Source organism: Sceloporus occidentalis, unplaced genomic scaffold, assembly GCF_023333645.1.
Source record: "Sceloporus occidentalis isolate IW3139 unplaced genomic scaffold, rSceOcc1.0.p SCAF_11, whole genome shotgun sequence".
Taxonomy (NCBI): Eukaryota; Metazoa; Chordata; class Lepidosauria; order Squamata; family Phrynosomatidae; genus Sceloporus; species Sceloporus occidentalis.
In genome coordinates this window covers 4938468-5009796 of record NW_028316991.1, presented here as the reverse complement: position 1 = coordinate 5009796, position 71329 = coordinate 4938468, and the positions used below count along the sequence as shown (strand labels likewise).

At 44.5% G+C, this 71329-nt stretch overlaps 3 protein-coding genes across 3 annotated transcripts; 2 read left to right on the top strand and 1 right to left on the bottom strand.

Annotated features, from left to right (window-relative positions):
• Window positions 1-7747: 7747 nt before the first annotated feature.
• LOC149305469 (XK-related protein 9-like) lies at window positions 7748-12404 on the bottom strand. Its single transcript, XM_089477528.1, has 3 exons — window positions 12133-12404; window positions 10417-10622; window positions 7748-8373 (listed from the first exon to the last, which is right to left on the bottom strand). Exons 1-3 carry the CDS (start codon window positions 12402-12404, stop codon window positions 7748-7750), a joined length of 1104 nt encoding a protein of 367 aa, XP_089333654.1.
• A 9290-nt stretch (window positions 12405-21694) lies between these two features.
• Window positions 21695-28339, top strand: LOC149305468 (endoribonuclease LACTB2-like). Its single transcript, XM_089477485.1, has 7 exons — window positions 21695-21819; window positions 22763-22926; window positions 24312-24438; window positions 27017-27195; window positions 27517-27665; window positions 27930-28011; window positions 28299-28339. The coding sequence occupies exons 1-7, from the start codon at window positions 21695-21697 to the stop codon at window positions 28337-28339; spliced, it is 867 nt and encodes a 288-aa protein (XP_089333611.1).
• Window positions 28340-32974: 4635 nt separating this feature from the next.
• Window positions 32975-46968, top strand: LOC149305467 (translocating chain-associated membrane protein 1-like 1). The gene is made up of 11 exons (XM_089477347.1): window positions 32975-33097; window positions 35588-35651; window positions 37894-38012; window positions 38931-39047; window positions 43064-43122; window positions 43824-43908; window positions 44473-44543; window positions 44963-45067; window positions 45413-45556; window positions 46299-46459; window positions 46895-46968. The coding sequence occupies exons 1-11, from the start codon at window positions 32975-32977 to the stop codon at window positions 46966-46968; spliced, it is 1122 nt and encodes a 373-aa protein (XP_089333473.1).
• Window positions 46969-71329: the final 24361 nt, after the last annotated feature.

Genomic DNA, 71329 nt, shown 5'->3' with positions numbered 1-71329 from the left:
AGATCATAGAGAGCAGGATAATATACATAGATTTTTGTATGTATCTTTTCTCTTTACTATTTCTAAATTATTAGACTTTAAAAAGCACTTTCCTTTCATAACAACTAAAAATGTCCACTTGAAATAATGTTTTTTATTTTGCAGAAGCAGCTGTACCTTTTACTTTTTCATAAAAAATTGAGGCTACTGTCTCCAGTGTAAGAAAATAAGTGAAACTCATGTCAGATTGAAAACCCAAGAATTCCCCTCGAGTCTGTCCATTTTTTCTGATATAAAGACTCAGACCTTAATCAGTCCTTGGTCTCGTCTTAGATTCAGGGTAGCTTTATATCTATCCCATGCATAATTGCATTCATTCACTGACCCTCTAGTTTTAGATCATGACTTCTTCTAACATTGCTCCTCTCTCTTCTTTCCTCCAAGCTATACATATTGATCTTTGGAGGTCTCCAGAAATGTAAACAATGCTCTAGGCGAGGCTTGACCAGAGATGTTTAAAAAAAAATACCTTTCTCTTTCGGCTACAAATGCCTCTAGCTATGCAACCCAGCACCTTTCTTGCTTTTTCTGACACCTTATTGCATTACATTTAAGTCCTCAGAAATACCGTATTTGCTTGCTTATAAGACAAGGTTTTTTAAAAAAAAATCATCTGAAAAGACAACCTCGTCTTATAATTGAGGTAGTCTTTTATTCAGATCTTGAATCGCCACAAAGATCCACGCCAACTAAGCCTAGGTGTCTCTCACCCTCACTCACTCCCTACTTTCTCCACAGACCGCTTCCATGTCCCTGTCTCCTTTTCCGCTTTCTATTGCCTCTGTCTATATTTCTTCTTTCTTCGTCTGCTTCTCCATGGTATTTAACCTAGGCTAATCATTGGTGATATGTACCAAATAAATACAAATATTTCAAACTTGGCCTCTTACTTGAAATATTTGCAGCATTTATTTGGTACATATCAACAGTGAGTTTTACTTTACATAGACAGTGGTAGATACATGGAGCAGTCTCTCCTATGCAGGATTGGATTTAAACTTCGTTGTAACGTCTTGATTATACATTCTTAAAAAAATCCTTCCATTTGACTGACAAACTATCTCCACCAATCAGTCACTTTCAAATTAGATTTTGGCCATCTTCCTCACCAGCCATTCTTCAATTGCAAGAGACAGAACTACATTTGATAAACTAATTTCACATAAACAGACCACCAAGGATATACTTTTGGACATATAATCAATGGTAAAATGATTATATGCCCTTATGTAAAAGCCTTGAAGAACAATCTATAGTATATGTATGTACAATTGCCTTCAGAACACTTGTAATGTGATTTGATCTAAATGTGTTTATGACGGTTCTTCACTGATGTCTTGTACCTGGAAAATAATCCTTGGTAAAAATAAACATAGGCGTGAAAAGGAGTTATCTGTACACTGACTCTTTTTGAAATATTTCTCTAAATTGTTATGAACAAATGGGAATTTTGGTGCCAGTTGTAAATAAATTGATAAAAATGTTACATCGCGTTAAAGTGTGTGTGTTTTTATGGACAGTCAAATTCCATTTTGTATAAATCAGCTGAATCAACGTCTCTTGCTTTTGGCAATCTGAGTTAACAAACAAACAAATCTTGGTGGCCTGTGGCTACCTCCTTCTGATGTAAGTGGCATGAAAACCTGTGGAAACACTGCACTGTGAACAATAAATGCAAACTGTCAATTAACTATGCAGTATGGAAGTTTACATTTATAGAGTACCAGCAGATTCCATAGGGGGAGGAAAAAGTAAAAAAAGACAATATCCAATTTGAGAATAAGATTAACACATGTTAAGGCATACTGGCACAGAAGGAACAAATGGCCCTCAGCCTTTCTAGGAGGAGAAACTCACTGTGATCTCTTGCATCCCAAGACCCTGGCAAGTCTCACAAATGTTCCCTGTGAACTTCCAAAAGTTGCTCAACCCGAAGCAAGCATGCAGCTTTCGTTGGAAACTTGGTTCCGGAGTTAAATGTATACTAAATTAGTAAATTAGCACCAAAGGTGCAAAGTAGTCCTAACCTTGAAGAAGCACTGTAGCTTACTTGTACCACACTCTGTGTCTAGGATGGCAGGTCTGGGGTGGAGGGGGACAGCAGCCCCTCTGCCTCTTATTAGTGGGATGGTCACAACCGGCCCATTTACACTATAGAGGACTGTGCTGAGTCAGCATAACCTTCATAGCTATTTACCCCATGAACCTTTAAGAGACGGAGCATCGGACATGCCATCAATGAGGATGGCAGTAATGGAGGCAGCGGCTGGGTCAGGGCTAGGGCAGCCCCCATCATGAATACAAGACTGGCCATACATCTACGGACTTGTTCATAGTGAAAGCTGAAACCTTTAATGTAAGCTGATTGAGTTCAAAGCCTCCTGTCTGAGCAGTAATGTGGTAGCCAGGCTGTTTCGCCTTTATGGTAGTGACCTACAGAACCTGACTCAGGACATGGCTTTTGACCAGCCCCAGGACTTACATTGAACAGAGACTCCTATCGTAACATGATCTCATATCCCATAGCTCCATCTCAGAAGGACATGCTGTGTGGGGGAAGAGATACTACAGCAGTTTTGCTGGGTAGGCACAGACCTCCATAACTAAAATCTACCACTTACATGGGAGAGATGTGATCTCCCCAACAGGGCCAATCATCTAACCAGCTGTGTATGGTAATGTGGCACAGTAGCCATGTACCCCCAGACCAGCTACATTTATGACAGAATATGCTGCAGCGTATATAAAGCCTTAGAAAATTATTAAAAACTGTTCAATGTTAAAACAATGCTTAAAAAACAAATCCCTAACAGCTGGAGTATATTTCTTTAAATGGGAAATCTCTAAGTACATGACCAATACATAGAAATCTGAGTTTAGCATTAGTTCCATGCTGTGTAGTAAGCTGCTGCAGATGTTTAGTCAATTGTAAAAATCTTACCAACAAAATAATGTCTTTCATGAGTGATTTGCAGTGATCCTTGAGAATAAAAAGTTATTGTTTCTATATGAATACAGGTATAATCTGGGGGGACACATCAAAAAGTGATTTTGAAGCAATTTCAAGCTTATCTGTAGAAGCAGTGTTTGCAGAATATTGAAGAAGTCATACATTAAACTGCATATGTCTATCTATCTATATATGATGCACACACGGAACCAGGGCTGTCCCATGTAAGGTGTGGAGGCCAGGGCACCTTGACATTTTCAGGATCCCCCGTTGGTGAAAACATCATGTAACTGCGGTGAGAGAAAACACTGGAAACATAAGGGTTTAGAGTTTTCTCATGATGATTTTCCCAACAATCGGGGTGGATGTGAGCCTTGGGTCATGCCTAGGGCAGCACTAAAGGTAATTATGCCCCTGACACTTTAACATCATATACTGACACACATCCAAAATAAAGAAGCAGAGGCTCAGCACTCAAATGATAAGGCTTGAGAAAGACCTGTGTGTCGAAACATTGCCTGTGTGAAATAAACTCACCTTATCATTTGAGTGCTGAGCCTCTGCTTCTTTATTTGGGATTTATTGAAGGACTTGGTGGTACCCTGGCTCGTGCACCATCTCATTACTGAGTGCTGCATTCCAACCTTTCTTTCTGTGTTTACTGACACACATAACACTACTCACAACATAAACCCAACACACACTAACCCCACACAGTGACACACATGCAAACACAATACATCACATAACAATGAACCAGACACACCACACTCAGGCATAAACAAACCGCATGATCAATGAACCTCTTTCGGGTATCTGGCTGTCAGCATGCCGTTTCATATGTAGTGTAAGCTGGCTTGCTGGCAGTGCAGGGTCACATAATGTGGTAAATGTGAATACAAAACCAGCTGCCGCTGCTATTAGCTGTGCTTTTTTGTAAACATGATTAGAACAGCTATGAAATTAAGAATGTATGGTCATTAAATATATGCAGCCAGCTGGTAATTTTAGGGTTGGAGACTTTACAGTGTAACTTGTTAGGTGGGCTTCAATAAAAGTGTGTATTGGTGCACAGTAAGGTAGACAGTGTAGAGAGCAGTTTAGCAAGGTTAAGGTAACAAATTTGATAAGTGGCTTCACATTTAATTCCAGTATTTACATTGCATCTGTCAAGTGCCACCATTATCAGATTCTTGCAATTATGCCACCAGTTTCAGACCCTCTGCGTAAACATTTGTGAGAATTTTGAAATATTGATATACTGGCAATATCCATCGATGATGGTAGTGACTTATGAATAACTCATGGGGTTTGATCTTTGTTACCTATGGTCCTATAGGTGATTATATTTTTTGCAAATTGTTTTAAATATCATAATAAAACTATGGGAGGCATCTTGCAGGGGGTAGGGATAAATTGGTCATGGACTTAAATAGGTCAAGTTCAACTTCTACCTAACCTTCCTATTCTTCCTAATTAAGCTACTAAGAATTCCTTCTTGACTCCAATCGGATTTCTCCTTGGATCAAGAAGCTCTAAAATATTAATATTATTCTATTTATAGCCCTGTATGTCATACATTTCTAAAAAAATATATCCAGACCCCTTTTGAAGGCATCTAGTGTATTTGATAACACCACCTCCCTTGGCAGTGAATTCCATACCTTTATTGTCCTCACTGTAAAGAATCCCTTCCCTCAAGAATTCTTCCAGTCTCAGAGGGTGACGTCTTGTTCTTTGTATATTTCTGTTAATGAATAGGTCACTGAAGAGCTCGTTATATTGGCCCTGCATGTATCTATATAATGTTATCAAATCCCCTCTGAGACGCCGTTTTTCTAGCGTATATAATTTTAACTTTTTTAGTCTCTCTTCATAACTAGTATCTCCCAATCCCCTTATTAATTTTGTAGCCCTCCTTTGCACTTTTTCTAATTCCATAATGTCCTTTTTAAGGACCGGTGCCCAGAATTGTACCGCGTATTCAAGGTGAGGTCTTACCAATGACCAGTAAAGAGGCAAGATAATATCCTCCTCCATTGAATCAATACCTCTTTTTATGCCAAAACCTTATTGGCCCTCGCAGCTGCTTGCTGGAATTGCGCACTGTTATCAAGTCTGTCAACCGTTATTCCTAAGTCCTTCTCATTGGTTGTTTCCCCCAAGGATATTCCATTTAAAGAATAGGTTGCATTTTTATTATTTTTACCATAATGCATAACTTTGCATTTCTCTATATTAAACCTAATCTGCCACTTGCACACCCAGTCCCCAACTCTGTCTAAATCTTCCTGCAAAGAAGAAACATCAACATTAGTCTGAATTACCCGGCCTAATTTTGTGTCATCAGCAAAAACTGTGACATGGCTCTCAGTGCAGCTTGGGAGATCATTTATAAATAAATCAAAAAGAAGAGGACCGAGGACAGACCCCTGAGGCACTCCACTTAATACCTGCGTACAGACTGAGAAACATCCATTCACAACAACTCTCTGCATTCTATCTTTTAGCCAATTTCTGATCCACATACAGACATTTGCCCCTAAGCCTATTTCTGTTAATTTTCTTTATCACCCTAATTTCATTGCGTTACCCTGCAGTAGTTGTGTGGCAGCTCGCATTGTGTGTGAGGTGCACCAACGACAGGATGAGGCTTTGCAGGGTAGGTGAGCTGTGTGTCTGTCTTGGTATGTGTGAGTGCCTGTTTGTTAGAGTATCTGGTTGTGTTAATTTAATTGTCAGGTTGTGTTAGTGTGTTGGGACATTAACCTTCAACTCTGCTCCTTCAGATTTGTATTCTTATAAATGGTCTTCTGTTAAAAATGTATTTATAGTCAATGTAGCCTTTGGAAAAATATTGTTATTTTGAAAACCAGTAAAATTGACTGAAAGACATTGTTCCTTACTGTTACCACTAGATGGAGCCTCTATACCAGTGATGGCAAATCTTTTTGAGCCCAAGTGCCCAAACTGCAAACCAAAACGACTTATTTTTTTCAAAGTGCCAACACTGCAATTAAACCTGAATAACGAGGGGGCGTGGCCAGGGGAGGGCTGGCAGCCTAAGGCCTGGGGAGCAAGTCAAGTGAAGTGGCTCGCACTCATCTTTCACCCCTCACGCTGCTCCCATCACTATGCGGCCATCAGACTGCTGGAAAACTTATCTAAACAGCCGCTAGGTGCTACTTTAATCCTTTTTTTTAATTTATTTAATATGCCGGATCGGCTTGCCATATTAAAAATAAATAAATAAAGTATTAAAGTAGTGCCGGCCGGCAGCATCAGCACCCAGCGGCCATTTAGATAAGTTTTCCAGCAGTCTGATGGCCGCATAGTGATGGGAGCAGCGTGAGGGGTGAAAGGTGAGTGCGAGGGGGCGGAGCTTTCACCCCTCACACTGCTCCCATCACTTGGCGGCCATCGCATACGGCCGCTGGGTGCTGATGCCACCGGCCGGCGCTGCTTTAATACTATTTTTTTTTTCATTTAATAGCCGATCCGGCTTGCCATATAAAATTTTTAAAAAAGTATTAAAGTAGCGCCGGCCGGCGGCATCAGCACCCAGCGGCCGTTTAGATTAGATTTTGGGCGGCCTGGGGGGCAATTGCCCCCCTGCCCAGCCCGCCCCTGGGCGTGGCTTCAGTGTTCTCTGGGGAGGGTTCTCCCCAGAGAACTGTGGGAGATGTAGTCCGCGGGAGCCGACGCCGTGACTACAGTGTATGACTGTAGTCACGGCGTGCCCACAGAGACGGCTCGGTGTGTCAACAGCGGCACGCGTGCCACGCGTTCGCCATCACTGCTCTACACAGATAATTTACATACTGGATTGCAATACAGGTTCATTTATAATTTATGGATCGGATTTACCGGTATATCTGGGTTTTAATTTAAACCGAGGTGAGATGATCTGTTTAATAAAGTGCAAGAGCTTGCAAGTTGGCAAAAATGCAAGTTGGACAAAAGGTCCACTTGCATTAGCAAAAAAAAAATAACAACATAAAAAACCAACTTGCATACACTTGTGTGCAGGAGACAAGAGTGTATGTGAGTTTTAAAAAGCAGGCAGATTCAGAGAGTACACAAACTTACACATTCATACTCACACACATTTACATATACACATTAATTCATGCAAACACACACCTACTTGGTTATACACACATTCATGCTCACACTCACTTACAAAACAGATGCCCTGACCCAGTTGTCTAGCCATCAAAATTTGTCTCTTGTCAAAGTCACTCAGTTCCTTACGTTTGCCCATTTTTCCTGCTCCTAACAGCGAAATGTTTACTTGCTGCCTAATGTATCCCACCCACTGACAGGTGCCATGATAACAAGATTCTCAGTGGTCATAATGTTATGGTTGATCGATGTACATCCATGCTCACACAGAAACATTTACACGCACACATCCATGCTCACACATACACATTGATGCTGCACTCCATGCCATCCAAGGAAATGCTAGGGAAAGCGCACACATAAGTCACCAATATATATTGTTAGGCACAAACATGTTTCATGGCGGACAATGTTTAAATCACTAGACTGGATAGCAATGGGCATTATGAATTCTGTTATTTAAAATAAACCAAAACAGTTTGTGTAAATTAGTGTGTTTCAATTAATAATCCCATTTCTTCTGGAAAGGCCCATAATGATGGCAAAGTAGCACATTTTTCAGGAATAAATACATCATAATTTCATACAGTGCACTAAATGCATCAGAAACATGATTAAATACAAGAAAATGTACTAAAGAATTATAAAAGATCTAATTCTCCTTGCTAGTTCCGCGGTGGGACCATCAATTCTATCCTGATCATTGCTGCAAAGGGTTGGATGAAAACACACATAATATAGGATTAAGGAAATTATTCCTAATCCCAAAGTAAAAACTACTGAAATACTTAATATAGCAAAAAGAAAGGTCTGAGTAAAGTGAGGTTTGATGGAGAAGCATAAAATAAGAATCCCTATGGTAGTAAGCACCCTCACAAAATAATACACTGAAACGGCAACTCTAGTTCTTTGCCCTTTAACATTGAAGAAGGTAAAAATAAGTATAGATCCTACTACAATTCTATACAGAACTTCCATCCTTTTTGTTGTACAGAAGTCAGTGTGTTGCTTCCAAATCCAGCAAAAGCCTGCTAGCCCCAGGATGATAATAACAATAATAAAAATGTAGGGATTGCAGGCTAGAAGAAAGACAATACTTAGTATCCAGGAGGTTAATGTGAAAAGTTTGTACAGTACAAAAGTGATTGCAGGTAAACCCACGCTAATTGCTTTCTTTCCTGGTAGAGATTTCCGTAGTGACATCTGGTAGTCAACTGTAGACCATGAGATACTGGACATAGACACCAAGATAGACGCATCTGAAATGGAATATAACATTATTGGTGTGGCAACCATTATTAAGCAATCATTAAAAGTATATGGTTAGCAACATGAAATACATTTTTCGTGAGGAATCTAATCTTATTTTGATTATTTTTGTTTATTTTTTTCTAAACTTCATTTTGCACTTATTATTTTTATACTTATTTTATCTGGAGTCTGTGGATATTATGAACATAATTAGGATTAGCATCTTTTATTTTTGCAGGGTTTTTTTGTGTATGTAATACAAAACAGGTAACATATCTCTGCATGTAAAGGCACTGTATATCTTTTTTCATTGATGTAGTTCCATCAGATTTATATGAAAAATTACATATTTAAACTAAGACAGAAGGTTTGGATGGCATGGCTCCCAATACAAAGGACATTTTTGGAGTCTAGGACAGGGTCAGACATAGCACTCTATAGGCTTGGTGTAACACGATTTACTCATTATGAAGAGGAGTAAAAAGATGTGATAAGAGATGAGCAAAGGGCAAACGTGTTATTCACTAGTAGAAAGACGGGATATATCCAGATAAGAGGGATGATATAGGCAGAAGTATTACTGATGAGGCTTTGTTAAAGAGAATAGTTAAAATAGTTAAAGGGAATCAGAGCCGGCCCTAGGTGTTGTGGCGCCCTGTGCAGACTACTCCTCTGGCGCCCCCCCCCCTCACTGCCCCTTCAAACTAACCCCCCTCTCTGCCCCTTCAAACTACCCCCCCTCAGCCCCTTCAAACTACCCCCCCTCTGCCCCTTCAAACTGCCCCCCCTCAAACTACCCCTCCCCTCTGCCCCTTCAAACTACCCCCCCTCTGCCCCTTCAAACTAGTCCGGCGCTCAACATGAGATGCCGGCACCGCGACAGAGTCACGGAGAGTAAGGGGCGCCGAGCGGTTGCCGAGAACTTCACGAGCAACCGCTCGGCGCCCCTGCCCGGGACTTAGATTAAAGCATCGGTTTTTTTTTAAACTTTGAATGATAAATAAAGTTTAAAAAAAACAACGATGTTTTAAGTCCCGGGCAGGCGGTCGCACACCCCTAAGGCCGGCCCTGAAGGGAATAATGTATATTTGACCCTAGAAGATATTGGCACCAATGCAGAGAGTGGCAGAGATAAAGTAGCATTGGATGAATTATAGGAAAAAGAAATAGATCTGACTCAGCTTGGATATTAATGGGTAAGTTAAGATTTTTAAGGTCACCTAACTCACCAATATCATACTTGAACTGTAGGCTAGATGGCAAGTTATTCAGGCGGTAGGAAGAGAGGAGAATACTGGAAAATTTTAAATACGTTTAGCTTTAGCACATAAATGGCGTTGAAGCCCATGAAGTAAGCATATACATAGAACAACAATTAAGAGAGGAGGTGGAAAGGACAGGCAAGACAGGGGCTGATGTGATTTGCGTGTATGAAAGCGATGACAGTGCAAGACTGAGGTAGTTATAGTAAACAAAAGTCTTCGTAGACTATTTTGAAAGAATGACAAGGGAATGGGTTACCACTGGTTAGTGACAGAGGGTGTAAGTGATGGGTGCAGCTAAGAGGAAACGATTGTATGCGTATTTCCTGCATTTGACAGCGTTGTATTCGCTACTACTAAATTTCTACCTTCCATATAAAGAAAACAACTGATATTTATCTGAACAGTGCAGGTATTTAAGAATATTGGTGAATTTGTGCTAACAGAATATTTAAAAAATTGCATGGCATGGCTACCAGAAGCACATATTTCATGTTATTGCTGCCAAAGGTTTGCTTACTTTTTCTACCAGCAATGTGAATGTTTAATGGGTGTGTTCAATAAAGACATGAAAAATTATCATTCTTTAGCTTAAGCACATCGTGTTTGTCTATATTTGACACTTAGATGTAGATCAGATCTCATGTTCTTGCCACTGTATACTGTATATATATTGATCAATGTCATGCTGCACATAATAAAACAATAGCATACGATTGATTATGTATGAAGCATTTGACGAAAACTAGGGAATTTCCAATAAATATGTATAAAAATATTTCCACATACACTGAATTACACTTATCTGCCCGTGTTCCAGCAGGATGTACAACTGTAGAATAAGTTGGGGAGCACTCTCAAGGTAGGTCTTAAAACAGCGCAGCATACTCATATCTGTCATGGCATCTACTGCTTTCTTCTTGGTGTCGGGAGGATTTTGTTGTTTGGCTTCAGATAATGTTGCTTGATATCCATACTTCAGTGAATACCAGTATCTGAATAGGAGAACATGGGTTTACATGTAATGAGGATAGAAGCAAGCTGAAAAAAATAAGGTTTTGGGGGAAATTCGGGTTACTGTCAAATATTTACAAATAATGTTTTGCATCAAAACTTACAAATATAAAGAGGGCAGATACTGCAACTGGACACAGCTCTAACCTGATTGGTGTGACTAACAGGAAAAATACAAAACTAATTATATCACATCTAGCAAGAAAAATATTAAAATATCAATATAATGTAATCTAGACATTTTTAGATCAGAGGATGTCCCCCAATCCGCCCAATGTGCATGATGGACTGTTTTCCTGATTTTGTTTCTGAATTAATATTTATTGAGTACTACACCAGTAATGAAAAGATCAAAGACAGGGGATTTTTCACAGGAGAAGTGTCCAAGTTTGCAGCAGTTGCAGTTTCAACTTGCCCCCTACATTATACATTATGAAAGGCAAGCATAACTAGAAACCACCGGGCCCTGGTGGGAAAAATTGACCTTTTCCCCCAAACACCATTGAGTGCCACCTTTTCCCTCCAAGCAGCTCATCAGTGCAATCCAAACCCCAAGCACTCTGTCTGTGCCATCTTTGCCCCCAAAACAGCTGGTCAATGCCATCATTACCCTGAAACTGCTTTCTGTGCCATCATTGCCCCTTGCAACAAGCACTGTCACACATATATAAACACATTTATACACATTTACACATATATATATATACTTACACATACACTAACTCATACTAACACACAGGTACACACTCATTCTAACACACACTCACACCACGTATATATTGTGGTAAAGTGTATGGGAGAGTGGTTGATGGGATATATGTCTCACCTGGTTACCTCAGCCAGGCCTGGTAGCAAACCCAGGTGCTCTCAGGTGAGGCTTCCTAAGCTCGTTACTGGGGAGGAGGCCTTAAAAGAAAGGGCTGTTAGGTTTTCAGAGGGAGGGAGACACTGAATGAAGGAGCAGCTACAGCCAGCGCTGCAGCCCACCAGGTATGAAGCTTTACCCCATACAAACCTGTTTACTTTGCTTTGCGTCAGACCTTAGGCTGCTAGAGAGGTATCCTGCTGTTTAGTTAGAGCCGGACAGGCTTATAGTTTGTTTTGTTTACAAGGTGCTCTGTGATTACAACATCTAAATAAACACGCTTTTACGTTGGAAACCTGTGTGAAACTGTCATTGCCGCCCCATGCGTGAGCTGTCCCCCACAATATACACATTTATACTCACACACAAACACAACACATACACATCCATGCTAACACAGACACTTACACAGTCATGCTAATACATACTCCATCTCACACCATTTAGACATGTGTGCTTATACACATCTGTGCTAGCACACAAACACTTTCATATAGACATTCATGCTCACATATACATTAATGCTCACATACAAACATACATACATACCCACAAAACATGAACAAGGATTTAGCGTAAATCAAAGTTGAACACCATGAGCACGAGGCATAGAATAATATACTTACCTTAGAAAGATCCCTGATAGAAATATATGTACAAGAAGGATCCATCTCAACCTCCTTTTTCCCTTATCTTCACAGTCATCTTTAAACCATGTATAGCTAAACACCTGAACTATTGTCGTCGAAACAAGGATAAAAAGAACTGTTAAAAAACTAAAAAGATGATGTCCTTGTTGAAAATATTTAATGGCAATCCAAATATCAGCTCCGATGTCAAACAAAAAGGTAAAAATTCCAAATATAGTCATTAGAAAATTCCATTTTGTAAAGCTCATCCTTTATTTTAAGTTTTCATTTTGTAAAAATGCAAAACAAAAAATTACAATATTTTGTAACTGGTTTACTTGATCTGGGCAATTCCATGGTTGATTTTGATTATCCATTTAACGTAAAGCCGTGTTTTCTTTAAACCAACGTGCTCAATAAGGCAGACACCACAATGCTGGATCTTCATAGTGACACTTGGTACTGTAAAGATGTGTGAGAAATGAAATTAGTTTACATGCATTAAACACTGTGTTTTAGGCTTGAAATAAAAAACTTGTAGCTTATGTTTTGTTGTTGAGGCATCTCCAACTAAGAATTAGGACTGGATGGGCCAGATGGTGGGTGCTCACTCTGGCATTTTGCTTCTGCCAGGTACCATTCACTTAAGGGCTTTTATTTGAGCTCAACTTAGTATATTTTTGCATATACTTTGGTAGGATTTGCAGGACCAAATGACATATTTCTGAATTTAATAGTCACCTTTCAGGCTAATATAATATTCTGCTGAACATAGTGAGACTATTAATGAAATGTGCAACCCCACCAAATTAATGAAGACCCCACTAATGACTATCTCATTTTCCCAATGAAAGGTTATAAAAACTACATTCTAGTAATTGTTGGAGGGCTGCAGACACAGGAGTATTAATTAAGAGAACGATGTTAAACCATTTAACATTGCATGCCTATATCCCTTAATCATTATCTGTATGACAGTTAAGTCACAATATATTAATGGACAATCACAATAATTTTAAAACGTTAGCAATTGCCAGATTTTCTGAGATCAGTAAAGCAAACTGGCGTAAAAACCCTGAGAGTCCTCAGGTATGAACGTAAGGTGTACACACCTAACCATCCTGTATAAATCTTTCTCACAATAATAGTTTTTACTAACATGTTACTAGTGGGCTATTCCACGTCTACCTATTTTGTGTGTAAAAGGTGCTAGTAAAAATATATCTGTACATTTATGAGATCGGGAGCCTTACCTTGCCACTTCCCAGAAGAGAAAAAAATGTGTGTTCTCAGAGTATAAAAGGAAGTGGAGAGCTAAACACAGGAAGTTTCATTTTACACTCCCATGTCTCTCTGGTAACAGATTAGAAGAAAGGTTAAGAACTAACAGGATAACAGATATATGAATCACATGGAGCGTAAAGGTATGCACTAGCAAAACCTTGCCTGATGTATTTCTACAGGGGGAAGTGACATGTGGTTAACTCTTAGGAGTGCCAGACGTGAGTCCCAAAATGCAGCCCAGCCAATGAAAAATGCATATTAAAGTACTTTCTAAGTAGTTTAATCAACCTGGATAATCCAATGTGATTGCTTTCTGAGCATATGCACAAGAGATCTCATTAGACGAGCCAGCACTAGAGCTAGTTAGGGTGATTATTGGTAAAAATTTGTTATTTTCAGCTATAAATGTTGTGCACATAACATTGAATTTGGGGTAGTTCACAGTTGTCCAAAATACCGTATTTACTCGAATATACAACACATTTTTTTTATAGCAAAAATATCCCTTGTATTCGAGGTCGTCCTATAATCCAACCTCAAATAGAGGTCTGACTATAAGACTAAGATCCAGATCCCCGCAGCGCTGCAGAGGACCTGGATCTTCCTCTCTGGCAGCTGGTGAACGTCTGCGCAGTGCGCGCAGACAACCTCTGCTGCTGCCCAACACTTCCGCCGGGGCTTCTATGACGGAGTGCCGGCGTGACATGGTCATAGAAGCCCCCGACTGAAGTGCCGGGTAGCAGCAGAGGTTGTCTACACACATCGCGCAGACGTCCACCGGCTGCCTCCACTAGACACCAACGACTCTGAAGCATGGGGGACAAGTCTGGGGATGCATTGGTAAGTCTGGGGGCAGAGTGACATATCTTGGGGCAGAGTGGAATATAGGGGGTATAAGGCATATCTGGGGGGCAGAGTGGCATATAGGGGGGGCAGATGTGCATAACTAGGGAGCAGGGTGGCAAATAAAAGGAAATAAAAGCAAGAAGTTAATTTTTCTCAATCATAGTTCTTATTAAATATGAAAATATAGTTTCCATGTGAATTAATATTTACTAGTAAAAGTGTTTTCCTACTGGGTAGTCTTATAATCAGGCTTTTTCTTTTTTTTTTTATAAATTAATATTCAAATTTTGAGTCGTCTTATAATCGGGTCATCTTATAATCAAGCAAATACATTACCTTTTTCTATTTGCTAAGAAAAAAGAACATAAGGATGAAAAAGCTACACCAATTATTTTTTCTTACAGAAACAAAATTGCTTTTGAAGAACTGAACATATTTTTGTGTCCCAATACACCAGTGTTTTAATAAGAAATATAACATGGGAACCCCCCCCCTTTGCTGAATCTGCCACCTCAAGATGTCCAGCTGTAAAAAAACATTCTTTAGATAGATCCTAGAGTAACAACATGAACCAGCACAGGAATGCTACCTGATGATTTATTTTGAGGTCAGCCTGCTGGCATGCTGGTAAGAAAAGCCTGATCCTTTCTCCCATGTCACAAATCCAGCTTCCATCCATCCCACACAAAGCAAGGCATCATCCATAGCCAAGCCACCAGGTACCACCGCATCTGCTCCAACACTGATTATTATTATTATTATCTTTTATTTATATAGCGCCAACAATTTACGCAGCGCTTAATACAATACATAAGTTCAAGGGGTATGACAAGACGAGAGTTGACAGACTAAGACAAACCGATACATTAGGTGGAGAGAGCCCTGCTCGCAAGCTTACAATCTTGATGACAGAGACATGCATCTAAAAACACTGTCTGAGACACTCAAACAAAAGGGATACAAACCTAGGATCATCAATAAGAAAATTAACTCTGCTCTACAAACACCACGTGAACACCTGTTGCAATACACAGACAAACAAACATCCTCACGCATACCTCTAGTAGCCACATACAATCCTGCCCTAGAAGAAATCCTAAAAATCATCAAGGATCTGCAGCCAATGCTAGCAGAGGATGTGGTGTTAAAATCAATTTTCCCTGAACCCCCCATCTTGGCCTTCAGACAACTAGCTAATCTCAAACAAAAGCTGGTGAGTAGCAAACTACATACTGAAACAACACACACAGATAATGGAAGCAAACCATGCAACAAAGCTAGATGCAAACTTTGCCAACACATCTGTACCAGCAACACAGCCACCCACAACAACAAGACATACACTATTAAAGGATCATACTCATGCACTTCACAAAATGTTGTATACATGAGTCAATGCACCAAATGTACTATAGGCTGTTACATCGGTGAAACCTGTCAGCAACTTAATAAAAGGATGAATCTGCACAGATACTCCATCAATCATCATGATGAAGAAAACCTTTGCACTCCAGTTGGGCACCACTTTACCCAAACAGGTCACTCCATATATGACCTTAAAATCAAAACACTGAGAGGTCATTTCAAAAACACCCAAGAAAGAAAGACATTTGAAGCCAAAATGATAAATTTTTATGATTGTAAAAACAGAGGACTTAATGTGGATTTGAGCTTCTTAGCACACTATCAAAACTTCCTATAACCTGTGCTTTTTTTTTTCTTCTTCTTCTCTCTCTCCTACACGCTTACCCCTGCCCCCCCCAGCCTTATCTGTGCAGTATATGCCACTATTTACTATTTACGACCCTCTTAGTTTTTTGTCTGCAAATTCTCTACCTTGTTGTTTTAACCCCTGTTTTAACCCTGTATCAGAACATGTACTGGTCAGTTTTAAACTGTGTTTTTCACTTGCTTGGTCAGAAATGCTTTTGACTTGATAAAGGGAGGACTCCCGAAAGCTTGTCTATTATTTAAAATACTGTAAGTCCAATAAAAAAGGTATTACAAGATTCTGCAACATTCTGTTTTTTTGCTTTCTCCCATGTGGGTATACTACATTTATTGTTTTAATTTAAAAACAAATGGACAGATGAACTTGGGTAGACCATGTCACGGAGCTGGCTAGTCCGACCGACTACCTCCGCTGTCTTGTGCTCCCTTAGCCTGGGACAACACACTTTCCCCGGTTCCCCAGTCACTAGCCGAGACTCAGTGTAGGGTAAAACCAAACGAAGACTGATTTATTTTGGACACACAGGACTGGATATATCCAGCAAAACACACATTAACATAAAACAAGATATTGGGACACAAACCGCCCCCTTAATCTGCCTCTCAGAGACAACAGGGGCAGTAACGGGATTAACAATACAATAGGTGTGTGGGGGGGGGGGACTGATTTATACAACATTAAACATCAAAGAATGGTGGTCACTCCCTGGTGGCAGATCCTGGCCGTCTGCTGGAGATAATCCCCTCAACCAGTGATGAGATGATACTGCTAGGGGTAGCCACAGAAGTCTCTACAAACCCAGGGCCCATAGTCAATAGGGAGGAGGCTGGCAGTCAGGCTTCTCCAGTGGCCCCAGTGATGGAGGCTTCCATCACAATTCTTCCCCCTCCGAATTGGACTGACATAGGATGAGACCCCAAACGGGTTGACTCCGTAGTCAGTCAGTTTATTTGGCCCATCAATGCCCTCCCAAAATTGTTGCTCCTGCTGCTGCTGGGAAGATGGGCCGGCTGCGCCATCTCCCGGGTACCGCTGGGGAGGGATGCCTCCTGCATCCCCTCCCTGGTGCTCCTGCTGCCGTTGAGGAGGGAGTTCAGGTTGATCCGGTCCCAGAATTAGGTTCTGCCGCTGGGGAGATGGACCGGCTGTTCCACCTCCCTGCTTCTGCTGGGGGGGCAGGTCGGCCGCTGTATCTCCCTGAATTCCTGCAGCTTTGGTAGGTGCTGGGCAGAGGCCAGCGATGCTCTGCCCTGTTGCCAGCACTTCAGCTGGGGTTAGGGCATCTTGTGGGTCGGCCTGCCGCTGGGGAGGGAGGGCCGCTTCCTCCGCTCCCGGACATGTGAGCTGCCGCTGGGGAGAAGGGCCGGCTGCCGCATCTCCCTGGATCCCTGTAGTGATTGCAGGTGTGGGGCAGAAGCCAGCAGCGCTCTGCCCTGTTGCCAGCTCTTCAGCTGGGACTAAGAGATCTGGGCAGACTGCCCAGCATTCTGAGGACCCAGGTGTGGAGACTGCAGTGTTATCCACCCCTCTTGGGTTAACATCCTCAGACAATAAATCAAATAAATCCCCAGTCTCTGGTTGTGGTGTAAAGTCGCACAGCTCCAGTATTGGATCTGGATTAGCTGCCCAGCATCCCTGTGACTCAGGGATGGAGACCGCAGTCCCATCCACCCCGCCTGGGTCAACATCCTCAGCTGACCACTCAATCACATCCACAAAATCCCTGGACACTGGGGCATTCTGTTGAACGCGTTCGAACAGTTTTTTATACGCCTTCTCCAGTTCCCACTCCTGTGTAATTAAAAAGTCTAAATCACCTTTAAGTTCTAGTGCATCTGGGAGGTCCCACTCCCTGAAATCCCGGATGTCCTCAATCCGCCACTCCGCTGTGCTGCCGAAGTCCGGATCCTCCTGAAGACTATCCCATAATAATCCCAGGCCACCGAAGTCATAGCCCTCTGGAGAACATTCTTTCGCAGTTCCCCAATATGCTTGCTCTGTATACCACTGCAGAGCCCTATAGTGATCTTCCAGCTCTACCTCCTGTTGGACCAGCTTGTCCAATTCGGATACCCATTGCTCCTGGGGTTGCTGTCCCAGGAATGACATCCGTAGTTCCCGCTGGTCTCTAATCTTTTGTTCGGAGTTTGGAAGACACTGACCCCGGCATATAACAGCCCTCTGCCATACTGACCGTCGAACCACTTGCCTCAGGTTCTGGTATTGTTCTGTAGGCAGGGCAGTGGTGTAGCAGGAGAGGATGACCCGCAGCAGCCCCTGGAATTCTGATACCACATCCATGTCCTCGTCAAGGCGACCGAAGTCTGCCGTCCTGTCGGTTAATCCCGGTAGAAAGTAAGTGTCCCTCGGACTAAGAAGCAATCCCACCGCTGCCACCAATGTCACGGAGCTGGCTAGTCCGACCGACTACCTCCGCTGTCTTGTGCTCCCTTAGCCTGGGACAACACACTTTCCCCGGTTCCCCAGTCACTAGCCGAGACTCAGTGTAGGGTAAAACCAAACGAAGACTGATTTATTTTGGACACACAGGACTGGATATATCCAGCAAAACACACATTAACATAAAACAAGATATTGGGACACAAACCGCCCCCTTAATCTGCCTCTCAGAGACAACAGGGGCAGTAACGGGATTAACAATACAATAGGTGTGTGGGGGGGGGGGACTGATTTATACAACATTAAACATCAAAGAATGGTGGTCACTCCCTGGTGGCAGATCCTGGCCGTCTGCTGGAGATAATCCCCTCAACCAGTGATGAGATGATACTGCTGGGGGTAGCCACAGAAGTCTCTACAAACCCAGGGCCCATAGTCAATAGGGAGGAGGCTGGCAGTCAGGCTTCTCCAGTGGCCCCAGTGATGGAGGCTTCCATCACAGACCACAACTATCTCAGCCAGATTGTTGGCGAGGGTGATCAGAGTTGTAGCACTCAAAAGCAGGTGGGTTGGCATACCTGTGGACATGCTTATGTGCCTAAACTGGGTTACATTATGTATTGTCATCTACATTGATGTACTGTTTTTTTGAGGGGGGGTATTGATGATGATGATGAACAGTTTGCCTGTGTTAGCATGGGTGTGTGTGTATGAGTGTATGAGCATCAGGGGTAAGCCTAGGGTTACTGGAGTCTAGAAGGGAATAGAGGAGGGGATAAGGAGATAAACAGTGTAAGTATATAAATGTATGGTGTTATTATGAGTGTGTTCGAGTATGATGTCAGAATGAGCAGAATGAACAACTAAGACCACCAATTTGTATGGTGGATTTATTTAAAAGCTCCCCCCTTCCAGCTGCACAGGACACTTCAGAGTCAGGGACCCCTGGGTACTCCTGCAGGCTGCCCATAATACAAGTGTCACTGCTTTCATATGAGGGAAAATAGCCACAAGCAGGGCCGGCCCTATAATGGGGCAGACTGGGGCAATTGCCCCAGGCGGCACTTTAGAAGGGGCGGCACTTTGCCGCCCCAAGCGCTTTTTTTTTTTTGAAGCGGAGGAGAGAGAGAGGGGCACCGAGTGGTTTTAGCTTACCCGCTCGGCGCCCCTCTCTCTCTCTCCTCTGCGGCGAGTCTCCCTGTTCGGTCCCGGTGCCGGCTTGTAATGCAGAGCGCCGGAAGTGACGTCAATTTCCGGCGCTCAGCATTACAAGCCGGCACCGTGGCAGAGCAGGGAGACTCGCCGCAGGACTGTTTAAAGGTAAGTACCGGGGGGGGGTCGTAGATTATGCCGTCGGCGAAGTTTAAAATGCCGCCCCCCCCCCCCCCCCCCCCCCCCCCCGGCGTCGGCGGGGGGGGGGGGGGGGCGGCGTTTTAAACTTCGCCCCAGGCGGCGTTAAGTCTTCGGCCGGCCCTGGCCACAAGCATGCAAGTAAATTGAAAAGCAGCTGGACAAAGGTATATAGGGTGGAGGGAATATTTATTCTGTTAGCTAGCTTTATTTTTACATGCAAAATACAATACAGTATTTGTTAAATAATACGCACCATTACATGAACACACACAGACAGCAAAATGTAAGTAGAAAATGCGTCCACGCTGTGCATCGCAGCTATTATCAGGCTTTACCCCAGATTTCTTCAGAACCTACAAACACCCCTGGTTGCTGGGAAGCCATCATTAGCAAACACTAGAGTTCTTATGTTCCCAGTGTTTTCTCTCACCACAGTTATGTGACATTATAAATTAATGGGGCTACGCAAAAGTTACGTTACCCTGGCCCCCGCACTCTAGTAGGGTTGGCCCTCCGCCTATGTTGATAACATAACAATAGTAACTGTTTGAAAACTGGCCCATCCTTCCACAAATGTGCTCAGACACCCTGCACTCAATGAGTTAATGTACCTTGGTCTTTCTGATAGTCCAGGATCTCCTTGTCTTTTCTACTGTGCTCAGCGGTAAACTGCCCCGGGCCGGTCCAAATCTTTTCATAAAGGGCCGACCTGGACCAGAACAACCCTTTTTTGCGAAATTAACACAATTTGTGACCATGTGGTAAAAGTGAGTCTTGCAAGCAGCCAGAAAGCTGCCAGGGAGGGAACGTGCCGGAGGGGCTAAGGGAGGAAGTATGTAAAAGTTTTTGTGTGTGAGTATGAATGTGTATATTATTATTATTATCTTTTATTACTATAGCAACACAGCGCTGGGCAAGAATATGTTTATGTGTAAGCATGAATGTGTGTGTGAGCATGGAGATTTACGTATGTGTTAGCATGAATGTATATGTGTGTGAGCATAAATACGTAAGTGGAAGTGTGAGTGAGACGGAGTACGTGTTACCATTAGTGTGTGTGTTAGGATGATAGTGTAAATAAGTGTTAGTGTGTGTGTGTTAGCATGAGTGCTCAAGTTTGTGGAATGTGAGAGTGTATGTAAAAATGTGTGACAGTTAGCTTTAACTGGGGAAAACTATGACTGGAAAGAATAAAAACGGATATAGCTGCAAATGTTAGATTTAGCCTGCAGGGTCTGTGCCAGGCGCTGCACAGCCAAAGATGTTCCAAGACATCAATAAAGAACTGTTTCTGTATGAAGTGGAAACATGGGGGAACGCATATTTTATAAAGCTGCTCACCGACATGCATATTCCCCATTCACCCCCCAGCAGTGACAGCGTCAAGGCGCTTAACCCACAATAACTCCGACAGAATAAAAAAAAAAATCTCATGAATGTTCAAGCCCCGCCTACATTTTCGACTCGTTCTCTTAATAGACATCCTCCAGCTAAAGTAACTGCAAGTACAGTGAAAGCGTTAATCCTAGCCCGCCAATCCTAGTCCGTGACTCAAACTGCGTAGAACTGCTACAAGCAACACTGTCAACCGTCTAAACCACAGAGCTGCTGTAATTGTTGGACGGAGACGGTTCTGGGGGCGGAAGTACAAGATAATTCTGATTGGTTACCGTTACTCAAATTGCGTAGAACGCCTGCTATAAGCAAAACTGTCGGCTGTCTAAACCAAAGAGCTGCTGTAATTGGTGGACGGAGACTATTCTGTGGGCGGAAGTACAAGATAACGCTGATTGGTTACCGTTACTCAAATTGCGTAAAACTCCTGCTATAAGTAACACGGAGACGGTACTGTGGGCGGAAATAGACGATAACCTCTGATTGGTAACCGTCCCGACTTTGTTTCTGAGCTGGTTGTGGGAGGTGAATTGCAGTGCTTAGGTTATGATGTCGTTGTCGCTTTTGCCGCGTATCGAGCAGTTGTCTTTACGGGTTATCCGTGTGTTAGGATGCAATCCGGGTCCAATGACACTGCAGGGCACTAATACCTACCTAGTGGGCACCGGCCGCAGGTAAATCACTCTATCTGACATGGAGCATTGGCCCTCTGCGGCTTCTGTATACACTGAGCTACCTAGCCAGGAACCGGCGTGCCAGCTGCTCACTACACATGTGTTATATATATGTGAAGCTATTATTGTTGGATCAGACAAAGATGCCTCACGGTGAAAGACCTTGTACTCCTTGTAAAGCCATCAGCTCGAGGTTCAAAAGTCCCACAACCATTGGGCCTGAAACGAGCTATAAAATCTTTCAGGCACCATTGCTGTGAGGCGACCTTCTTTCATACTGTTTGTAGTGAAAAGTTAATCATAGAAGCAAATGTTTAAAGACCAATGGTGTCAACAGATGCCCATATCTAAACTGGCCTATAATGAGACAGTGGGGAAGAGAAAAGGCTGCTGATCGGTCGGTGACCAATCTTCAGCGTTGCTGCGGGATCTGCTGGCACTCTTTATTTATGTATGGGATCATGGTCTTCAGGCGCCTGACCCTTATGATCCCTTTTATTGGGTTTGGGATACAGTGATGTGGGATAACTGTTTCACACATTACCATAAAACAAGCGTCGTACAGTTGTATGATTATTTCTCTCAGGTATATATTATTACAGCTCATTAAATTATCTCCCCAAATCAATATGAAAAATAAGTACCAATTAAAATAATTTTTTCACATGATTTTATAATGAGTTATATAGAGAACCATACATAAACTTTTTTTTTTTTTATTATAAATTGATGCACAGGTATGGGAAAAAAGCAGCAATGCAGCTTGTATGGATCTTAGAAATAACCTACAATTACTTCGAAAAAGTCCTTATTTTAAATAAACATCAGGAAATGTAGGTCATTGTCCCCGTTACAGCTCACTGACGTATTTATAAAGATTATTTTAAGCTTAGTGTTTTGTGCAATTTTGCATAACAAAATGTATACATTGTTTCTTGAATAGGAGAATTCTTATAGACACAGGAGAGCCTGCAGTACCGGAATACATCAGCTGTTTGAAGCAAGCGCTGTCTGAATTTAATACAACCATTCAAGAAATTGTAGTGACTCACTGGCACCATGACCATACTGGAGGCATAGCTGACGTATGTAGAGATGTAGTCAGTGGTAGGTAGTTCTACTTCTTGCATTTCATTTATAAAGTTATAAAGCATTATGTTTTTAGATGTAGTCCTCAAATAAAGTTGTGAATTATGAAGCAGTTCGTGTCTTGAGAGATTGGAAAAGTGTTTAATGGGACACTCCAGCCATCAGATGCACTTAATCCATATGATTACTGCATGGTCCCTTTTTCCATGGTGTTACAAATATATGGGGGATTCTGCAGAATACCACCAAATGCATTTACCCCTTTCCCCACCTCACTGCTATTTTCAGTGCCAAACTCATCTCCTTGTAAGTGATATACTTACCTCCAGTAAGCTCCACTGCTGACTCAGCGAATGCTGCGGGTGGGGACTGTTAGATATTTTAATATGAAATCGGTCCCCCATTTGCAGCCATAAAAGCTTCCACTCTTCTGGCAAGGCTTTCCACAAGAATTTGGAGTGTGAATGTATGCCTATTCAGCCAAAGGACCGTTTGTTTGTTTGGTCTGGCACACAATCTGGCATGAAGTTCATCCCAAAGGTGTTCAGTGGGGTTAAGTTATGGGCTCTGTGCAGGTCACTTGAGTTCCTCCACACCAAACTCATCCAACCATGCCTTTATGGACCTTGCTTTGTGCTCTGGAGCACAGTCATGCTGGAAGAGGAAAAGGCTGTCCTCAAACTGGTGCCATGATGTTGAAAGCAATTGTCTAAATGTCTTTGAATGCTGTAGCTTTAACACTATGCATAGTGATCTTCAGTTCGTGTGTAGCTGCTTGGCCATGGAAACCCATTTCAAGAAGCTTCTGATGAGCGGCACCCGGTGCGGACCGCCCCCCCCCCCGCTAGGTACGCTGCTGGCGGCAGCGGTACGCTACGGTGGCATCGGACCCCGCGCTGTCGGAGCGCGCGGTGTCGGCGGGCCCCGCGGCGGCGCCCCCTGGAGTGTGGCGCCCTGTGCGGTCGCACAGGTCGCACACCCCAAAGGCCGGCCCTGTCCCAAGTGCAAGGCAAATTTCACTCTGTTAAAATATAGACACTAGAGATTATTTGTTTTACACTCTGGAAGGCAAAAGCTATGCACACTGTGCTATACACCTTTCTGGCATCATGTTTAGAAGTTATGTATATCACCACTGAATGGCCAAAACGCCTCCAAGAATTGAAAAGTTCATGCTCTGCAAAGCTTACCCAATTATGTTTTTTCCATTAAAAAAGAAAAATTTGCTGAAAATGTATTTTGTAAAATAACATCTGCTATAAGAATATTTGTATTTCTTTTGTCTCAAACTGTGTTTTGTTTTGTAAAGAAGACTGCATGACAAAAGATCATATTCTTTTTTTAGTATTACACAACTTTTCATGTCTATTTAAAACAAATTTGACGTTATGTGTTTTTAGCAGATTCAGGCTTCAGCATCAGTAAACTTCCTCGCTGTCCCCACCAAGAAGAGGTTATAGGTGGAGGTGATCAAAAGTACAACTACCTTAAAGATGGTGATATTATATCAACTGAAGGAGCAACTCTTAGGTAATCAGTTTGCTAACTATACAGTAAGCAGTGAAAAGATCATAGAAGAATACATGATCTGATGATCACGTCTGATGATGGATTATGTTAATAACATGTAACAAATGTGTTGGCAGGATTGGTCAGTGGACCTGGGGACAAATATATTTTTTTTAAGCTGAAGTCTTCTGCGATGTGGAATCTGCTGGTGCACTATAAATATACATTACATTTACTTATAAAGCGCCGGCAGATTCCTCAGCGCTGTTACAGTGAGAAGAACAATTTCTAAACACATACATTACAAACTGGTGCGAAGGAGAAGAGGGCCCTGCTCTTGCGAGTTTACAATCTAGTCATTAAATTAATGCACTATAATGTGTTTAATACATGAGATTTTAGAATTATGAAATTTACTGGCACAATTATTTTTGATGTGAGCCCAAATCAGAAGCAGACAAAGGGTTACTATACATAGTAACATAGTTTGCAACATAGTTTGTAAGGTTGAAAAAAGACCTAAGTCCATCAAGTTCAACCCTTCTACCTAACCTTCCTATTCTTGATCCAAAAGAAGGCAAAAAAACCCCTAATTAAGCTACTTCGAATTCTGCCATCCGGGGGAAAAAAAATTCCTTCTTTACTCCAAGAGGCAATCGGATTTCTCCTTGGATCAAGAAGATCTAAAATATTAATGTTATTCTATTTATATCCCTGTATAACGCACCTTTCTAAGAAAATATCCAGACCCCTTTTGAAGGTATCTAATGTATTTGATATCACCACCTCCCTTGGAAGTGAATTCCATACATTTATTGTCCTCACTGTAAAGAATCCCTTCCTTTGTCGTCTATGAAACCTGCGCTCTTCCAGTCTCAGAGGGTGACGTCTTGTATATATTTCTGTTAATGAACAGGTCACTGAAGAGCTCGTTATATTGGCCCTGCATGTATCTATATAATGTTATCAAATCCCCTCTGAGACGCCGTTTTTCTAGCGTATATAATTTTAACTTTTTTAGTCTCTCTTCATAACTAGTATCTCCCAATCCCCTTATTAATTTTGTAGCCCTCCTTTGCACTTTTTCTAATTCCATAATGTCCTTTTTGAGGACCGGTGCCCAGAATTGTACCGCGTATTCAAGGTGAGGTCTTACCAATGACCTGTAAAGAGGCAAGATAATATCCTCCTCCGGTGAATCAATACCTCTTTTTATGCCAAAACCTTATTGGCCCTCGCAGCTGCTTGCTGGCATTGCACACTATTGTCAAGTCTGTCAACCGTTATTCCTAAATCCTTCTCATTGGTTGTTTCCCCCAAGGATATTCCATTTAAAGAATAGGTCACATTTTTATTATTTTTACCATAATGCATAACTTTGCATTTCTCTATATTAAACCTAATCTGCCACTTGCACACCCAGTCCCCAACTCTGTCTAAATCTTCCTGCAAAGAAGAAACATCAACATTAGTCTGAATTACCCGGCCTAATTTTGTGTCATCAGCAAAAACTGTAACATGGCTCTCAATGCAGCTTGGGAGATCATTTATAAATAAATCAAAAAGAAGAGGACCGAGGACAGACCCCTGAGGCACTCCACTTAATACCTGCGTACAGACTGAGAAACATCCATTCACAACAACTCTCTGCATTCTATCTTTTAGCCAATTTCTGATCCACATACAGACATTTGCCCCTAAGCCTATTTCTGTTAATTTATAGAGCAGCCTTTTATGCGGGACCGTATCAAATGCCTTAGCAAAGTCCAGATAAATCACATCTACAGCCAAACCCAGGTCTATATATTTTTACTAACTTCTTCATAGAATGCTAATAGGTTGGTTTGACAAGACCGGTCTTTCAAAAATCCATGTTGACTTTTACAGATTGGATTATGGATCAAGATATGATCTTGAATGTATACCTTTAGCAACCAAATAATTTCCCCACTACCGATGTTAAGCTTACTGGCCTGTAATTGCCCGGTTGAGATTTTGATCCCTTTTTAAATATGGGCACAACATCTGCCTTGCTCCAATCTAATGGAACTATGCCTGAACAGAAAGAATCCCTAAAGATCAGTAATAATGGTTGGGCCAGAGTTAGGCTTAACTCCTTCAGTACCCTTGGGTGTATACCATCCGGTCCAGGGGCCTTGTCTACTTTAACAGTATTTAATTGCTTGAGCACTTTTTCTTATGTCAGCCAATCCCATGTTTGCTGCAACGGTTCCTTAAAATTAGCCAGCAGGGGCTCCGTCATTGGCTCTTCCTTCCTTAGTGGAATGAATGTATGTAGTTTGTGTAATTTAGAAACTGTGTTGTATTGAGTGGTAAATTACTTACTAGGGTTCCCTCTATTTACATCATTTTCCTTTCTCGTGCTGTTTATGAATTATACATACATGTCCTCTACATATAATAGTAGGCAGGACATTATTTTGTTATTGAGATATCACAAGGACAGTTTACCATTACTCCACGGCCAGCCAGCATTATAATACTGAGCTAAATCTTCTAGACCCTTTAGCAGCTTCTAGATAGTTTGAATTCAGAAGGCATTGCACATGATTGATAACTGTTCTATGAAACCTTGTAGAGTTCTGTACACGCCAGGACACACCGATGACCATATGGCTTTGGAGTTACTAGAAGAAAATGCGATCTTCTCTGGAGACTGCATACTGGGAGAGGGAACTGCTGTCTTTGAGGAGCTTTATGATTATATGAAGTCTCTGGAAAAGTTGTTGGATGTTAAATCGGACAAGATTTATCCAGGTTGGTGCTCTCAGGAAGGACATCATGGTCATTTAGAAACAATGGGCTGTATTTGTAAAGAGCGGTTAATAGCAATTTGCACACGGAAATTGATTGTAATGAACAGAGTCTATTGACTAGATACTGTACCATTAAAAGTATATCTCGTTTGTTAGGCCTAAAAACTGTTTTCCTAACATAAATTGGAATATTGTAAATGCAGTTTTTGCACATTTAATACTTTTTAGACATTAATGGGATCATTCAGCATGTGCTTTTCGTACTTAATCCAGTTTAGCCAGGTGTTTCTTCCTAAAATGTTAACCTCTTTTTGCCTAACAGGACACGGCCCTATAGTTGAGGGCGCCAGAGCCAAAATTCAGGAATATATTTCACATAGACTGGCTCGTGAACAACAGATCCTTCGGGTTTTACAAGAAAATCCTGGCAAAGCTCTGACGTCGATGGAACTGGTTAAAATAGTGTACAAGGTAAGGAGTTTAATTCACATTAAAAAATGATCAAGTTGACATTTCAAAGTGTGCTATTTATGGAGCCACAACCAATGAGTGATCACCTAAGATTTGTTCTTGGATAATGTTGTTTTTTGAGGGGGGGGGGGGTTATGTTGGTTTTTTTTTGTTTGTTTTTTGTGTGTGTTTACAGTGCAGTATATCATGTATATTGATGGATTATTTTAATTGTTAATGAAGATCTTTTAGTGCACCTACAAATGCTGGTGTTTTTCCACACAGGATACCCCAGAGAATTTACATAAAGCCGCAGAGATTAACCTTATTCACCATTTAAAGAAGCTTAAGAAGGAAGGAAAAATACGTAAGTTTCTTCTTCATTTTCTTGCAGTTACCTATGGACTACATCACCAACAACGTTTTTGGAAGATAGTCCGTTCTTAGTTACGTTTGTCAATTGCACTTTAGTAGTATAGGTGGTAGAATATTATTATTGGTAGAATTAAAGGTATTTAGCAAGATCCATTAATTGATCAGCTCAAAAGGTTCATTATTCAATGTAAAATGGGGCACACAGTCATACCGGTACTAATCACTTTTGTGTAGTGATCAGCAGTGAAACATACTTTTTTTTTTTCTTTTTTCTTGTAGTGGAAGAACATTCGCCCATTCGATGGAAGAGTAAGTTGTGAAGAACAACGTTCTGTTCAACATATGCGAAGGGACTTCATGAAATGACTTTATACGAATAAAGGTTATGCAAGTAACTACTACCTGTAATACAACTACATGTATTTTAAATAATATTAATATTTGTCATTTTCACTTCAATTTATCATTTAGCTTTGTAATTGAAGAAATCCTGGGATATGCCCTTATTAAATGTTAACAAAATTACTCTGGTGTTTTTTTTTATGGTCTAGTGAATTACAGGAATGAATAAAGTTAATAGTAAAGTTGAAAAGCATTGATTAGGGGAGCATTAAAACAAAAAAAAAATCCTTTCTGCCCTTCTAAAGGGGAAGATCCCTGTGCTTAGGCCATCATTGTGCATAAAGGAGGCTGCCTTGGACCCTGGAGCTTTCCAAAATGAAAGCCATCTGCTGGCCGAAATCTAATATAACAAGAGACTTCAGTTTCCTTACTACAGTTTTTGCTGTATTATAAACTGTTTTTTGTTCCCCAAATAATAAAACAAGTATGTTACTCATAAAATAGTGCTGTATACAGTAATGTAGGTTAACAGATACAGAAGCCTGAATTTCTCATTTAGTTTCAGTAAGCTTTACCTACCTCTATCTGCAGGCCAAGTGGCTGCCATTGTCATTCATCAGATATTTGGGATGACTCTCCCAGCAAAGACATCACATTGAGCTGACTCTTTATGCCAATGCGGATGAAGTCTGTTCTCCATAGACTTCTATTAGCCAGAATATTTTTCTGGTGATTAACAGCAAGTCATTGAATTGTGTACTACATGCAGTATAATAAAGAGTCGGGGCGTTTATCTAATAGATTGGGCTAAAATAACACATGTAAATTACTGGGGGGTTTAATTGAGGGTTCCAAATGGAAACCCCATACTATAATTTATGTAAACTGGAGCAGGATGTAGTAAAGTTTGGGGTATACATTAGATTTACCATTTCACCAACGATATGTAGTGCAATGTGTTTCAAAACATCCCAAGCATGACAGAAATTGGCAGTATAATTGCTGCTTAGAAGTGTGAAATGTCCTACTGAAATACATTGGATTATCAACAATCCAAAATATATACTGTTTTTGGGAGGTTTTGGATTTTGAGACCTCAAACAAAGCCCATCAAATTTTGAAGGATATATTTTCATATTTGCAGTGTAATTGCTGAAATGGGCTGAAACCCTTGGCCAATGAGATGCTTCCAAACTCGAGGCAAGTAAATTATTATATTTTCAAGGGGCACTTTAATGCATATGAGAACTGAGAGGCCTCTTGAATGTACGTGGTGTCCCACTTGTAAATGCGTGTCCCGTGTGAATTTGCCCCTTTGCTTCTCTTCAGCTATTTTCCGCGCAAGAGATGCGTTCCACCAAACACATCTCCCAGCATGCAACATACTTAAATCCAGTTAGCTCCAGCACTGGCTCAGCGAACGTCAGGGTTTTTTTCCCTACACAATATTATAGTTTATATATGCATATGGTTTAAAAAAAAAAAAAAAATAAAAAAAAGTTGACGAGTCTTGTTGACTCTTGACTGAATAAGTTTTGAAGGTGCAGCCTCGGTGACCTGCCGCAGGAAAAGCTTGGTTGGTCCTGTTCAATATAGAATTAATTTGTCAAGAATCTCCTTACCCTTTTGAAGTATGCATTATACAAGGCCACCAAGGCTCTCCATGATGTAGAACCTTGCTGGTGTTTCATATGGAAAAGTAAAAGGTTAATATCCCAAATCTCCTGCCAACGCTCCCTTTGGTGAAAAAAACTGTAGCTGAAATCACTTTTAACCTCAAGTGTACAAATCTTGATCCTTGAGGAGTTGAGTCGATTATAAGAGGTTATTGATGATGTCATGAAATAACGCTCACTTCACTTTAGCTGTTTATTCTAAAAGATTGAAATGACATTTAATTTTTTCAAAGGTAACTTGACTACCTGGCAGTGGTTACAAATGTAAATAGCACTTTCTCCTGTATCTTAGTTGAGTATTTAACAGTAAATGGCACTGAAAGTCAAAGCAACAGAAAGCTTGTCCAAAAAATCAACATATTCTGACTCGGTCAACATAAGGTGACTCATTAAAAAGCGTGTCATCCAAGTTTTAGATACCATTTAAATGCCCTTGTGGTTGGGTTGCCATACAAACCCATGGATCATGGAAACAGGAGGACCAGGTAGCGTTACAGAGTATTTCTCACAAAGTACTCCACGTGGCAAGAGAACCAGCCTCATCTTTATTTTTACAATAAATTAGTGTAATAAATCACTGTTCCCGTTGCGTTTACAAGGTGAAAATTCCTTTTTTGCCATACCAGGATTTGACGTTCTTAATAAAAATGATATTTTATTACTATATATTATATATAAAATAATGTAAAAGATATTACTATGTTTTTTTAGCAATGACTATTTCAGGGATATCACGCAGTGATCAGGCATTCAAATGTTTAATTATTCTGTTTATCTTGGGAGTTGCGAGAATATAACTATTGAGTCAGGCTTCCATCGCTGTAATTTTTGGCAGGATAATGAAGGTCTTTTTTTCATATGACCAAGTTAAATATCAGCTTTTCTCCCCAAGGATTTATTTAAAATAAAATGAAAGTTGGATGTTTGGTTTCACCGAATATGACAGAATGTTTTATATCACATTTTAAGATAAAAAAAAAAAATCCAAGACCAGACCAAGGACTGATTAAAGTGTTCTCATCAGGAAGAACAAGCCGACTAGACGGGACAAATGGTTCTTATCTGCTGCAAAATTCTATGTGATAAAAGTATTTTTAATCTATCAAATCTACAATAGCCAATAATTTGTTTGATTTATGAAAACTTCAGACCAAATAAGCTCGTAACTACACGATGTGCAGCATCTTCTACTCCTACACATTGGTGAGCTTGTTTCTCATGTTCCTCTCTCGCCTGTTACACATCTCCCATGCAGCATCTGACAAGCTGCATCTCAGAGACCTACTGACAATCATCTACGGTATTAAAACATATGCCATCATCATACCTTGGAATTCTCGGGGTTTTACCTAGATATTGCCGGGTGATGCACCTCTTCTCCGGTTCAAGACCCGAATCCTCCAGGTCGTGGGAGCTGGGTCTTGACACTCCCCGCTCCCCATCCATTTTCCCTTTAAATGGGGTGTTTCCCGCTGACGTCAGTGTGCAGTCCTGGCTGCGTCCCCCAAGGGAAGGGTCAGGGTAGCAGGAGCCCAGAAGTTCCCAGGTGTGGCCATCATATGTGCTTTGATGAAATGATAGCTGGGGATATCCTTTAGATTAACACCCCCCAACACACACAAATTTGCAGGAGACCCATTGGAGTGAACACGTCTCCCGCTTGCCATTACACATGCGCAGTATACTCACCACCAGCCAGTTCTTGCTGTACTTAGAAAGAGGCTGAGTAGACATTTTCAATGAGTCCGAGTACTTACCTTTAGTCTTCATTAGTTTCCCCTTAGATTGTAAGCTCATGAGCACAGTCCTCAAAAGCCCACCATTCCTGCCAGAAACTTTGTATAAAAGTACCATAAGGCTACACGGCCGCTGGCAGGCTGGGTTCCCAACTCCTGATGTGTCTGTATGGATTAACCCCCATTTCTTATGTGTGCGTTAACTGCCCCGTTTCAATTGTACAGCACTGCGGAACTTGTTGGCGCTTTTTAGATAAAAGATAATAATAAGAAAGATAATCCTGAGCGCGCCTTTCCTGAGTCAAAGCATTTTCACCACTTCTTATGTGGTCATTTTTTTTCTTTTTTGAGACCAGTTTTAAACTTTAAAAGTGAAGTTTTATTTTAACGACTATTTAAGCGTTTACCATCTTTTTTGTATATGTTTGGCCTTCAGTTACAATGGTTTTTGGCATTTATAGTGAATTCTCATCATTATGTTTCCAGAAAACAATGTATTTATTTGCACACACCGATTTATAATTGACATATTTGGAGATGCTGCACGTTTTCTATAAATCTGCATACATCTCACTATAAGCAAATAAATGCCGCTCCGTGGCACCGCGTCTAACATCTTTATTTAATTCCCCGCCCTATCCGTGCCATACAAGCAGCAAAACAGTTCGTGGCTGTCACGTGACATCCACCGTAGCCAACCACTGTTTCCCACATCCTTACTGGACCAGTGTGGTTGGCACGTACACTGCCTGATGACGTAGCATAAAGTGTCTATGGTAGGAGTGCTGCCTAGGGCTAGAACTAGATGATGACGTATGCGTTACGTGCAGTCATCCTTGGTTTTGGCAATATATGCAACGGACGATAATAGCGCTGGCAAAAAAGTAGGTCCCGTGCAGCGTCGTGTTCCCTCATGCGCGTTTCGAGCGGGGAACGCCCAACCAGAATGAATGAATATTATAACGGAGTTCGGGCAACCTTCTGACAGCAGCAAAGATGGCGGCTTATGCAGTCGCGTTCCTGGTCACGTGTAAAGAGTGCGCGAGGCTCCTCCTGGTAGTGCTGACGTGGTGTAAGCAGGGGTAGTGTATAGCGTCACCCAGGCAGGAGGAGGAGGCAGAGAGCCCGGTGTGTTACAGCCCCAGTGTCCCTGGTGTGTGTGTACGAGAGAGACGCGGCCCTGCCTGCGCCATCTGTCACCATGGGCATCCGCAAGAAAAGCAGCAAGACCCCGCCGGTGCTTAGCCATGAATTCATCATCCAGAACCATGCGGACATCGTCTCCTGTCTGGCTATGCTTTTCCTGCTGGGGCTGATGTTTGAGGTGAGCGGGGCCTGTCCTGTACCCATACGGTACCGCACTCTGCCTGTATAGCCGGGAAGCCCACATCCTCCGACTGTTTCTCGAGCTTCAGCTTCCGGAGACAGGCCGAGGATCACGAGGGTTTTTATTTTAAACCCGGCCAGGGGGCCACAAGTCGCGGGTGTGAGGCAGAACATGATATGAGACTGTTCCCGTGTCCCCGGTCCCTGACACGCATGTAATGTGTTCGTGCAGGACATGTATGTGCTAATGTTTACATGTGTGGATCAGCTGGAGCCTCACTCATGATGTGTTATCCCGAAGCACATGCACAGTTAGTGCTTACGTGTTACTCCAAACACAGCAGTCAGCCCATCGCAGGCCACACACCCCTTTTCTGTATGTTAGCCATATGTACACGTGAATGTATTCTGTGTATTAATGGGTGATCGGTGGGACTGACAGGCTGTTATTACACATACTATACAGCGAAACTCCAAGCGATCATAAGAAGTCATCTTTAACCATATGTCCTGTGTGTGTGTAATAAATATATATAAATATATATGTGTGAGATGTGCTACACAAATGTCTGGGACGTTCATTGTTAGACTTCTTCAATTAGATGAATCAAGTAATAATAGGTAACTTTTTTCTGTGCACCATCCGCGTCCTCTGGTAACTTTGGGTATACTCTCGGTGTGGCTCATCTTCGGGGGACGTTCCTCGAGTATAACTTCTGCGGAGCTTTCTAAGGCTGTTGTACTCTTGGGCAGCTCGGAAAGGTTGGAATCAGGCTTGTTGCGCCTCTGGCTTTCTTCTTGAAGGCTGTGTGTTGGGGACAGCCAAGAGGTAGCTCTCAAAATCCACTAAGTAGTACGTACAGGGGCTGTGATATTGTTTATGCCTTTTGTATATGGAAGTATATCCCAAAGACTCTGGAGCAATAATGTATATTTATCAGTTTGCTTTGAACGGGTCCGGCGTTAGATGCATTATGCCAAAGTAAATCTGACCAAATCTTAAGCGTAGTCATCTTGTTTGCAAAGAGTTATCCACTATATTTACACTGAAGCCTACATGACGCTAGGGAGGCTTTATTCTTAATGTTTTTACAACCTGCAAGGCAACAAAATGATCCAATTGAGTCGACTGTGATTGCTACAAATGCTATGCTATTAATATTATTTTATACAATGTTATGCAATAAGGCTCTTTGCCTTCCTAATGCTTTTTCGGTTGCTGGGAGGCTTCTGGTTTTTGCCGTTCATATCCAAACCAGTGTTAAAGGAATGAATCTGAATATGTGATGGATGATACCTGTAATGCACCTTTTGCCTTTTTATGCAAGAAATGGATATGTAGCGAGGCTTTAGTGTTAGGATCACTTAACTTTTGGCCATATCACTCCCATCACTCTTTTCTTGGCTTTATTGCATTATTTTGAGGAGTGGCACATCTGGCACAGTTAAATGTCCGGTAAGCTGTGAATGTACACTACCAGGTACCGTCGGGTGGTTTTCTCTTACCTCGTAGTACGCCGTGTCTGGCAGCGTGCACCATTTAATAAAGTGTTTGTACGCACACGTGGGGCTTTGGAATGGCATGCATACGGTTGTATTAGGCTAGCTGCAGCCTTGTGACTTTTGACTACACACAGAGGTACTGGGTGGCCTGCGGTAACACGCTATTATACGTGTAACAGCTGCTGCAGCGGGGCGATCTGTGTTGGCTGTCTGCCTGGAGCTGCAGAGTGATGTTAACGTGGCAGCCGCGCTCAGTTCAGCACAATCATCTCATACTCAACGGGAGTCCCCCCCCCTTTCTGAAACGGTCTGTAGGGCTGTTTTATTTTATTATGCTGATTTACTTTCTTTAAGATTACACACATTGTATAGGATACAGGCATAAAGGTTATATGGTTTATTAACTTCCTGCAAAATAGCACACTAGCGGTCTTTCAGGAATATATGGCCGAGAAAGACCAGGTTAATGCGGCCATTTGAAGAAATGAATGCATGTTCAAATTTCTATTATAGTTCACGCAGTCCAATTGTGATTGAGGGCCTTCAGATCTGATAGACTGAATCGAGGGTTAAATCATGGCTACGTCTGAGTGTAACTTGGCTCTACCTGTAGCTTCATTTTCAAGAGGTGCTCATTGATGATTTTCCCTGTAAGGTGATGACTTTAGATTGCAAGCTACTAGGAGCAGGACAATCCATGCCGGTTGCTGTGTAAACTTCATATAATTCCAGCTATAATATGCACTCGTTTTTGACTAATTTAATAGTAAAGCTGTGCAAAAACTTTTTATGCGTTGTATGTACAGAATACACCTGCTTCCTAAGCATCATGAAATAAAGGGAGACTGTGAATCTTCTGCGCAAGGCATTACCGTGTGTAACTTTATATTCAGCCTAGTTATAAACCACGGGTAGATCAGGCTCTACACATTAAAATTAGCAATAATAATTCTAACGTATTCTTTTTTTTTTTTTTTTTTTGCAGATCACGGCCAAAGTAGCTGTCATGTTTGTCACTCTACAGTATAATGTCACCATTCCAGTTGAGGGTAAGTATCAAATGGCTTTAGTAGTATATAGGGCTGAAACAACGAATCGATAAAATCGATAATAATCGATAACGGAAATCGTTGTCGACGATTTCCGTTATCGATTAATCGAGTGATCGATTCGTTGTTGGAGCACTCGGCTCCTTTTACTTACCTCCGCGAGCGTTCCCCGCTTCCGCTACACGCGCCTTCTTTTAGTTGCGGTTCGCTCTGTGCGAGTGGCTCCATTCGCACAGAGCGATTCGCGGGGGTGGGGGTGGGGTTTCAGGGGATGCAGAGTGGGGGTGGGGGGGGGCAGGCCAGGGTAGGAGACTGAGTGCAGGGCAGGGTGGGGGTGGGGATGCAGGGCAGGGTGTGAGTGTGGGGGCAGGGCAGGAGACTGGGTGCAGGGCAGAGTGGGGGTGGGGGTGCAGGGCAGAGTTGGAGACTGGGTGCAGAGCAGAGTGGGTGCAGGGTGTGAGTGTGGGGGCAGGGCAGAATGTGGGGGCAGGGCTGGGTGCAGGGCAGAGTTGGAGACTGGGTGCAGGGGCACGGTGCAAAGTGCTGGGTGCAAAGTGCCAGGGCTGGGTGCAAAGTGCCAGGGCTGGGTGCAAAGTGCCAGGGCTGGGTGCAAAGTGCCAGGGCTGGGTGCAAAGTGCCAGGGCTGGGTGCAAAGTGCCAGGGCTGGGTGCAAAGTGCCAGGGCTGGGTGCAAAGTTCTGGGTGCAAAGTGCCAGGGCTGGGTGCAAAGTGCCAGGGCTGGGTGCAAAGTGCCAGGGCTGGGTGCAAAGTGCCAGGGCTGGGTGCAAAGTGCCGGGTGCAAAGTGCCGGGTGCAAAGTGCCAGGGCTGGGTGCAAAGTGCCGGGTGCAAAGTGCCAGGGGTGGGGCAAAGTGCCGGGTGCAAAGTGCCAGGGCTGGGTGCAAAGTGCCAGGGCTGGGTGCAAAGTGCCGGGTGCAAAGTGCTGGGTGCAAAGTTTCTTGAACAGTAATAGTCCACCTCTTTTCAGAATGTTTGGGGTTATTTTGTTTCATAAATATTGTGTTTGGGTTTTTGTACTTTGAAAATATTGTTTTTTTATTACATCATAACAAAATAAGAATGTTAATGTAAATTTTAAGTTGTTTTTTAACATCCAGTTCATTAAATTATTTTAAATAAACAAAAAATTTGCATATTGTTTTTTTATCCGATTAATCGATTAATCGAAAAAATAATCGGCCAACTAATCGATTATTAAAATAATCGTTAGTTGCAGCCCTAGTAGTATATCTCTTCTAACATATCCTTTGTGGCATTTGAAACAGACATTGACCTCTAATACCTTGGTTCTGTTGAAAAGTAGTTCATCAAATCGTACTCTGAATAAACCTGATTAGTGTAATGATCACATAGATATGTAGTAAGGGTAAAATAAGACACATACAATCCAGGATACCCCTGATTAATTTTCCCCTAAAGAGAGAAAAAAACCTCTTCATGACTCCAGGGGCAGTCAGTCATCCCTGGATCATGTGCACTTTCTTGGTTAAAAGCCATCATAGTATTTGCTGTTACAAAATGTCTGTTTCCAGGGGCACTCTGGGCCATCGCATGCATACGATAACTCAGTGCTGACTTTAAATGCTGCATTTTAGTTACAAGGGCTACTGTCTAACCTAACTCTTTTTTATTGGTTTTATGCTGAGCTGTGTCTCTTTAGCTCTTTACTGCAGCTTCCATGATGTCTAGGTAGCTTTTGGGAACTGCCAAAGGTTAACCCATCACTTAGTTGCACGTTTTGGCGTTCTGTCACCTTGAAGGGAGTCCAAGTCCTATTTTGGGAGCTGAACATATTGTCTGATAATGTAGGGAAAACTCACAAATAGAAGATTTACCAGCTGTCCTGGTTCTATTTAAGGAAGCAGCTTGTGTTTACCGCAGAACAAGCGATTCTTCTCATTTAGTCAGCGGAGTCTGAATATATATATGAAATAAAAAAGCACTTACTTGACATAAAACCAGCAGCCTTGCTGCTCCTGTTGCCCTCCTCTGCGTTCTGATTGCCCATATTAAAAATTATAGGATTGCTTTTTACACGTTCGCACAGGGGTGATGGTCACTTGTGTTCACGTTTGTTACAAAAACCACATTGAAGGACTTGGGCTTGTGGACCCCAGCAGAAGCAAACAGTTAAATTCAACTATTTGTTGAATATTTGATACAGATCCAGTTGAATTGTCATATTAACATCCTGATGTGTTGCCCTTTTCTTTAATTATTTCAGGTGTACTTGCTGAACCCGTTTCTTTGTATCACTACGGCATGAAAGACTTGGCAACTGTGTTCTTTTACATGCTTGTAGCAATAATACTGCACGCAGTTATCCAGGAATACATCTTAGATGTAAGTAGACCGGGAGTTATCTCCATTACTTATAAGGTTTGTTGAAAGTAAAGCAGAAGTATCTTATTTGCTGTTATGGTGGTTGCCGCTTTTATTAATTTTCAACCAAATTGCTCTTTAGTCTTGATATATAACGCACATGGACTTCTGATCAACATTACATTGATTTACGTCACGAAATTGCTTTAGCAAATTGGGTTTTGTAATCTCATCTCTGGTAATTCGCTACGTCTGCTCTTGAGATTAATCTCTGCACAGGTACTTTGTAATTCGGATTATGTGTCAGAGGATGGATTTTTAAGACCTTTTTTTTTGTCTGTAAATTGCACTGGTAACATTTCTACAAAATATCTGATTTTGTCGCGTTTGAGGCTGATTATCTGTAAACGTGAAGTCATCTCTACGTACAGGTGTAAATTCCCTCTGCACCGTACTGTCTCCATTACATATGATCATGATCAGTAAATTGCAGACAAGTTCATTCTTCTTGCGGTCCCACTTGTGTCTGAAACAGTTTGGAAGAAGAGCGTAATGAAAACCGCATGTGTGTAAAGGCTCCATTGCCGGTCATGGCTGCTGGGTATTCCGTGTGCCGGGACCCTGCATTCTATGAGAGCGTCTGCCAACCCCTCAGCAGCGGGGCTATCTGCAGACCATGTTTTAATAACAATGCTGTTTTCAACAAACATTTAAACAATGTTAAAAGGTGGAAACGCTCGTTAAAAGGTGGAAACGGCCTGATCTGATTGCATTAAAAGAACCCAATGAATCTGTCCATTCCTAAAACATTGAGCTGCCCTACCTTTATCTAGTTCTTACATTATATTAATGTACAATTATTGCCTGTAGGTAGGGTCTGCTCCTTGAAGTTCATGTGTTCTTTACATTTATCCCGTTTTTTTTTTTTCCCCCCGACAGAAAATTAACAGGCGGATGCATTTTTCAAAGACCAAGCACAGCAAGTTTAATGAGTCTGGGCAGCTGAGTGCTTTCTACCTTTTCTCATGCATATGGGGAGCCAGTATCATTGTGTCGGTAAGTGTGCTTTTGGTGAAAGTAAAGTGTGGAGTCATTTTTAGAATTCCTTGGCTGTAGGATTAATTTTAATCTTCAAATCCTGCTCTCCATCCTCTTCAAGCAGTGATCTATTCAGACGTGGGCAAGACAAGTGTGCGTAGCTTTCTTGTATGTAATTGTATATTTGTTTTGGAGTATGAGAAAAATATATATTGAGACCCGACAAACACACTAGCACATTGTTTCCTACCGGTTTTAGCTGCTCGATGCAGCCGGTCACTGGCAGGAAAATATCCTGATGCAATCTGTGGGTAGCTCTGGAGCTACCTCGCGCATGCAAATTCCTAAACAAGAGTTCCATTTGCCTGTAAGGCAAACAGGAAAACTCAGCTGCCATATGTATTAACCCCTTAATGACAATTGCCGGTTATGGCACGTCATGCACCAACATCAGGTTAGTGACAATTGATGTGTCAGGACCGTCATGACTTGAAACGGGTGCAGAAAGCGATCTGCGTTCGCTTTCTGCACCCAAACGGTGTTGCTGTAATCTCGAGGCATTGCCTTGACCTCGAGGCATTCAGCAACGCCACAATCGACACCAGGGGCCATGTCTGGCCCCTCCCTGGGGCGTCAACATCCACCATACATTGTATGGCGGCGGACGCCGTTTTAAAAGCGTTTGGGAGGCAATCAACAATCACCTCCTAAACTTAAATGGTGTCGCTGGAATGCCTCGATCAGGAGGCATTCAGCGACACCAAATACTTACCCCAGGACGGGCTGTGGCCGCTCCGGAGAGCGGTCACAGCCGCCGCTGCAAGTGATCTTCGCCATCCGCAGCCATTGGCAGCGGGGGTTTGTCTGCGTCCGTCGCGGATACCTTCCCAGGCTGTCAGAGATCAGAGTTCCCCGCACCGCTGCTAGCCACACCTCCTTCCGGCTGCAGCGGACGTTGGAAGCACCGGTAAGTGTGGGGGGGGGGGGACAGAAGGATCCAGGTCCCCTGCAGCGGTGCGGGGGATCTGGATCTTAGTCTCATAATCAGACCTCTGTTTGAGGTCTGATTAGAAGACGACCCCGATTAGAAGACGAGGGGTATTTTTCAGAGCATTTGCTCTGAAAAAAACCTCGTCTTATAATCGAGCAAATACGGTATATATATATAAAAAATATATTTTTGTGAGCAAGTCCTAAAATTAGCACATTAGCTTGAAACAATTCTCGCATGGAAAGAGTTAAAATACTGGCATATTAAATGCCCATGGGGTGTCTACTTTAAAAAAATGTATGATTTGATGGGGTAAACTGAATGGCAGGGTTCAACAATGTCCCAATTAACACGGGGGGGGGGGGGGGATGTCCACACATCTAATTTCCAATTCGAAAAATGCACACGTCCCAAATGTGGCCTTTTAGTTCCCCCCCCCCAAAAAAAATTACAAACCGATGTATGTGGGGTATAACTGTACTCAGATGTTGCTGAACACATATTGGGGTGTCGTGTGACAGCGGCATATACCAGGAGCTGTAAATTCATACATAAAGTAGGTGTGTGTGGGAAAAATACACACACAAAAATACTACTGCAAACTTTGAAAAAATGCTGGTGGTAAAATGTGTGCATGCAAAGAGTTAAAATACCCTGGGGTGTCTAGTTTTCAAAAATATATGGTTTTATTGGGCGCACTGAAATGGCTCGGCTCAAAGATGTACCAAATAGGGCATGGGCAGTGGATCCCCAAATGCCAAAGTTCAACATTAAAAAATGCGCATGCCCCAAATGTGGCCCTTTTGCCCCCAAACAACCAGGCAAAATCATTCATGTGAGGTATCGCTGTACTCGGGAGATGTTGCTGAGCACATATTGGGGTGTTTTATGACATACACCGGAACCTTTTAATTCATACCTGAAGTAAAATTTGTGTGAAAAAACAAATGCAAAAAAAAAACTACCACAAAGTTTGACAAAGGCTGATGGTAGAATTAGTGCTTGGAAAGGGTTAAAATACTAGCATTTGGAATACCCTGGGCTGTCTAGTTTTCAAAAATACATGATTTGATGGGGTAAATTGCATTGGCCGGCTTCAAAGATACCCGAAATGGCACATGGGGGGGAAGAATTACCAGATTTGGAAAAAATGGCTTTGAAATAGCAAAACGCTACCTGTACTTATTGCCCCATAATGTGTAGAAAAAAGCAAAAAAACATAAAAACATTGGGTATTTCTAAACTCAGGACAAATAGTAGAATCTATTTAGCAGGTTTTTTCATTTTTTTTTTACCATATTTTATACTTTTTTTAATAGTAAATATGATACAATCAAAACAACGTCATCTAAAGAAAGCCGTTGTCCTGAAAAAAAAACAATATCTAATGTGTGTGGGTTCAGTAAACGGGAAAGAAGAAAATTACAGCTAAACACGAGCAGCGCAGAAATGTTAAACCAGCCATTGTCACGAAGGGTACAAAAAGTAAAATCAGCCTTTGTCACGAAGGGGTTAAATCGTACATTATGGCGGCTGTGTCCTTTAAACGCATTCATCCTTTATATGTCACACTGCTGTGAATAATTTACTATTTTACGGATCAGATTTTATTTTATGTAGGGTACAAAATTAGATAAAATCAATTGCAATTGATTCTAACTTGTGGGGAAGCTTTAGGAAATCTAGACCAGTAAGGGGCTACATATGGCAACCCGCAGGCTGGCTGATGGGAGTTGCCGCCAGCGTTTGTCCCGTCTGATTAAGCACTGCATTCTGAATACCGGCTTGCCCCCTCTCCCTGTCGTCCTTTCTGTGCTGCAGATGGGCAACTAAATATGTTTTTATTACTGTCAACCAGCCTGATAAAAACAGTTTCTTTAACGTTGGACTCTCCACTTAACCCTCTATGTATTTTGAGATACACTTTTTTGTACAGCTAATTGATGTGCAGGAAAACATTGTTGATTGTCTCTCTAGAGCAGACCTGGGCAAAGCACGGCCCGCGGGCCACATCCGGCCCGCTGAATAGCTCGGACCGGCCCGCAAAGAGTGTCCTGGTGACTCACCAATGAGTCCGGTGTCCCCCCCCGCCCCGGTCACTTACCTTAAACTCCTGTGTTGGAAGCGTTTGTCTCGGGTGCCGGCGCTTTACGCTGGGCGCCGGCATATGACGTCAGACGCCGGCGATCAGCAGTGAAGCGCCGGCACCCGAGACAAACGCCTCACGCTTCCAATACAGGAGTTTAAGGTAAGTGACCGGGGCGGGGGGGGGGGAGATCCTGAGAAGGGGGGGTTAGGGAGTTAGAGGGGAGATACTGAGAAGGGGGGTTAGGGAGGGAGGTCTTACTGTGTGTGTGTGTCTTACTGTGTTTGTGTGTGTGTGTCTTACTGTGTCTGTGTGTGTCTTACTGTGTCTGTGTGTGTCTCACTGTGTCTGTGTGTGTCTCACTGTGTCTGTGTGTGTCTCACTGTGTCTGTGTGTGTCTCACTGTGTCTGTGTGTGTCTCACTGTGTCTGTGTGTGTCTCACTGTGTCTGTGTGTGTCTCACTGTGTCTGTGTGTGTCTCACTGTGTCTGTGTGTCTTACTGTGTCTGTGTGTGTCTCACTGTCTGTGTGTGTCTCACTGTGTCTGTGTGTGTCTTACTGTGTCTGTGTGTCTCACTGTGTCTGTGTGTGTCTTACTGTGTCTGTGTGTGTCTTACTGTGTCTGTGTGTGTTAATTGCCCACCCCTGCTCTAGAGTTATAAGTACCAAATCTGCCACTCTGTTACTTTAATAAGGCCTTTTTGGTAAAGAGTTGCTATAGCAACCATCTCCGCACTCTAATGGGTTTTTTCAGGCAAATAACTACCTGCACAATCACTAATTACAGTGTTTTGATTCTAATTTAATGATTAAAGAAAACAACTGACATCCTTCTAAAATGCCTCAAATGACAAACCGCATTTACTGTTTATAAACATGTGTAATGTGCGTTGGGCATTTCAGGTGCTCCCGTGACTAGTACTTTATCACAGCTCTATATCTTTATTTCTATTTCAGGAGAACTATTTTGCAGATCCTACAAGCTTATGGAAAGGATATCCCCATACTTATTTCCCGTGAGTATTTAAACGGTTAACTTTCTCCCAAAGTCTGCAAATTCCTTCCTATCATTTGTCCTTCCTTGAATTGTAATTGTTTTCTACTTTTTGTTGTTGGTTCTGTGCCCACTAACAAACTTTGTATGTTTAAAAGGACAGTTGATTGCCAGGAGTTTTTGATCATGGCTCATTAATCTGTTACTCTACTTCACATCCACGCTGTAGTTGGATTGGTGTAGTCTACCTGCCATCCACAAACTGGATGACCTGGTCCTCTCCATGTATGTATGAGGCTATATATGCATACAATGCTAACAAAATTAATAGCATGTGTGTGTATATATAATTGGTGCCATGTCCTGTCTAGTATGGCTAATGGTCATCCAGATTTTTCAATGGCAGGTGGGCTTTCCTTTACAGAATAACACGTGCTTTCAATTTGATTGACTTCATGTATAAGTTTCCTCACTTTCTTCTGGATGTTTTACTGTACCGCTAATGTAGTTCTGTCCGTAAGAAATGTCTTTCACTACCCAGAACTGTATTTGGTAAGGAAGGAAGGAATATTTGTATTGGATAAGGGTTATTACTAGCATGTTGCAATCAACAAACCTTTTTTATTTTATTTTATTTTTACAAGCTATACATTTGGAAACATGTATTAAACAGCTTAAAGTGCTTTACTTTACATATATCTACATCTTTGTATCCCTTCGCAGATTCCAGATGAAATTCTTCTACATTTCGCAACTGGCGTATTGGTTCCATGCTTTTCCAGAGTTGTATTTCCAGAAAACCAAAAAAGTAAATGATTTTTTTCCAGGCTTGGGAAATATTTTACTGTGGATTGGTAAATATGTTTCATGTGTTACTGCCCTGTTGTTCGCTATACACATTAGAGGAACCAAAATACCCGTTCAAACTCTTTATTTTCATAGTTGTGCCAAACTACTTGTTACAGCTTTGCGACCCCCCCCCCCCCCCCACACACACACATTCTCACAACATTGGTGATTCGTGGCTACGTTAAAAGGTGTCTCCATAGCACAGTGACTCTAATAATCTGGGTGAATGCATAAAACCAGATTAAAGAAATTTACAAACCTGCAACAGTAGAACAATACAAGATTTCCTTAAAAACCATAATATCATTTTCTGGTTCGCTGGGTTCCTCCGCCTAGACCTCCTAAAAGCCGTGCATAATGCAGCTGGCACGTGGAAATAAATGTCCATGTGAATTTGGGTACGCGATTTACAAGAGTGACATCTTGTGTGTCCAATTAACTCTGTCTATGCCAAATGTCTGCTCCCTTAGGCAGACCTGAAACAAATTGTTATTAACATAGCGATTACATTTTTCTCCTCCAGGAAGATATTCCTCGTCAGCTGGTGTACATCGGCCTTTACCTCTTTCACATCTTGGGTGCCTATGTGTTAAAGTGAGTATTTTAGAAAATACATTTGTTTTTGGATTTGTTTATATCGTGCATCTCCACCAAAAAAAACTTTTTGAATAAACCACTAAAATTATCAGTGTGACAGTTTTGTACCTTGATATAGATCAAAAACACCTTTTAAAGTGCAATGGCCCACACAGCCCACCAATGAGTAATGCACATTAAAGTACTTTTGTATTTATTCTGTACTTGTTGGAAAACTTTACTTGTGTCCAATGCAACGCATTTGGCCAAACACATCTACTGTAAGCCAGGAGGTGTGAGAACCTAGAGCGAAGTCTGGAGAAAAGTTTAACGGTGCTACTCGGCTATCATGTGCATTAAAGTGGCTGTGATGGCTCGAGTATGCTTTAAGTTAACTTGGTTTGCAGTTAATTTCTTTTTCCCGTATTCTCTTGCAGTCTAAGTCGGTTGGGCCTTGTGTTGCTCGTTCTCCATTACTTCGTGGAGTTCCTTTTCCACATGTCACGCCTTTTCTACTTCAGTAATGAAAAATACCAGAAAGGGTAAGTGGGTTTTTTGTTTTTTTTTACCGTGCTCAGATGCTCCTTGTACTTTACCGGCAGTTAATTCAAGTTAGGAAAACATATTTCTTGCAAATGGTGATTTTTTTTTTTTTTTTATTTATTTTTTTCCTACTCATATCTGGTAATTTTAGGCTACATGTGTGTTCTTATTTGGGCATTAGATAATTATAAATAATATTTCTCATGGTTAAAATGGATTGATGCTGGTTGAGATTTTGCGTGCCAGCATTGTTTTGTGTGGTGAATCTGGCCTGCACTTGGAACGTGCGGCAGCTTTGCTTTTGATATTTGTACTGGTTATTTACACTTTATTTTTATTTGCAGGTTCACGCTGTGGGCTGTCCTTTTTGTTCTGGGCCGTCTTCTCACTCTCATCCTGTCTGTGCTCACGGTTGGATTTGGCCTTGCAAGAGCAGAGAATCAGGCTTTAGACTTAAGTTCTGGGAATTTCAACATTTTAGCCATCAGGTATTCTTTAAAATCTTCAGCTATACGTCCTTTCTTGTGTAATTTAAGCTACGCTTACAGATCTGACCTTTATCCACCCGCTTTACTTCTACTGCCAGATTACACCTGTATTTTAGGGAACGGCATTTGTAAAAACAAATAAATATAAATTTTAAAAAGGACTGGCCTACGTGGAAACCGGGAGATTTCCTGGGGGCCGGCCGAGCAGCAGTAGGGCCGCGCTTATGTCTGTGCAGAGGTAGCACAGGCGCAGGCTGGCTTGGTGGCAGAGACCTACCACGTCAATATCGGGATCAGCGTATAGTGATGGGGGTTACGCTGCACTATATCGGTTCAGTAAATGTTATTTATTTGTTTTTTTTCCAGTTGACATACGGTTTACAAATTTGTGAAATAAATATTCTTGCTAACATTAATTTGTGGGTGTCTTTAGATTTTAAACTGGGGGGGGGTGCCACATACAGGATCCGCCCCAGGTGCCAAATACTCTAGGTACGCCCATGCTTATTTAGTCCTTTAAGTAAGATAATAAGGCAAATAAAGTTGAGACTGCGAGTGTAAGTCTAATTAGGTTTCCAAATGGATGTTCTTAAAATAAGACTTGGTTTTGTACTCTAGCAATTTAAATCTTGCTACTTTTTTTTTCTCTTAGAATGTAACCTTGTTTCATGAATTTAAATGAGCTCTTGATGAGAGTCTATTATAATTTATTGTGTAATTTCATTCTCATTTGCTTTGCCAGAATCAGTGTGCTGGCATCTATTTGCATAACTCAGGCGTTTATGATGTGGAAGTTCATTAATTTCCAACTCAGAAGGTGGAGAGAGCATTCATCCCCCAAGCCTTCCTCTCATAAGAGAAAAACTGTCTCCGCTAAAGCCAAATCCTCCCGAAAGGAGAAAGGTGAGTGTCTGTTCAATGCCTTGTTTAACGTTCCTGCTTTAATATAACCGATTGTGAGCTTTGTTACACTTTACATTTGGCTTGGTTCAATAAAAACATCATGCACATCATTAGAATATGATGATTATGCCATTAAATGCATACCATTTGTAACCTGGTGTTAAACTGAGAATTATAAACATGATACTCTGGCATGAATTTAAGACCACAAAAGATGATCCAGTACTCTGACAACTGCACTTTAATTACAGAATTAAGGAAACGGTTATTTTGGACATTTTGTTCATTTCATTCCCCCATATTAAATCATTTTTTATTTTTTAAGATGACTTTTGGGGGAGGGAGGATTATTTTTCTCTAGTAAAGTTTTTACTCCTAAAGTCCCTGGAGTTCTAATCTAGAGAATATTTTCAATGTATTTACTTCTAATTCCAGAGAATGGAGTCAATGGAACATTGACATCTAACGGAGCAGATTCCCCCCGAAACCGTAAAGAGAAATCATCTTAAAGAAAAAAAGGAAAGAGAAGAAAAAGCATTTTGCATCCAATGTACTTTTTCCCCAAAGAGAAGTTGCCTTTTGCTGTACAGAGCACCACAGCACTAGATTTCTTACTGTTACAACAAATAATGCAATGTGTTTCTATCTGACAGTATGTCATGAACCTTTAAACAGTACAGGGTGTGGGTTTTTTTTTTTTCGGTTTTTTTTTTTTCCCTTCTTTCTTCTTTGATTACTTTTAGCATTTGTTTAATGCTAGGACTGTGACTTCACCAAAATGCAAAAAAGAGCTGGATCTTATTTAAAAGTAAAACACATTGGTTTATCTGTTCTAATGGAGGATCATACCATAGGTAACGTATCCTGGACTCATACTGCTTATGCACTGGTGAGAAAGGAAAAAAACAAACAAAATAAAAATCACTTCCAAATAGGCTTTTGAAATATTTCTAAGCCTCCCAACAGCAATGGATCCAAAGCCAAATGCATTAATAGAAACATTCTACAGTAATCTCATTGTTTATATGAAATAAGTGCAGAAGTCAAGTCCTTTAACAACTTGCTAAATTTCATTAAAGTATTGGTAATTCTCCCTATCCTGTTGTACAGTTCCAACATCCTCCTCTTTTGGTATGCCAACAACAAATGTTTAAAAGATGTAAATGCTGTGATAAATGTATTTTCACTTCAGTTTTTATAAGCCAACTTTTTTTCTTATTTGATTCAAAATAATAAAACAAAAAATCAATTTTCACATGTGTAACAACCGTGTTTTTTTAGTTTATTTTTTAACCCTGTTCTATTTTGACATGCCTTTATCGATCATGCCTTAAAAACTGAGATTATGGCATAAAACCTAATCTGTGAATATAGGATTAGGCCAGACTAGGGATATTTTGTCGCCCCTGCCAGAAAGACCCACCGTTTTCTATGCTAGTGCGAGTACATTGTATGCCTCTGAGGCACTGGAAAGGGTTAAGATTTGTTCCAAATAGCCTCAAAGTGCCAGCGACATGTATAATGTTTCATTCACATAGTGCCAACAGAGTGTTCCTAACATATTAAATTCTCATTTTAAATGCATGTATTTAAGAAGACTGACTTTTCTGGAATCCAGTGGCTAAAAGCATTTGAAAACATCTGCCTGAAATAACATGGATTTGCAGAAAAATCACGATATTGTGCTATAGGCCAAGCTTAGTTGAATAATGAATTTAGGCATTAATCACGAAAACTTTTTATGTTCATTCTGTTTGTGAAGCCTGGATATATGATTCACTGTATACAGCATTTATTTTTTTGGATACAAATAAAATTTATATACAATTTTTATATTTACTAATGGAAGCCTTAAACACATGCCACAGCTGGTGGGATTATGATGTTACCATTGTCTGCAATTATTTGGTTTACATGTTTTCTTTGATATCTTGTTTCCAGACCAGTCTGTAAATGTTCATTTTTTGAAACAAGTAAAGAGCTTTTGTTCTCGGAGTTGGAAGATGTATGTCAGTCCCTTTTGGAAATACTGTACATTTAACCTCTTGATGACCAGGCAGTCCTGGAAATGCATGTCCTTTAACGGGAATTGATGTGTCTGCTTAGTAAGAGATCTTTGATATCAAAGCATTTAGCAACATCGAAAACTGCAGCAGGGACCCTGTGTGACCACCCTTGGAGCAACAACATGTGCCATATAAAATATAGCAGCAGCCACCTGCTTTAAAAATGCTTAAGCTATTATTGAGAAAAAGTTAATTTTTACAAGCAAGTTCTAAAATAAGCACGGTATCTTCCCAAAAATCCTGGTATTTGAAAGAGTTAAAATGCTAGCATTTAAAATACCCATGGGGCATCTAGTTTTCCAAAATGCATGGTTTGAGGGGTATATTAAATTGGCTTGGTTCAAAGATGTCCCAAATAGGATATGGGCGCTGTATGACCAGTGTGGGAAAAAAATGGTTTCGAAATAGCAATATGCTACTTATACTTATTACAAAAAAATTCTGAAGTAAGGATGAAGATTAGAATCTATTTAGCAGTTCATTAGCGTTTGTAGATGAGTAATAGATTTAAACAATAAAAGTCACGCCCCTCATGTTATGACAAACATACTGGTACCAAACGCTCCCTATCATCATAGTCTTAGGCCCCACTTAACCCCCTCCTGCTTTGTTTCCTATCATAGAGATAACAATGTCAGCACGTAGAATATCTTCATGTCATGACTATACGATAAAAACATAACCATACACTTATTTATATAGCAGATTCCATAGCGCTGTTACAACAGTCAGTACAATGGGCCCTGCTCTTGCAAACTTACAAGATTTTAAGGATCGCCCAATTGAAATACTATATGGTAATCACTAAATCCTGCTGTTAGTGTACCTTGAGACAACTAATGGGTTATAGATAGCCAGCTGTAAAAACTTTGGTTTATGTCTTCCCATCTTTTATACCTTTTTTCACTTTATATTCAGTCACTCTTTACTGCTTCCTGAATATTATTCTTATCAAAGATCTACACAGGCCTCTATCCAAACACACTCACATTATCACACAGATACACAAATACATTCATTCTCCATTCCCTAATTGTGTAAATTCACTCCCACACTGTTCATAACCACTCCACCACTATAAAGATGGCCCCACCTCTAGATTGTAATCTCGTTTGAGCAGCGCCCTCCGCACCTGTTGTCTCTGTAAATCAATTTGTTATGTTACATGCTACTTGTTATGTCCTGTCTACCCATTGTACAGCGCTACGAAATTTGATGGGGCTATATAAAACAATAAATAGTAATTATAATTATACACTAGAACGCAACATCCTACATGTTTAATGCTGTTTCATACATCAAATCCAACAAAATAAAACCATGAGACATCATATAAGTATATGTTTACTTTATTATATTACAAAATCAGCTACTTTGTCTGTAAAGTCAATATACACCATCTCTTTGGTGTTTTAGACAGGGAGATAAGAAATCTATGGGCCAGGCTAATGCATATTTTTTTCTATTCTCCTCTAGTATGCTATCACCTGCCTATTTCCTGCAGCCTGCTGCCACCTCCCTCCTTCATCTACTGCAGCCAGCCTATTCCGCCCCTATCTACTGCCACCTTCCTTTATCCACTGCGGACTGCCTTTTCCCTTCTTGTCTACTGCTGCCTGCTTGTCCCTTCCTACAATCTTTTTCCACATGCCTGTTCCACCCGTCTGCTGCCACCTGCTTTTTCACACCCTTCCAGTCTGCTACTGCCTTCCATTTCTCATCCTAGCCTATTGCTGTCTGACTGTTGCACCACCCAGTCTGCTGCTAATGCCTATTTCCACAGTCTGCTTCTAGCCTGGTCCTCTCTAGTATGCTACCAATCGCCTTGTGCCCAAAAGTCTGCTGCTGCCTGCCTATCACCCCAGTCTGTTGCCGACTGCTTGTTCCCACCTTCTTCTGCTTAACTATTCTCCTACCCAGTCTAATACCACCTATCTATTCCTCATCTCAGTCTGCTGCCAGCTGCCTGCCTATTCCCACCTTCCTACTTCCTTCCTAGTCTGTTGTTCCCAGTCTCCTGCCTGCCTTTCATCCCTCTCTTGGTCTTATAGCCCCTTTCCACCTGCCCACTTCCTATACCCCTGGATGCTGCCTGTTCTGACTCTGCTGCCTGCTTGTTTCCCAAAGTCTACTGCTGCTATCTGCTCCCCTTCCAAGTCTGCTACCGCCTGCCTGTTCTCATCTGCTTTTTTCTGCTGTTGCCTGCCTGTCTTCCGGCTGTCTCCTAATCACATACTTTGCTGCACCTGCCTGTGCCCTCCCAGTCTGCTGCGGCCTGCCTTCTATTCCCCCCTACATGATCTGTTGTCACCTGCCTGCTACCTCCAGTCTACTGCCAACTAGTTTCTCCTTCCCTTGCTGCTGTTTCCGGCTGCTTGGTCTCTTTACCAGTCTGCTGCCGTTTGCCAGCCCCCTCCTGGTCTACTGCTACCTAGCTGACGCTCCATTTCTTCTGCTACTCCTGCCTGTTGGCCCCTGTCTTCTGCCACCTGTCTGTTCCCCTACCTTTCTGCTTCTAACGCTTGTGTGTTCTCATTCCTAGTATCCACTCTGCCTGTACCCCACAAGCCTGCTAGAAACCCTGTTTTCTTACCCAATCTGCGCCACCTGTCTGTTTATACCCTTGCCTGCTTTCACCTACTCCCACTCTGCTGCCACCTGCCAGTTCCACCAGCCTGGCCGGTTTCATCTACCAGTGAACTGCTGCCTGCCTATACCCTGATCTATTTCAGCCTGTCTACTTCTCCCTCCCAATATGCTACCACCATCCTGTTCCTCCCCACAGTCTCCTGTTGACTTCCTATCCTTCTACTGCGTCTATTGCTGCCTGTCTGCCCCTAGTCTGTTACCATCTGCCTGTTCCACCCATCTGCTGCTCCCTGACTGTTCTCCTACCGAATCTGCTACAGTTTGCCTGTTCTCCCTCTTTATTCTGCTGCCTGCCTGTTTCCTCCCCGTATACTTCCTGCCAATTCCTTCCTACTTGTTCCTCCATCTGCTGTTGCCTGACTGTTCTCCTGCCAAGACTGCTACAGCCTGCCTGTTCTCCATTACTCTGCTGTCTGACAGTTCCTCACTGTCATTGCCCCAGTTTGCTGTTTGCCCATTGTACCCCGTCTACTGCTCGTCTATCCATCTTCCTAGTCTGCTACTGCCTGTTAACTGTCCAGTCTGGTGCAGCCTATTCCCAACTATTCCCACCTGCCAGTTTCCCCACCAGTATGCTGCTGTCTGATCCCCCAATCTTATAACACTTGCCTGTTCCTCCCAATCTGATACAGCCTTCTCTTCTCCCATATGCAGCCATCTGCCTCCCATACTAAGTCAGCTGTTGCCTACGTCTTCCACTAACCAGTCTGCTGCTTTTTTCCCAACCATCTTACACCTTGGATGTTCTCCTCCCTTGTCTACTACCACCTGCCTATTCCTACCTGCCATTCCCTCCATTTTTCTGTCTGACTGTTCTCCCTCCTAGTCTGCTTGCTCGTTCTACTGCCATCTATTTTTGGTGCTACTGCCTGCTTTTTTATTTTCCTAGTCTACTACTGCCAGTCATTTCACTGCTTACTCTACTGCCAACTGTCTCTGTCTGCTTCCATCTGCCTGTTCACCCCTAGTCTGCTGTTTCTTGTCTTCTACTCTCTCCAAGTCTGCTACCAGCCTTTCCTCCCTCTCTTGTCTATTGCGGCTTTTCTGTCCCTCTACTCTGTTGTCAACTTCCTATACTCTAGAATGCTGCTGGCTGCATGTTCCCTCACCGACTCTGCTGCAGCCTGTTTGATCACCGCCTCTCTGTTCCCTCCAGTCATGCCATGCCATCTCCCTGTTCCCTTGTTTCTGCTGCTACCGCCTGCGTGCCACCTGCTTCTTCTCCCCAATCTATTGTCACCTGTCGGTTCCCTATCTTTTGTGCTGCTACAGCCAGCCCTTTCTTCACAATCCAATCCCGTCTTTCACCCTTAGTCTTTGCCTGCCTCCCTTTCCCCCGTTCCATGGTTTCCCGTCTGTTCCAGCCTGGCTGTTCACCCACAGTCTAAAGCCATCTGTCTGTTTCCTCTACCAGTGTTCTAACGCCTAGCTGTTCTCTTCCTGGTCTGCGTCTTGCCTGCCTGCCTGTCCCCTCAGTCTGATCTCGCTTGCCTGTGCGCCTCAGTTTGATACAGCCTGCCCTCTTCCCAGTATGCACCCATCTGCCTGCCTCTTTCCCCTCTCAGTCTGCTACCTGCCTGTTCTTGTCAGTCTGCTATCGCCTGCCTGTTTGTCCTAGTCTACTGCCAACAGCTTGTTCCCCCTTTTCTGCTGCTATTGCCTGTCTGCCCCCTCCCAGTCTGTTACCAACTGCCTTTTCTCCCCCTCTGATTCTGCCTAGTAGTTCTGCTACATAGTCTACTGACACCTGCCTCTTCCCGCTTTCCAGTCTCCTACCATCCGCCTGTCCTCTCCCTTCCCTCTGCAGCCTTCCTGATTCCTCTCTGTCAGTTCCCTGCCTACTCCTTCCTATTTGTTCCGTGTGTTGTTGCCTCACTGTTCTTCCGCCTGCCGATTCATTCCTGCATATTTCCCCCTGTCTGCTGTCTGCTGCCTGCCTACCTCTCCACAGTATTTTTCTTGCCAGTTTCCCCCCAGTTTGTTCTCAGCCTATTCCTGCCTTCCTTTTAGACTCTTAGTTTGTTGCTGTCTGGTTTTCCCCACTTTCATTCTGCTGCCAACTGCCCCTTCCCTCTGCAATTTACAGCTGCCTGAGTGTTGCCTTACTCAGTCTACTATCGCCTGCCTTATCTTCCTCCCAGTCTGCTGCAGGCTATCTCTTCCCCTGTACCTTGGTGCCGCCTGCCTGTTCCCCCAATCTTCTGCAGCCTGACTGTTCTCTAACTCAATGTAATGCCTATCTTTTCATCTTCCCAGTCTGCTGCAAGCTGCCCAATTTCCCCTGTCTGCTGCCTGCCGGACTTAAAGTTTGCGCCTGTCTATTCCTGCCTTCCCTTTTCCTTACTGGTCTTCTGTTGTCTGCCCCCCCCCCCCATTCCTACCTTCCATTTACCCTTTTAGTCTGCTGTTCTCTGCCTATTCCTCCTCGTGTGCTGCCACCTGCCTACCACCGTCTCTTGGCCTATTGCCATCTGTCCCGTACCTTGGTGCCACTTGCCTGTTCTCCCTGACTGTTCTCCTACTTACTTTAATGCTACATATCACTGCCTCTTCACATTCTATTGCTATCTGCCTAGTTCACACCAGTCTACTGCCGCCCGCCTGTTCCACACCTTCCTGCTTCTACAACTTCCCTGTTCAGTCTTCCCCATTAGTCTTGTGCTGCCTGCCTCTCACCCCCAACTACGTCTATTGCCGCCCACCTGTACCCCCCAAGACTGTTGCTGTCTGCTAGAAACCTGTTCCCCTACCCAGTCTGCTGCTGTCTATCTGCACCCCTACTCCTGCTGCCACCTGTCTGTTCCCATCCTACTCTGCTACAGCTGTCAGTTCTCCCCCTTTACTCTGCTGCTTGCTATTCCTTCCTGCATGTTCCACCCCGTCTGCTGTCTGCCAACCCTTTCCCCATTCTGCTGCCTGCCAGTTCCTCCCAGTTTGCTGCCTGCGTATTAGTGCCTTCCTTATCCCCTGCCTATTCCTGCCCCACTTTATTTTCTGAGTGTTCTCTTACCTAATATACTAAATTTTCCTCCTCCCAGTCTGTTAAAGGCTATATATTTCCCATACCTTGGGAAGTGAACACCTTCCTGTTCACTCCCAGTCTGCTGCTTGACTGTTTTCCTACCGAGTCTAATGGCACCAATCTCTTACCCATCCCAGTATGCTGCCACCTGCCTGATTCGCCACAGACTGCTGCCTGAATATTCATTCATGCATGCCTAGTCTGCTGCCCGCTGGCCACACCATTTCCTCTCTGCTAATTCCCACCTTCCCTTTTCCTGCCTAGTCTGCTGCCTGCTTAATGACCCACGTCCCAGTCTGATGCCGTCTGCCTGCTCCCACCAGTCTAGTACCACCTGCTTGTTACATACTTTTTTGCTGTTACTGCTTGCTTGTTCTTCCTTCCAGTCTAATGCCTGTTGTCACACCTAGTCTGCTGCCTGTCTTTTCTTTAATGCCTGTTTCCCCACCTGCTGCCTGCCTGTTCCCTCACAGTCTGATAACGCCTGCCTGTTTTCCTTCCAGTCTGTTCCCTGATTTGTCGCTTGTCTGAGCCAATGAGACTATTTCTACCTTCTTATCTGTCACCAGTCTCACACCGCCTACCTTTCCCCGTATACAGCCACCTGCCTGCTCCCCTAGCCAGTCTGTTGTCATCTGCCCCTTCTACTACCCAGTCTGCTCCTGACGCCTGCTTCTTTCCTATCCCAGTTTGCTGCTGACCTGCTCTCCTCTACCTATTTCTTCCTGCATATTCCTCCCAAGTCTGCTGGCTACCTAATCCAGCCTGCCATTCCCCTACAGTTTCCTCCCTGACTGTTCCTTCTCCATGTCTCCATCGTCATTTATGATGCTACTGCCTGCCCCCCCCCCCCACTGTGTCTGCTCTAATCTGCTATAGTCTGCAACATTTCTTTCCCAGGTGGCTATTACCTGTATGTTTTCACCCTAGTCTGGTACTACCTGCCTCTATTCACACCCTCTCTGCAGCTTTTGCCTGCCTATCCTCTTTCCCAGTTTGTTCCCAGCTGTCTCCCACCCCTGTATTTTGCAGCAGCATTCCTGTTTCCCCATGTGCTGGTGCCTTCTATTTTCCCCACATAGTCTGTTGCCGCCTGCTTGTTCCCCCCTACTATACTGCCACCTGACTGTTCCCCTCTGTCTGTTGCTACCATCTGCCTGTTCTCTTTTCCAGTCTGCTACTTGCTTGAACCCCCCCCCCAGTCTTTGCTACCGCGTGTCTGAGTTCTTTACCAGTTTGCTGCCGACGACCTACCCCCCTCCCCCGGTCTACTGCCATCTAGATTTTTCCACAATTTCTGCTAAAAAAGCCTCCCTAGTCTATTAAGCAGTCTGTTGCCCTCCCTGTCTGTTCCCCACCTTTCTACTTCTATGACCTGCCTGATCTCGTACCGAATCTGCTACAGTTTGCCTGCTCTACCTCTTTATTCTGCTGCCTGTCTGTTTCCTCCCCGTATGCTTCCTGCCAATTCCTTCCTACTTGTTCCTCCATCTGCTGTTGCCTGACTGTTCTCCTGCCAAGACTGCTACAGCCTGCCTGTTCCCCCCATTATTCTGCTGTCTGCCAGTTCCTCCCTCCATTTTGGTTCCCAGTCTGATGTGTGCCAGTCCCCCATCCAATTTTGCTGTCTGACAGCCTCCCTCAGTTTGCTGCTGGCTATTCACCTAATCCGCTGCTGCCCGCCTCTTCTCTCTCTCAATCCACAGCCGCCTGCATCTTCACCCTCCCAGACTACAGTCGCCTGCATGATCTCCCTCATCACTCTGCGGTTGAATGCCTGTTTCCCCCATGTCTGGTGCCTGCCTATTCCTTCTTGTACTCCCTCCTCATTCTGTTTCTTGCCACCCCATGCCTATGTATTCCCACCTACCCCGTCTACTTCTCGTCTGTTCACCTTCCTAGTCTGCTACTGCCTCCCACCTTCACTTTCCCCTCTTAGTCTACTGTCCTCTGCCTATTTCCCCCTCCTAGTGTGCTGCCTATAACCCCCTCTTAGACTATTGCTGCTACTATTCCTGCCTACTCATGACCTGGTCTCATCCCTGAGTGTTTCCATACCCAGTTTACCATTGCCTGCCTCTTCCTTCTCCCAGTCTGCTGCCTGCCTATGCCCCCCTAGTAATTTGCCACCTTCCTTTTTCCATAGTCTGTTAATGACTGACTGTTCTATCCAGTCTAATACTACACCTCTCTCCCCCTACCAGTCTGCTGCCCCCTGTCTGATTCTCCCTTGTCTGCTGCCTGCTTTTTTCTTTCTGTATGTTCTTCCAGTCTGCTGCCTTCTTGTCTCCCCTCCACAATGCTGCCTGCTTATTCCTGCTTTCCATGTTTCCTCCTGGTCTGCTGCTGTCTGCCTGCTTGCCCTTCTAGTCTGCTATCAACTGCGTTTTCCCCATCCTACAGTTGCTGTCTGCCTTTCCCCCTTGCATGTTTCCCCAACTTTTGCCTGTTCTCCCCATTCTACTGCTAACTGCCTGTTCCTCACCTTTCTGCTGCTTCAACCCGCCTGTTCCCCCTACCAGTCTAATGCCGCGTGTCACCTACAGTTGCTGTCTGCCTTTCCCCCTTGCATGTTCCCAATCTTTTGCTGTCTGCTTTCACCCCAAAAGTGCTGCCTGCTTGTTCCTCTCCCTTGTCTGCTAACACCTGCCTATTCCCACATGCCATTCCCCCAGTTAGCTGTCTGCCCATTGCACCCCGTCTACTTCTCGTCTGTTCACCTTCCTAGTCTGCTACTGCCTGTTCACTGTCCAGTCTGGTGCAGCCTATTCCCATCTATTCCCACCACCTAGTCTGTTGCCACTTGCCAGTTTCCCCATCAGTATGCTGGTGTCTGATCCCCCAATCTTATCACACTTGCCTGTTCCTCCCAATCTGATACAGCCTTCTCTTCCCCCATATGCAGCCATCTGCCTCCCCTACTAAGTCAGCTGTTGCCTGCGTCTTCCACTAACCAGTCTGCTGCTTTTTTCCCAACCATTTTACACCTTGGATGTTCTCCTCCCTTGTCTACTACCACCTGCCTATTCCTACCTGCCATTCCCTCCATTTTTCTGTCTGACTGTTCTCCCTCCTAGTCTGCTTTCTCGTTCTTCCCATCTACTGCCATCTACTTTTGGTGCTACTGCCCGCTTTTTTATTTTCCTAGTCTACTACTGCCAGCCATTTCACTGCTTACTCTACTGCCAACTGTCTCTGTCTGCTTCCATCTGCCTGTTCACCGCCTAGTCTGTTGCAGCGCGCACATTTCCTCCTGCTGTTTCTTGTCTTCTACCCTCTCCAAGTCTGCTACCAGCCTTTCCTCCCTCTCTTGTCTATTGCGGCTTTTCTGTCCCTCTACTCTGTTGTCAACTTCCTATACTCTAGAATGCTGCTGGCTGCATGTTCCCTCACCGACTCTGCTGCAGCCTGTGTGATCACCGCATCTCTGTTCCCTCCAGGCATGCCATACTATCTCCCTGTTCCCTTGTTTCTGCTGCTACCGCCTGCGTGCCACCTGCTTCTTCTCCCCAATCTATTGTCACCTGTCGGTTCTCTATCTTTTCACAATCCAATCCCGTCTTTCACCCTTAGTCTGTGCCTGCCTCCCTTACCCCCTTCCATGGTTTCCCGTCTGTTCCAGCCTGGCTGTTCACCCACAGTCTAGAGCCATCTGTCTGTTTCCTCTACCAGTGTTCTAACGCCTAGCTGTTCTCTTCCTGGTCTGCGTCTTGCCTGCCTGCCTGTCCCCTAAGTCTGATCTCGCTTGCCTGTGCGCCTCAGTTTGATACAGCCTGCCCTCTTCCCAGTATGCACCCATCTGCCTGCCTCTTTCCCCTCTCAGTCTGCTACCTGCCTGTTCTTGTCAGTCTGCTATCACCTGCCTGTTTGTCCTAGTCTACTGCCAACAGCTTGTTCCCCCTTTTCTGCTGCTATTGCCTGTCTGCCCCCTCCCAGTCTGTTACCAACTGCCTTTTCTCCCCCTCTGATTCTGCCTAGTAGTTCTGCTACATAGTCTACTGACACCTGCCTCTTCCCGCTTTCCAGTCTCCTACCATCCGCCTGTCCTCCCCCTTCCCTCTGCTGCCTTCCTGATTCCTCTCTGTCAGTTCCCTGCCTACTCCTTCCTATTTGTTCCGTGTGTTGTTGCCTCACTGTTCTTCCGCCTGCCAATTCATTCCTGCATATTTCCCCCTGTCTGCTGCCTGCCTACCCCCCCACAGTATTTTTCTTGCCAGTTTCCCCCCAGTTTGTTCTCAGCCTATTCCTGCCTTCCTTTTACACTCTTAGTTTGTTGCTGTCTGGTTTTCCCCACTTTCATTCTGCTGCCAACTGCCCCTTCCCTCTCCAATTTACAGCTGCCTGAGTGTTGCCTTACTCAGTCTACTATCGCCTGCCTTATCTTCCTCCCAGTCTTCTGCAGGCTATCTCTTCCCCTGTACCTTGGTACCGCCTGCCTGTTCCCCCAATCTTCTGCAGCCTGACTGTTCTCTAACTCAATGTAATGCCACCTATCTTTTCATCTTCCCAGTCTGCTGCAACCTGCCCAATTTCCCCTGTCTGCTGCCTGCCGGACTTAAAGTTTGCGCCTGTCTATTCCTGCCTTCCCTTTTCCTTACTGGTCTTCTGTTGTCTTCCCCCCCATTCCAACCTTCCATTTACCCTCTTAGTCTGCTGTTCTCTGCCTATTCCTCCTCGTGTGCTGCTACCTGCCTACCACCGTCTCTTGGCCTATTGCCATTTGTCCCGTACCTTGGTGCCACTTGCCTGTTCTCCCTGACTGTTCTCCTACTTACTTTTATGCTACATATCACTGCCTCTTCACATTCTACTGCTATCTGCCTAGTTCACACCAGTCTACTGCCGCCCGTCTGTTCCACACCTTCCTGCTTCTACAACTTCCCTGTTCAGTCTTCCCCATTAGTCTTGTGCTGCCTGCCTCTCACCCCCAACTACGTCTATTGCCGCCTACCTGTACCCCCCAAGACTGTTGCTGTCTGCTAGAAACCTGTTCCCCTACCCAGTCTGCTGCTGTCTATCTGCACCCCTACTCCTGCTGCCACCTGTCTGTTCCCATCCTACTCTGCTACAGCTGTCAGTTCTCCCCCTTTACTCTGCTGCTTGCTATTCCTTCCTGCATGTTCCACCCCGTCTGCTGTCTGCCAACCCTTTCCCCGTTCTGCTCCCTGCCAGTTCCTCCCAGTTTGCTGCCTGCGTATTAGCGCCTTCCTTATCCCCTGCCTATTCCTGCCCCACTTTATTTTCTGAGTGTTCTCCTACCTAATATACTAAATTGTCCTCCTCCCAGTCTGTTAAAGGCTATATATTTCCCATACCTTGGGAAGTGAACACCTTCCTGTTCACTCCCAGTCTGCTGTTTGACTGTTTTCCTACCGAGTCTAATGGCACCAATCTCTTACCCATCCCAGTATGCTGCCACCTGCCTGATTCGCCACAGACTGCTGCCTGAATATACATTCATGCATGCCTAGTCTGCTGCCCGCTGGCCACACCATTTCCTCTCTGCTAATTCCCACCTTCCCTTTTCCTGCCTAGTCTGCTGCCTGCTTAATGACCCACGTCCCAGTCTGATGCCGTCTGCCTGCTCCCACCAGTCTAGTACCACCTGCTTGTTACATACTTTTTTGCTGTTCCTGCTTGCTTGTTCTCCCTTCCAGTCTAATGCCCGTTGTCACACCTAGTCTGCTGCCTGTCTTTTCTTTAATGCCTGTTTTCCCACCTGCTGCCTGCCTGTTCCCTCACAGTCTGATAACGCCTGCCTGTTTTCCTTCCAGTCTGTTCCCTGATTTGTCACTTGTCTGAGCCAATGAGACTATTTCTACCTTCTTATCTGTCACCAGTCTCACACCGCCTACCTTTCCCCGTATACAGCCACCTGCCTGCTCCCCTAGCCAGTCTGTTGTCATCTGCCCCTTCTACTACCCAGTCTGCTCCTGACACCTGCTTCTTTCCTATCCCAGTTTGCTGCTGACCTGCTCTCCTCTACCTATTTCTTCCTGCATATTCCTCCCAAGTCTGCTGGCTACCTAATCCAGCCTGCCATTCCCCTACAGTTTCCTCCCTGACTGTTCCTTCTCCAAGTCTACATCGTCATTTATGATGCTACTGCCTGCCCCCCCCACTGTGTCTGCTCTAATCTGCTATAGTCTGCCACATTTCTTTCCCAGGTGGCTATTACCTGTATGTTTTCACCCTAGTCTGGTACTACCTGCCTCTATTCACACCCTCTCTGCATCTTTTGCCTGCCTATCCTCTTTCCCAGTTTGTTCCCAGCTGTCTCCCACCCCTGTATTTTGCAGCAGCATTCCTGTTTCCCCATGTGCTGGTGCCTTCTATTTTCCCCACATAGTCTGTTGCCGCCTGCTTGTTCCCCCCTACTATACTGCCACCTGACTGTTCCCCTCTGTCTGTTGCTACCATCTGCCTGTTCTCTTTTCCAGTCTGCTACTTGCTTGAACCCCCCCCCCCGAGTCTTTGCTACCGCGTGTCTTAGTTCTTTACCAGTTTGCTGCCGACGACCTACCCCCCTCCCCCGGTCTACTGCCATCTAGATTTTTCCACAATTTCTGCTAAAAAAGCCTCCCTAGTCTATTAAGCAGTCTGTTGCCCTCCCTGTCTGTTCCCCACCTTTCTACTTCTAATACCTGCCTCATCTCCTACCAAATCTACTACAGTTTGCCTGCTCTACCTCTTTATTCTGCTGCCTGTCTGTTTCCTCCCCGTATGCTTCCTGCCAATTCCTTCCTACTTGTTCCTCCATCTGCTGTTGCCTGACTGTTCTCCTGCCAAGACTGCTACAGCCTGCCTGTTCCCCCCATTATTCTGCTGTCTGCCAGTTCCTCCCTTCATTTTGGTTCCCAGTCTGATATGTGCCAGTCCCCCATCCAATTTTGCTGTCTGACAGCCTCCCTCAGTTTGCTGCTGGCTATTCACCTAATCCGTTGCTGCCCGCCTCTTCCCTCTCTCAATTCACAGCCGCCTGCATCTTCACCCTCCCAGACTACAGTCGCCTGCATGATCTCCCTCATCACTCTGCTGTTGAATGCCTGTTTCCCCCATGTCTGGTGCCTGCCTATTCCTTCTTGTACTCCCTCCCCATTCTGTTTCTTGCCCCCCCATGCCTATGTATTCCCACCTTCACTTTCCCCTCTTAGTCTACTGTCCTCTGCCTATTTCCCCCTCCTAGTGTGCTGCCTATAACCCCCTCTTAGACTATTGCTGCTACTATTCCTGCCTACTCATGACCTGGTCTCATCCCTGAGTGTTTCTATACCCAGTTTACCATTGCCTGCCTCTTCCTTCTCCCAGTCTGCTGCTTGCCTATGCCCCCCTAGTAATTTGCCACCTTCCTTTTTCCATAGTCTGTTAATGATTGACTGTTCTATCCAGTCTAATACTACACCTCTCTCCCACTACCAGTCTGCTGCCCCCTGTCTGATTCTCCCTTGTCTGCTGCCTGCTTTTTTCTTTCTGTATGTTCTTCCAGTCTGCTGCCTTCTTGTCTCCCCCTCCACAATGCTGCCTGCTTATTCCTGCTTTCCATGTTTCCTCCTGGTCTGCTGCTGTCTGCCTGCTTGCCCTTCTAGTCTGCTATCAACTGCGTTTTCCCCTTCCTACAGTTGCTGTCTGCCTTTCCCGCTTGCATGTTTCCCCAACTTTTGCCTGTTCTCCCCATTCTACTGCTAACTGCCTGTTCCTCACCTTTCTGCTGCTTCAACCCGCCTGTTCCCCCTACCAGTCTAATGCTGCGTGTCACCTACAGTTGCTGTCGGCCTTTCCCCCTTGCATGTTCCCAATCTTTTGCTGTCTGCTTTCACCCCAAAAGTGCTGCCTGCTTGTTCCTCTCCCTTGTCTGCTAACACCTGCCTATTCCCACATGCTATTCCCCCAGTTTGCTGTCTGCCCATTGCACCCCGTCTACTTCTCGTCTGTTCACCTTCCTAGTCTGCTACTGCCTGTTCACTGTCCAGTCTGGTGCAGCCTATTCCCATCTATTCCCACCACCTAGTCTGTTGCCACTTGCCAGTTTCCCCATCAGTATGCTGGTGTCTGATCCCCCAATCTTATAACACTTGCCTGTTCCTCCCAATCTGATACAGCCTTCTCTTCCCCCATATGCAGCCATCTGCCTCCCCTACTAAGTCAGCTGTTGCCTACGTCTTCCACTAACCAGTCTGCTGCTTTTTTCCCAACCATTTTACACCTTGGATGTTCTCCTCCCTTGTCTACTACCACCTGCCTATTCCTACCTGCCATTCCCTCCATTTTTCTGTCTGACTGTTCTCCCTCCTAGTCTGCTTTCTCGTTCTTCCCATCTACTGCCATCTATTTTTGGTGCTACTGCCCGCTTTTTTATTTTCCTAGTCTACTACTGCCAGCCATTTCACTGCTTACTCTACTGCCAACTGTCTCTGTCTGCTTCCATCTGCCTGTTCACCGCCTAGTCTGTTGCAGCGCGCGCATTTCCTCCTGCCTGTTCACCCCTAGTCTGCTGTTTCTTGTCTTCTACTCTCTCCAAGTCTGCTACCAGCCTTTCCTCCCTCTCTTGTCTATTGCGGCTTTTCTGTCCCTCTACTCTGTTGTCAACTTCCTATACTCTAGAATGCTGCTGGCTGCATGTTCCCTCACCGACTCTGCTGCAGCCTGTTTGATCACCGCCTCTCTGTTCCCTCCAGTCATGCCATGCCATCTCCTGTTTCTGCTGCTACCGCCTGCGTGCCACCTGCTTCTTCTCCCCAATCTATTGTCACCTGTCGGTTCCCTATCTTTTCACAATCCAATCCCGTCTTTCACCCTTAGTCTGTGCCTGCCTCCCTTACCCCCTTCCATAGTTTCCCGTCTGTTCCAGCCTGGCTGTTCACCCACAGTCTAGAGCCATCTGTCTGTTTCCTCTACCAGTGTTCTAACGCCTAGCTGTTCTCTTCCTGGTCTGCGTCTTGCCTGCCTGCCTGTCCCCTCAGTCTGATCTCGCTTGCCTGTGCGCCTCAGTTTGATACAGCCTGCCCTCTTCCCAGTATGCACCCATCTGCCTGCCTCTTTCCCCTCTCAGTCTGCTACCTGCCTGTTCTTGTCAGTCTGCTATCGCCTGCCTGTTTGTCCTAGTCTACTGCCAACAGCTTGTTCCCCCTTTTCTGCTGCTATTGCCTGTCTGCCCCCTCCCAGTCTGTTACCAACTGTTTTTTCTCCCCCTCTGATTCTGCCTAGTAGTTCTGCTACATAGTCTCCTGACACCTGCCTCTTCCCGCTTTCCAGTCTCCTACCATCCGCCTGTCCTCCCCCTTCCCTCTGCTGCCTTCCTGATTCCTCTCTGTCAGTTCCCTGCCTACTCCTTCCTATTTGTTCCGTGTGTTGTTGCCTCACTGTTCTTCCGCCTGCCGATTTATTCCTGCATATTTCCCCCTGTCTGCTGCCTGCCCCCCCCACAGTATTTTTCTTGCCAGTTTCCCCCAGTTTGTTCTCAGCCTATTCCTGCCTTCCTTTTACACTCTTAGTTTGTTGCTGTCTGGTTTTCCCCACTTTCATTCTGCTGCCAACTGCCCCTTCCCTCTCCAATTTACAGCTGCCTGAGTGTTGCCTTACTCAGTCTACTATCGCCTGCCTTATCTTCCTCCCAGTCTTCTGCAGGCTATCTCTTCCCCTGTACCTTGGTACCGCCTGCCTGTTCCCCCAATCTTCTGCAGCCTGACTGTTCTCTAACTCAATGTAATGCCACCTATCTTTTCATCTTCCCAGTCTGCTGCAACCTGCCCAATTTCCCCTGTCTGCTGCCTGCCGGACTTAAAGTTTGCGCCTGTCTATTCCTGCCTTCCCTTTTCCTTACTGGTCTTCTGTTGTCTTCCCCCCCATTCCAACCTTCCATTTACCCTCTTAGTCTGCTGTTCTCTGCCTATTCCTCCTCGTGTGCTGCTACCTGGCTACCACCGTCTCTTGGCCTATTGCCATTTGTCCCGTACCTTGGTGCCACTTGCCTGTTCTCCCTGACTGTTCTCCTACTTACTTTTATGCTACATATCACTGCCTCTTCACATTCTACTGCTATCTGCCTAGTTCACACCAGTCTACTGCCGCCCGTCTGTTCCACACCTTCCTGCTTCTACAACTTCCCTGTTCAGTCTTCCCCATTAGTCTTGTGCTGCCTGCCTCTCACCCCCAACTACGTCTATTGCCGCCTACCTGTACCCCCCAAGACTGTTGCTGTCTGCTAGAAACCTGTTCCCCTACCCAGTCTGCTGCTGTCTATCTGCACCCCTACTCCTGCTGCCACCTGTCTGTTCCCATCCTACTCTGCTACAGCTGTCAGTTCTCCCCCTTTACTCTGCTGCTTGCTATTCCTTCCTGCATGTTCCACCCCGTCTGCTGTCTGCCAACCCTTTCCCCGTTCTGCTCCCTGCCAGTTCCTCCCAGTTTGCTGCCTGCGTATTAGCGCCTTCCTTATCCCCTGCCTATTCCTGCCCCACTTTATTTTCTGAGTGTTCTCCTACCTAATATACTAAATTGTCCTCCTCCCAGTCTGTTAAAGGCTATATATTTCCCATACCTTGGGAAGTGAACACCTTCCTGTTCACTCCCAGTCTGCTGTTTGACTGTTTTCCTACCGAGTCTAATGGCACCAATCTCTTACCCATCCCAGTATGCTGCCACCTGCCTGATTCGCCACAGACTGCTGCCTGAATATACATTCATGCATGCCTAGTCTGCTGCCCGCTGGCCACACCATTTCCTCTCTGCTAATTCCCACCTTCCCTTTTCCTGCCTAGTCTGCTGCCTGCTTAATGACCCACGTCCCAGTCTGATGCCGTCTGCCTGCTCCCACCAGTCTAGTACCACCTGCTTGTTACATACTTTTTTGCTGTTCCTGCTTGCTTGTTCTCCCTTCCAGTCTAATGCCCGTTGTCACACCTAGTCTGCTGCCTGTCTTTTCTTTAATGCCTGTTTTCCCACCTGCTGCCTGCCTGTTCCCTCACAGTCTGATAACGCCTGCCTGTTTTCCTTCCAGTCTGTTCCCTGATTTGTCACTTGTCTGAGCCAATGAGACTATTTCTACCTTCTTATCTGTCACCAGTCTCACACCGCCTACCTTTCCCCGTATACAGCCACCTGCCTGCTCCCCTAGCCAGTCTGTTGTCATCTGCCCCTTCTACTACCCAGTCTGCTCCTGACACCTGCTTCTTTCCTATCCCAGTTTGCTGCTGACCTGCTCTCCTCTACCTATTTCTTCCTGCATATTCCTCCCAAGTCTGCTGGCTACCTAATCCAGCCTGCCATTCCCCTACAGTTTCCTCCCTGACTGTTCCTTCTCCAAGTCTACATCGTCATTTATGATGCTACTGCCTGCCCCCCCCACTGTGTCTGCTCTAATCTGCTATAGTCTGCCACATTTCTTTCCCAGGTGGCTATTACCTGTATGTTTTCACCCTAGTCTGGTACTACCTGCCTCTATTCACACCCTCTCTGCATCTTTTGCCTGCCTATCCTCTTTCCCAGTTTGTTCCCAGCTGTCTCCCACCCCTGTATTTTGCAGCAGCATTCCTGTTTCCCCATGTGCTGGTGCCTTCTATTTTCCCCACATAGTCTGTTGCCGCCTGCTTGTTCCCCCCTACTATACTGCCACCTGACTGTTCCCCTCTGTCTGTTGCTACCATCTGCCTGTTCTCTTTTCCAGTCTGCTACTTGCTTGAACCCCCCCCCCCCCCGAGTCTTTGCTACCGCGTGTCTTAGTTCTTTACCAGTTTGCTGCCGACGACCTACCCCCCTCCCCCGGTCTACTGCCATCTAGATTTTTCCACAATTTCTGCTAAAAAAGCCTCCCTAGTCTATTAAGCAGTCTGTTGCCCTCCCTGTCTGTTCCCCACCTTTCTACTTCTAATACCTGCCTCATCTCCTACCAAATCTACTACAGTTTGCCTGCTCTACCTCTTTATTCTGCTGCCTGTCTGTTTCCTCCCCGTATGCTTCCTGCCAATTCCTTCCTACTTGTTCCTCCATCTGCTGTTGCCTGACTGTTCTCCTGCCAAGACTGCTACAGCCTGCCTGTTCCCCCCATTATTCTGCTGTCTGCCAGTTCCTCCCTTCATTTTGGTTCCCAGTCTGATATGTGCCAGTCCCCCATCCAATTTTGCTGTCTGACAGCCTCCCTCAGTTTGCTGCTGGCTATTCACCTAATCCGTTGCTGCCCGCCTCTTCCCTCTCTCAATTCACAGCCGCCTGCATCTTCACCCTCCCAGACTACAGTCGCCTGCATGATCTCCCTCATCACTCTGCTGTTGAATGCCTGTTTCCCCCATGTCTGGTGCCTGCCTATTCCTTCTTGTACTCCCTCCCCATTCTGTTTCTTGCCCCCCCATGCCTATGTATTCCCACCTTCACTTTCCCCTCTTAGTCTACTGTCCTCTGCCTATTTCCCCCTCCTAGTGTGCTGCCTATAACCCCCTCTTAGACTATTGCTGCTACTATTCCTGCCTACTCATGACCTGGTCTCATCCCTGAGTGTTTCTATACCCAGTTTACCATTGCCTGCCTCTTCCTTCTCCCAGTCTGCTGCTTGCCTATGCCCCCCTAGTAATTTGCCACCTTCCTTTTTCCATAGTCTGTTAATGATTGACTGTTCTATCCAGTCTAATACTACACCTCTCTCCCACTACCAGTCTGCTGCCCCCTGTCTGATTCTCCCTTGTCTGCTGCCTGCTTTTTTCTTTCTGTATGTTCTTCCAGTCTGCTGCCTTCTTGTCTCCCCCTCCACAATGCTGCCTGCTTATTCCTGCTTTCCATGTTTCCTCCTGGTCTGCTGCTGTCTGCCTGCTTGCCCTTCTAGTCTGCTATCAACTGCGTTTTCCCCTTCCTACAGTTGCTGTCTGCCTTTCCCGCTTGCATGTTTCCCCAACTTTTGCCTGTTCTCCCCATTCTACTGCTAACTGCCTGTTCCTCACCTTTCTGCTGCTTCAACCCGCCTGTTCCCCCTACCAGTCTAATGCTGCGTGTCACCTACAGTTGCTGTCGGCCTTTCCCCCTTGCATGTTCCCAATCTTTTGCTGTCTGCTTTCACCCCAAAAGTGCTGCCTGCTTGTTCCTCTCCCTTGTCTGCTAACACCTGCCTATTCCCACATGCTATTCCCCCAGTTTGCTGTCTGCCCATTGCACCCCGTCTACTTCTCGTCTGTTCACCTTCCTAGTCTGCTACTGCCTGTTCACTGTCCAGTCTGGTGCAGCCTATTCCCATCTATTCCCACCACCTAGTCTGTTGCCACTTGCCAGTTTCCCCATCAGTATGCTGGTGTCTGATCCCCCAATCTTATAACACTTGCCTGTTCCTCCCAATCTGATACAGCCTTCTCTTCCCCCATATGCAGCCATCTGCCTCCCCTACTAAGTCAGCTGTTGCCTACGTCTTCCACTAACCAGTCTGCTGCTTTTTTCCCAACCATTTTACACCTTGGATGTTCTCCTCCCTTGTCTACTACCACCTGCCTATTCCTACCTGCCATTCCCTCCATTTTTCTGTCTGACTGTTCTCCCTCCTAGTCTGCTTTCTCGTTCTTCCCATCTACTGCCATCTATTTTTGGTGCTACTGCCCGCTTTTTTATTTTCCTAGTCTACTACTGCCAGCCATTTCACTGCTTACTCTACTGCCAACTGTCTCTGTCTGCTTCCATCTGCCTGTTCACCGCCTAGTCTGTTGCAGCGCGCGCATTTCCTCCTGCCTGTTCACCCCTAGTCTGCTGTTTCTTGTCTTCTACTCTCTCCAAGTCTGCTACCAGCCTTTCCTCCCTCTCTTGTCTATTGCGGCTTTTCTGTCCCTCTACTCTGTTGTCAACTTCCTATACTCTAGAATGCTGCTGGCTGCATGTTCCCTCACCGACTCTGCTGCAGCCTGTTTGATCACCGCCTCTCTGTTCCCTCCAGTCATGCCATGCCATCTCCTGTTTCTGCTGCTACCGCCTGCGTGCCACCTGCTTCTTCTCCCCAATCTATTGTCACCTGTCGGTTCCCTATCTTTTCACAATCCAATCCCGTCTTTCACCCTTAGTCTGTGCCTGCCTCCCTTACCCCCTTCCATAGTTTCCCGTCTGTTCCAGCCTGGCTGTTCACCCACAGTCTAGAGCCATCTGTCTGTTTCCTCTACCAGTGTTCTAACGCCTAGCTGTTCTCTTCCTGGTCTGCGTCTTGCCTGCCTGCCTGTCCCCTCAGTCTGATCTCGCTTGCCTGTGCGCCTCAGTTTGATACAGCCTGCCCTCTTCCCAGTATGCACCCATCTGCCTGCCTCTTTCCCGTCTCAGTCTGCTACCTGCCTGTTCTTGTCAGTCTGCTATCGCCTGCCTGTTTGTCCTAGTCTACTGCCAACAGCTTGTTCCCCCTTTTCTGCTGCTATTGCCTGTCTGCCCCCTCCCAGTCTGTTACCAACTGTTTTTTCTCCCCCTCTGATTCTGCCTAGTAGTTCTGCTACATAGTCTCCTGACACCTGCCTCTTCCCGCTTTCCAGTCTCCTACCATCCGCCTGTCCTCCCCCTTCCCTCTGCTGCCTTCCTGATTCCTCTCTGTCAGTTCCCTGCCTACTCCTTCCTATTTGTTCCGTGTGTTGTTGCCTCACTGTTCTTCCGCCTGCCGATTTATTCCTGCATATTTCCCCCTGTCTGCTGCCTGCCCCCCCCACAGTATTTTTCTTGCCAGTTTCCCCCAGTTTGTTCTCAGCCTATTCCTGCCTTCCTTTTACACTCTTAGTTTGTTGCTGTCTGGTTTTCCCCACTTTCATTCTGCTGCCAACTGCCCCTTCCCTCTCCAATTTACAGCTGCCTGAGTGTTGCCTTACTCAGTCTACTATCGCCTGCCTTATCTTCCTCCCAGTCTTCTGCAGGCTATCTCTTCCCCTGTACCTTGGTACCGCCTGCCTGTTCCCCCAATCTTCTGCAGCCTGACTGTTCTCTAACTCAATGTAATGCCACCTATCTTTTCATCTTCCCAGTCTGCTGCAACCTGCCCAATTTCCCCTGTCTGCTGCCTGCCGGACTTAAAGTTTGCGCCTGTCTATTCCTGCCTTCCCTTTTCCTTACTGGTCTTCTGTTGTCTTCCCCCCCATTCCAACCTTCCATTTACCCTCTTAGTCTGCTGTTCTCTGCCTATTCCTCCTCGTGTGCTGCTACCTGGCTACCACCGTCTCTTGGCCTATTGCCATTTGTCCCGTACCTTGGTGCCACTTGCCTGTTCTCCCTGACTGTTCTCCTACTTACTTTAATGCTACATATCACTGCCTCTTCACATTCTACTGCTATCTGCCTAGTTCACACCAGTCTACTGCCGCCCGTCTGTTCCACACCTTCCTGCTTCTACAACTTCCCTGTTCAGTCTTCCTCATTAGTCTTGTGCTGCCTGCCTCTCACCCCCAACTACGTCTATTGCCGCCTACCTGTACCCCCCAAGACTGTTGCTGTCTGCTAGAAACCTGTTCCCCTACCCAGTCTGCTGCTGTCTATCTGCACCCCTACTCCTGCTGCCACCTGTCTGTTCCCATCCTACTCTGCTACAGCTGTCAGTTCTCCCCCTTTACTCTGCTGCTTGCTATTCCTTCCTGCATGTTCCACCCCGTCTGCTGTCTGCCAACCCTTTCCCCGTTCTGCTCCCTGCCAGTTCCTCCCAGTTTGCTGCCTGCGTATTAGTGCCTTCCTTATCCCCTGCCTATTCCTGCCCCACTTTATTTTCTGAGTGTTCTCCTACCTAATATACTAAATTGTCCTCCTCCCAGTCTGTTAAAGGCTATATATTTCCCATACCTTGGGAAGTGAACACCTTCCTGTTCACTCCCAGTCTGCTGCTTGACTGTTTTCCTACCGAGTCTAATGGCACCAATCTCTTACCCATCCCAGTATGCTGCCACCTGCCTGATTCGCCACAGACTGCTGCCTGAATATACATTCATGCATGCCTAGTCTGCTGCCCGCTGGCCACACCATTTCCTCTCTGCTAATTCCCACCTTCCCTTTTCCCACCTAGTCTGCTGCCTGCTTAATGACCCACGTCCCAGTCTGATGCCATCTGCCTGCTCCCACCAGTCTAGTACCACCTGCTTGTTACATACTTTTTTGCTGTTACTGCTTGCTTGTTCTCCCTTCCAGTCTAATGCCCGTTGTCACACCTAGTCTGCTGCCTGTCTTTTCTTTAATGCCTGTTTCCCCACCTGCTGCCTGCCTGTTCCCTCACAGTCTGATAACGCCTGCCTGTTTTCCTTCCAGTCTGTTCCCTGAGTTGTCGCTTGTCTGAGCCAATGAGACTATTTCTACCTTCTTATCTGTCACCAGTCTCACACCGCCTACCTTTCCCCGTATACAGACACCTGCCTGCTCCCCTAGCCAGTCTGTTGTCATCTGCCCCTTCTACTACCCAGTCTGCTCCTGACACCTGCTTCTTTCCTATCCCAGTTTGCTGCTGACCTGCTCTCCTCTACCTATTTCTTCCTGCATATTCCTCCCAAGTCTGCTGGCTACCTAATCCAGCCTGCCATTCCCCTACAGTTTGCTCCCTGACTGTTCCTTCTCCAAGTCTACATCGTCATTTATGATGCTACTGCCTGCCCCCCCCACTGTGTCTGCTCTAATCTGCTATAGTCTGCAACATTTCTTTCCCAGGTGGCTATTACCTGTATGTTTTCACCCTAGTCTGGTACTACCTGCCTCTATTCACACCCTCTCTGCAGCTTTTGCCTGCCTATCCTCTTTCCCAGTTTGTTCCCAGCTGTCTCCCACCCCTGTATTTTGCAGCAGCATTCCTGTTTCCCCATGTGCTGGTGCCTTCTATTTTCCCCACATAGTCTGTTGCCGCCTGCTTGTTCCCCCCTACTATACTGCCACCTGACTGTTCCCCTCTGTCTGTTGCTACCATCTGCCTGTTCTCTTTTCCAGTCTGCTACTTGCTTGAACCCCCCCCCAGTCTTTGCTACCGCGTGTCTGAGTTCTTTACCAGTTTGCTGCCGACGACCTACCCCCCTCCCCCGGTCTACTGCCATCTAGATTTTTCCACAATTTCTGCTAAAAAAGCCTCCCTAGTCTATTATGCAGTCTGTTGCCCTCCCTGTCTGTTCCCCACCTTTCTACTTCTATGACCTGCCTGATCTCCTACCGAATCTGCTACAGTTTGCCTGCTCTACC

Coding starts and splice junctions, on each gene's coding strand:
- LOC149305469 (XM_089477528.1), bottom strand. CDS start 12,404: ATGAGCTTTACAAAATGGAATTTTCTAATGACTATATTTGGAATTTTT. Junction 10,623..12,132: donor CTATCAGGGATCTTTCTAAG/GTAAGTATATTA, acceptor TCTCCTATTCAG/ATACTGGTATTCACTGAAGT. Junction 8,374..10,416: donor GCAGATAAGTGTAATTCAGT/GTATGTGGAAAT, acceptor ATTCCATTTCAG/ATGCGTCTATCTTGGTGTCT.
- LOC149305468 (XM_089477485.1), top strand. CDS start 21,695: ATGTCGTTGTCGCTTTTGCCGCGTATCGAGCAGTTGTCTTTACGGGTT. Junction 24,439..27,016: donor ACTGAAGGAGCAACTCTTAG/GTAATCAGTTTG, acceptor GAAACCTTGTAG/AGTTCTGTACACGCCAGGAC. Junction 28,012..28,298: donor TAAGAAGGAAGGAAAAATAC/GTAAGTTTCTTC, acceptor TTTTTCTTGTAG/TGGAAGAACATTCGCCCATT.
- LOC149305467 (XM_089477347.1), top strand. CDS start 32,975: ATGGGCATCCGCAAGAAAAGCAGCAAGACCCCGCCGGTGCTTAGCCAT. Junction 39,048..43,063: donor GAGCCAGTATCATTGTGTCG/GTAAGTGTGCTT, acceptor TTTCTATTTCAG/GAGAACTATTTTGCAGATCC. Junction 46,460..46,894: donor ATCCTCCCGAAAGGAGAAAG/GTGAGTGTCTGT, acceptor TTCTAATTCCAG/AGAATGGAGTCAATGGAACA.